Below are 72,089 nucleotides of genomic sequence, written 5' to 3'. Positions count from 1 at the left end.
CGATGGTGGCAGGAGGTGTCGTAAACGGAACAACGATCGGCGGTGAATTTAAGTTTTTCCCGACGATAGAGCTAAAAAAACGACGATGCTTTGACTGAAAATTCCCGACGTTTGGCAGCGTTTCACTCAATTAATTTGAAGGGTTTGTTCCTCGCTTGATGATGAACAACGGTGGTTTCAATTTTACGATTGGACGACGAACGGCGTCGGAATCGGCTTTGAAGTAGAGTGCGGGGAGGAGGAATTTCACAATTGTTTTCTGTTTTGAAAACAGAAAACCATCATACGTTTATATTAAATTTTCTGCCGACACTAAAAGGAGTAATGCAGGGCTTGGTCCTGAATTTCCTTTAACTTCTAAAATGGCCTACATTTTGAAAACTTCCGATTTAATCCTCAAATTTTGCCAAATTACTTAATTAATTTTTTTTTCTCTAAATTTTATTCCGGGTTGTTACAGACTACGCGACGAGCTCGCCTTCGAACGATGTGTCGAAACTTTCGACGCAACGGACTCGATGCATCTGCTAGTAATTCCAAGGTCTTCACACCATAGAGGAAACGCATGGTGGTTTGTAACGTCACAACACAATCTCTCCACCTTGTAAGATGCAAGAATTAAAGAACACTTCCAGCTTGCAACTTAAGTTCCCCTTCTCGACATCTTCCGTCATCTGCAAGTATTCGGCAGCGCATTGCGCCGCCACGATGTTATACGAACCGAGAGTGATCGTGATGCCGTAACAGAACTTAGCGCAAAGCTCGAACGCCTCGATCCCGCCGGGGAATCGGGTAATCGGATCACTTCTTGTGTTGTTCATAGCATAATCTCTGCAACTTCGAACACTTAGACAACAGAGGAAACTGCATATGATCAAAAACGAAAATGTAAGTGAAGAATCAACAACTGAATTCAACTTGAATCGAGACAAGTTTTTAGCTTTACCTTGTGAAGCAGATATTTAGTTCCATCAACTTGGATTATAAGATCTCTAAGGACTTCAGAAGAAACCGTCCTGCAACAAGAAAATAAATATCCATTGCATCTTTCTCGAGAAAATCAAAGCTTAACCCTGAGTTGAATCGGTTCATGAGAATCTTACCTTACGGACGGCTGTGTAGAAAGTGTCGGGCCGAGATCCGAGTTTCATAAACTTCATGGCTGAGTTTTCTGGGTATTGCTTTATAGTTTCTCTGGTTTATATAAAGCAAAAATGGTGAGAAATCCAACTGAAGAAGATAACAACAGCTTTCCGTCAATCAACTACATAATCTAATTTGACATGCAAAACAAAGAAGAATCAAATATCAAACAATTAATTCAGATGATAAGCAATATGATATTTTTTTCAAGAGTCAATTTGGCAATAGTCTCATGAGCATGCGATGCCAGCGTGCAATCAGAAAGGCGTGGTCCACTTGTGCCCTATTTCACTCATCATTTTAATCGAGTACATTAAAACATCCTACATCATAGATTCTAATATATTTAAGGGTAAAGTACATAACTGGTCCCCTTACTATAAGGTATTATTTATTAAATCACTAAATTATTAAAATTATGAATGGTCCTCAGACTATAGAGTTTTTTTGTTGAGTCCCTTAATTATTAAAAGTTACAAAATGGTCACTTGACTGTTCACAGTGTTCCAAACTCGTCATTTTCCGTTAAAAAAATAAACGATATTCTAAGTTGAACGTGAACATGTTGATTGTGATATGATAAAATATGATACCAGAATCTCAAACGACTACCATATCGCAGTCATTATGCTAACGTTCAACTTAAACAACCATCAATTTTTTAACGGAAAAATATGACTTTGGAATATAATGAATATTCGGGTTACCATTTTGTGACTTTTAATAGTCGAGTGACTTAACAAAGAAACATTCTATAGTCAGAGGATCATGTTATAATTTTTAATAATCAAATGACTTAATAAAGCAGTACCCTATAGTCAAGGGTCCATTTATGTACTTTACCCTATATTTAAATGTATAAAATTTTGTATTTAATATATATTTAAGATTCGGACATACTTTCTTAAATAATTTTTCAATTCATAAAGCTTGACCTTAATATTTACAAAACAGGGTCCAGTGCCGAGGCCGGCGGCTTGTGTTGGCTAGATCGAGGCTTACCTTTAGGCAGCTTTGGTGATACTGAAATTTCATGGGAAAGCTAAGGATACCATGCGGAAATTGAGTGGGCACCGGAGAGATGTAAAGTTTGGGATGGGGGCATATATTGATCTTAACCCTACGTTACATAATGGATGAATTATTATATTCTTCAAATAAAATTAAAATATCAATCAACGACCAGTAGTTAGTAAGATGAGCCACTAAATCTCTTAAATAAAGTCAGAAGTTTGAATCCTTAAAATTACAAATGAAACAATCTGAATTTATTCGTTCATTTGGAATTTTAATAAAGGTAAAATACAAATTTGTTAACTTAATTTCATTCTCTATTATTTCGTTTATTGTACTTTTATTCTTTTTAATTTCCTCACTGAATTTAATATATTAAATTTTTTGGGTCATTTATTCGTTTCCTAACTAATAGTGTTATGACGTGACTTTTTTACCAAAAAAAAATTCAATGCATAAAACTCAGTGATTAAATTGAAAAAATTAAAAGTATAATGAGTAAAATAGAAGATAGAGTACAGTTTAATGATTAAATTTATAATTTACCTATTAAAAAATAAAAAAATGCCACGACATAACATCATTAGTAAGAAAATGATTGAATGACCAAAAAACTCATTATATTAAACTTAGTGAGAAATTAAAAAAAAATTAAAATCCAATGAATGAAATAGGAGAAAAAATAAAATTCAATTACCAAATTTATGATTTACCCTTCTAATAAAGTCCCACCATTTAAGTGCATATAGAAATATAAAATCATAAAACAAGGAAGGGACTGAGACACTCAAATGACGCGACTGGTGTCTGATTTGGTCATTTTCTAGTGAGCGAAATGTTACACAAATTGGAGGTGACATCGCTGTCTGTCTGTTTTGTAATAGCTTTTTAAGGCTTCAAAATTTGTACGTTATAGAGAAAAACGCACACGCACGACCAAAGCTTGGCTGTGGCCGGAATCTTGTTGTGTTTCGAGAGACTTATGAACGAAACTTATTGTCTTTCGAGTTAGCTACGGTACATGAATAAGATCTTTAATAATTTTATGTGATTTATCAGAATAAAATATGAAATCCGATAACTATATATATTTATTTTGTTGACCTACAATAGCTATATAAAATTATGTTCAATATCATAAAGTAATCCATTATAATAACTTAGTTACAATGAGAGAGATGATCCTTTTCGACTATCACATTCATAAAGATGTTATATTTTCTTATGTCTTTATCCTTTCACATAAAAATCGGTTAGTGGTTGTCATCTCATAATCACGACTCTATGTCCAAATTAAAAGAATAAATCATTAACGGTCCACAAGAAAAAACTTATACACATCTACGTATATACACACGACTAAGGAGTAAGGACCTTTACGGTGTTTTGGAACAAACGTAATTATGTCATAACATTTAACGGCGGTTTTTTACAAACGCCACAAAAGGAAAAGATATATAGTGCCGTTTGAAGGCGGAAAACCCCCCCCCCCCACAAATATTTTTAGCGGCGCTTGAAAACGCCGCTATATAAAAAAAAACGCGCTAAAAACTATTTTTTTGAGTATCACTCAGTCACGTTCTAGTTTGGCTTTATGACAAATCTCAGTCGCGATCATTAACCATACGCTAAAGCAAAATGATGGGCATTAAACAGGATATGTCTTATGTTTAGTCGAATTATACGATAATTACTTTGTTAACAACATTACTGTGGTTAATGGACACGTCAGGAGAAATTAGTCAATCAAACATGAGCGTTTTAAAGCTTGAAAACAATCACAATTTGCAGTTGTTAAATGATGGGATTTAGCTGCACTTTTGCTGTTCATGTAGCACAAAAGATGATTAATCCAGCTAAGAAATTGAAAATCCAAGGCTTGAATGAAGGATGAGGCAACGCTGTTTTGCCTTTGTTTCTGCTAATAATGATTTCAATGTTCCAATTACTGCCTCATCATCTTCAAAAGTTAAAGCTTTACACCATAGTTGAAAAAGTTGGTCGATCACACTAATAAGATCCGGTTTTATAACTTTAAAGATACTACCTCATCATCTTCAAAAGTTGATCGTAAACCCTAAATTATAAAACGAATATGCCGAGAAGAAACACGAAATCCCATCAAAAGTTGATCGCAATCCTTAAACCCTAAATCATAAAACGAACATGCCGGGAAGAAACACAAAGTCCCATGTGTATTTTGGTATGAGTTCACATCACCTTTATAAAAGTTGAGAAACAAATACGTGTCGTTCGACCTTAGATTTTAGGGTTAGATTTGGAATTGAACGTTTTTCTTTTGTTATCAATAGTTGCATTGTTGATAAGAAACATTCTAATTTGTAGTTACAAATTTTAACAGGAAATTCGTGATAAAAGATTAGCAAGTTGGGTGTAAAAGTTAATCCCCAATGGTTATTTTAATTTGATTCATAAGATTAAATGTTCGTTTGATATTCGATTTATTGATCTACTAATTTAAATCTTATGGGGTGATTCTCCGAGCCTAATTTGTTTCTTTCACAGTAATATGATTTGAATATCTAACATTAGTTATAGAATATAATGTCTCGTCTCAATATATCAATTAATTTTCGATTTTAATATGCATCAGGTTTTGATAAAGTTTTTACTCAAGGGATTTTTTTATTTGATCCCTTTTGTTCAGAGAATACATTAGGGTTAGGTTAGATCGAACTTTGATTCGACCCGAAATTGACCCAAGCATTATATCCTAAAATATATATTATGTTATTTTCTCAACAAATCGAATCGGATAATTTTCACTATAAATTTGAATATAACCCGATCCAATATTATAATTAAAAAAATTGACCCAAGACAAAACCTAATTTGAAAACCAAGGCCCTACAAAATCGAGTCAAAACTCGTCGGATCCGGACCCCAGCTCACCCCTATTTAATTATATTTCTTGGTTAATAGAGGGAAAACAAAACAATCAAGGCAGCACTATTGTTGGTCAAGCCACGCCTAGTTAATGACACTTTTCTTTAAACTAAAGCTACTTTTTCATAGTAAAATGTTTAGGTAAAATACAGGTTTTCCCACTTTAGTAATATGCATTTGTCAAGATTCACATATTTTTTTCATTCCAAAGTCGATTCCCTCTCTACCAAATTCTACCTGTCAATATAGCAAGATATTACATTACTGTCATAAAACAAGTCATTCGAATTTGACACGGTCAACACTTGATTTTAATGGACTCGATTCAAATTGCTAACGAGTCAAAAACTACTTAATATATAATTCAAAGATTTTCATTACTTAAAGTTCAGGTTCAAACTCGAATTCTAGTTTCAATCGAGCTAAGTCTGAGAATGGTTCGAGTTCAAATTTTTTCGAGTTCGAACCAAGTTTCAATTTTTGGTTTCGAGTCGAGCCTGAAAATTTTGAGCTTACGTGTTTTTGAGTCGAGCTCAACTTTAAATATTTTGAATTAAGTCGAACTCAATGATATTCAAATTCGACTGTACTCGTTTACGACCCTAACTAGACTATTGGATTGGGTTGGGCTTGAGAAACATGGACGAAGGTTTTCCTTCAGGCCAACAGAAGCCAAATGGCCCAAAGTTTTGTGGAACTAGTATTATATAAAGTTGCATAGTTATAGGTAAAATTAGCCCAATAAGTCAAATGGATATAATTATTAGTCCATTAGATCAATCCAGATTTTCGTTTACGATCTACGGTAAATACAATACAAGGTAAACTCATCACGCTCACATGACGAGTTTGTTCAAATAATATTTTTTATTCAAACTCGTCACGTCGACGTGATGAGTTTCAATGAAATATAATTTTTCATTAAAATTTATCTCGTCGGGATGACACGTTTTAATGAAAAAAATATTTTTTATCGTGACGAGTTCCAAGTCACTGCATAGATTGCGGATTAATTTTGAAAATATCTTAATTGATTAATTTTTAACCCGCTTGGCCTACTAAATCAATTTCGTCCTCAGTTATATGATAATTATACATATCAGCCTATCAGAACGATGAAATTCATGTCGTGTTTGTTTTATACTTAATTTTTAGGGTCCAAATTGATCCATCGCTATAAACAGTAGGCGGATGGGCTTCAAGTAGTGCATATTTTCTTGGACATGTTCGCTCGATTATAAGAAAGCAAAACCATCAAAGACATGTTTAGTCCATATGTTATCAACTCTATCTTAACTAGGGATGGACGTAGCAGTATTTTAATTTTAAAGGATACGAACTTGAAGTTAGGGGATATACTTAAATTTATAAAATCTTATGAGGTGAAAATATATATATGAATGATCCTTCGACTATAAGGTATTTATTTTATTAAGTCCCTCAACTATTAAAAGTTATAAAATGGTTCACTGATTATAGAATGTTGCTTTCTTAAGTCATTCGACTATTAAAAGTTACAAAATGATCACTCAACTATTCATTATGTTCTAAACTCATAATTTTCCATTAAAATGTTAGTGATTGTCTAAGTTGGACGTTAACATAATGATTGAGATATAATAGTCGCTTGAGATTCTGATATTAGATTTTATCATATTACAATCAACAAGTTAATGTTTAGTTCAGAATACCCATCATTTTTTAGAAACAGAGGATAAGTTTTGAACATAATGAATAGTCAGGTGACCATTTTGTAAGTTTTAATAGTCGAGGGACTCAATAAAACAACACTCTATAGTCAAATGACAATTTTGTAACTTTTAATAGTCAGAACTTAATAAAGCATAACTCTACAGTCGAAGGACTATTTGTGTATTTTACCCTAAATATTAATAAGATTTGGAGACATTTTCAACATTACAATGTTTAGATTTAATTAAAAAAAGTTTAAGATTAAATTAATAAAATATATAAGTAATAAGGATCAGATATGTAATTATACTAAATTTATATAATTATTGTGTCAATGTTTTCATAAAATATTAACAAAATATAATTTGATTGACATCATTTAAATAGTTAAGTGACCTGACTGATAAAATTCTAATACCATTTAGCTGTCCCTTTTTCCCATATGTATGGGGTAAGGGGGAGGTAAGATAGTAGGCTACCCCCAACACTAGGTTGAGAGCAGCTTCCGTAAGAGACCTTCGAATTATAAAATGCCCTCCGTGAGACACGATCCCACGACCTCAAGGTTAAGAACCTTGTGCTCTACCAACTGAGCTGGATGGTCATTTTAAAGATTCTTATACCGATTGTCAAATTAAAATTCTTATAAATTGATTGGTAACGGGTATAGTTTATCTTAATAAATTTGGTATCAAAATGAGAAGATGAATATAAATCGAGGACTATAGTAAGTATTAAACCCATACGGAAGTGGGAAGGTGGGGTACGAATATAAATTTCTCTTTCACCTTGGTTATTATTCGTATTTACATCTGCCACCCATTAACAGAGAGGCACCAGATCTTTATTTTGAATATATATATATATATATATATATTTCTGTAATTATTATTGATTATTTTGTATTAAACGAACCATTTAAGCTGAGATATTTCCCGTTTACTTGTTTGTGAGAAAGTTACTCTTCGTCCCTTTGGTATCAAAGAGATTATAGATTAGAGAAGGATATAGGGAGCACGGGAGATCGAGAGCTTATTTCTTCAAGCTCATCTTTCTGGGTTTTTTCAACACTGGCCTAAAAGATTTCTCTTTCTAAGATTTCCTTTGTAATGTGGGGATGATGAATGAAGGTGGAGGCCATTATTGTTCCAAGAAAACTGATGATATCTGCGGAGATGTTTGCGGCCAGGTACTTTCACCATTCTCGTAATCTTGTTTATGTTTCAATTTTTGGGTTGCAATTAGCTGCTTGGGTATTGCCTGTTAATTTGGTTGTTTTCTGGGTTCCGATTGAATTTGAGCAAATGCCTTTGATTTTTGATTTGGGGATTTGGAAGCATGGCTGTGATTTGTTATCGATCTGGAAATATTTTTGTCTAATTTCTTTGTTGGGTAAATCGTAAAGATGTAATAAGTAACCTGGGAATGTTCTTTTTTACTTTTTGAAGAATCTAAGAGGTCATTACCATCGCAAATGAGCTGCATATATTCCATTGTTTTTTTCCTCCTGAATTTCCCTTTCGAAATTGTTATGCTGACTGTGATCAAGATGATTACTTCGATTCCCTGCTGGATTTATAATATTTCAAAATATTCGCATTTTCGATTGTGTTGCGATCATTCTGGCCGCCGACATAAAAAAATGCTAAATTGTGGCCGCAACAGTGTAATTATCGCATTGGAACATTTTAAAGGCATTGTAATTATCGCATTGGAACATCATTGGAACATTTTAAAGGCAGTTTAATTATTGCATTGTAACGTTTTTCAACATCACTTTGATATTCATAACATTTATAACCACAACATTCGTAACCGCACGACACCGCTGTTGCAGTAGACCATGCTGTAAATTTAACAGCATGACACCACATACGCAATTTAGTACGATAATGTATCCTAATATGGTGATATGGTATTGTCTCTATGGTACAGGAATCAAGCCGGTTGAGCTTGTCGAAATTCGCTGCATACTGCGTGGCATTGATTTGAAAACTCATATTTTCCTATTTATAATTTTTTCTGGCTCCGACGTGCATATTCGGTTTATACGTTAAAGGGCAGAATATTTCTTACATTTTCCGGCTGCTATGGGAGTCTCCACCCAATCCTTAACCGCGTCTACGGTCATGTTCGAGAAGTAACCAGCAGTGAGATTGTTTTGGCCGATGTCGAAGGTATACAAGGCACTGGAGAAGTCTTCCTCCTTCGGCAGCAAGGTTTAATGAACACCACCTAAACACATCGTTCAAATCGATCGTACTTGAAAAGAACATCGGAATTGGAATCAAATAGGCCGATGGCATCGATTTAGTACCTCGTTTACGCAACGTCTGCGACCTCAAATGAAAATCGTGGAACTCGTAGTACTGAACGTTGAGGGAGAAGGGGCTGAAACCGCTTTGATGCAAAGTGGTGGTTTGAGGTCTAATGGTTGAACCGGCAGTGGCAAAGTTTGCTCCACGGGTGAAGTTGGTTCCCAGGGAGTCGAGAAATGCACTTAGATACGGTAATCCAAGGCTCTCAGCTAAAACCCCCCCCCCAACCCAAAAAAAAAATCCCAAAACGACAATTAATTTGATTAAAAATATAATTAAAGACAATGTAACTATTTGTCCTGTATCCTTCAGGTGCTCGTTTTACTGTTTTTCTCTTATAGGAATGCGGACAGGGACACCATGAATGATTCTTATAGATAAGATATCCCCTTTCTTTGGTGGTCGCGACAATCAACATGCTTTACTTTCTACAAGCGTCGGTGGAAAGATTTAAATTAGGATAAATATGATTTAAATTTAAAATATTAATTTTTTTTAGATTTCGTGCTCAAGATTGGGAAGAAAAAGATTACCGCAGAATGAGAAAGTCGATCTACGGTGAAACATGGAAATGAAAAGAGAGAAGGTGTGGTATACCTACGAAGTCGATGAGAAGGCGGCCGTTGCAGTAACGGCCAACGGGGTGGCCGAAGTAAGACATTCCATTTGAAGGAGGAGCTTGACCGAATGCAGCTGACAAGCCTCCGGTGTCGGAGTTGGAGTCGCTGAAGTTGAATACTGCTGGGAAATGGCATGGGGTTTTAGTGATTACCACCGGGGGTGGGTTGAGGTTCACTAAGGAGAGGCCAATTATAGCCACAACTAAAATGGAGGACCGATCCCAAGCCATACTAAAAGATTGGAAAGAGAGTGAGATTTTGCAACTCGATGAAGAGAATGGCCTACTTATATACTATACAAATATTATATAATAACAACAAAAAAAAGATTTTGAGTTCCCCTTTCATACCTTTTTTAGGGATGCTCAAGATTAATCACCAGTCCTTACAATATTATATATGTCGTCTTAAAAGAGAGAGAATAACAATCCTTCTTCGAAAAAGTGTTATATACATGTTTTTCAAGAAAAAGTTGACGATTGTAGTTTGTAAAGTCAGTGAAAGAAAGCTTCATTATTTGCAGGATTCGTAAATAAAAATATACATGATCAGTTGATTAATGCTAGAAAAATAAAGGTTCCATGTCACGCAAAAACAAAGAAAGCAGCCTGAAATTCACCAACCACCTCAACACTAGACTCTTCTCTATAACATTCCAGAGGAAGATTAATGAAAACTGGTGAATCACACTGTTTCTTAAGCAAAAATTCCAGTCCCTATCAAATATAGACTCCTTGCTCTACAAGGAAAACAAAAATAGCCAAAAACAAGGGGGAGGGGTGAAAAATGGTGGAAAGGCAAGTTTTACATGAGAGTGCCTAGATTATCGCATAGTTCCTTGTTCCAATACTCAAGAATCCTTGCTCCACTTTACCAGAGCAATATAAACAATAAGGTACAAAATATTATTGGTCCATCTTCTCAAAATTAATTTGACAGAATGCAACGAAACAATTCCGATCGTGCTTCACCATCTGTCCCTTGATCCTGGCCTGCAATATTTAAAAAACAGAGAAACCATAATTTCGTTTGTCTGGTTTCTATGAGCAGATGTGCAGTGTTGCAGCAGCAGACTCTAATATTACAATGTGCATGACATGACTACAAATGGCAGAACATAGTTAGACGACTCAAAAGAAGAAGACCTACAGATCATGGAACCAGACGAAATTAAAGCGAATGCTTCATTTGATTAACATGTATCGGTTCTAGACAGGGACAGAATAAAATGTATCTTACGAACCTCGGTTTCTAATTCACCCAATAAGAAAAAAAGCTTCAAAGATGCTCGAAAAAGGACTTAGAATAATACATCACACTCTTAAACTTGCAAATTCTCCTGATTATTTATATCAATGAAATGGTTGGGGGGGGGGAGTGGGTGAAATACTCGGATAAGGAGGCTAAGTTTTCCATGAAGATTGGGTAAAGAAACCGAAGTAAAGGTATGAAAGATATAACTGCTGATATTTATACCCTTACCTGTCCATATCTCTGTTTCCCTGAAATCTCTATCCCGGCCACCTTGAAATGCTCCCTTAAATCCTCTTCGCTCATCACCAGGTGTCCATGCTCTGTATTACCACGAGATCTAGGCCTATCCACGAACTCCACACTTCTAGAGCCATCAATAGATCCAGACTGAGAAGGAGGTCTGTCAGGGAAGCTGCCGGTCCTGCCAGCTCCAGAACCAGGCCTTTCAACAGATTTCTGCCCAAATCTAACTTTGTTTTCCAAATCTTGGATCAACACCTCTAATTCCCTTTCCTTATGAATAAGTTTTTCACTTAAAGAATGTTGGTCCCCAGCAGATTCTGAACTTGGTGTCATTTTTTCTCAAGCTCCTTCTTTAAATTATTTATTTCCTCTTTCAATATCTTTTCCTCTCCTGTTTCCGGCCTGAAACGTTTTTTCTCATTAGAAATGAAGAACATAATGGCGTGGGCAATATATTCAAAAGTTGCTTGCAAACAAGGAACAAAATGAAATTGGCACAATGACAAGCGAGCCATTAGAACAATTAGAGCATCTGACACCATCTAAAGATTACAGCCTTACACAGGAAATCACAATGAATCACATCAATACAGCAAAGCATTCTGTTATCACAGAAAAATGGAAATCACAAAAATTGAAAAATAAGCAGGCAGCGGCTTACAAACATTTGCATGATAATCTCGCAAAAGAATGAAAGATGATACATTAAGTTAACTCAAAGGGGAAATCAAGCCATGCAAAAGAAGCACAAAGCTTGAAATATCACATGATGGCTTAAAAACAAGCACGTATAAGCATGAAAACAAAACGATACAACAGAAGGAATAACAACAAAAAGAATTTGAACTAAAACAAAGCACTTCAAGTACCACAAAGAATAGTAGAAGCCTAGCAGTGTTTCAACAAAAATGCTTTGATGGAACCAAAGGGTAGTAATACCATCATGCCTTATAATCTTGGACCGGAAAAAACAAATTTGAAGGCAATAGGTAACTGCCTCCTATGTAACCAATGCATATACTACTTACATATGGTCCACAATTTCAGTACATAAACAACTACTGAACAGTAAAAAGGATCGTGATTTTTGTTGTCTTCATGCACCCAAAGGCAACAAGCGGCAAAGATAACTAACAGCAACACTGAATTTAGAATATGCAAAGAAATAACTAAACCTAGCTGTCAAGAAAATGAAAATATAAAGAATCCCCTGGCCCAAAAAAAATGGAAAGAAAAATATTGTTACTCCCCTAACTCACCAATAATGCGGAAAAAAAAATTAACAGCTTCTCATTCAACAAGCCCCAGTGCTTATTGAGCATAACCAAGAATATATTCAAGTCAATATCCAGTTGGTTGTGTATTCATAATGAAATAAATTTTAGAACAAAACAGTACATGTAAATTTAATGGATGGAAAAGCTGCAAAAGCTCGACAGAGAGGCCAAACATCTGTCGGCACTTGAGTCAAAATTCATTTCCAAGATGGAGCCCTATACTGAACAAGTACTTCAGTAACCATATGCACTTCAAATAAGAAGAAAGATCCGCTCAGAAAAAAATGTGTTCAGTTAATTTGTTGTTTGCAGTAACATACTAAACATATCAATTCTGTGCTATAATACAGATGTAAGCACAGAAAGAAAAGTGTCTCCTAGAAACTCTATCTGCCCCAGCCCCCAACAAAGAAAAGCAAAAATGGAGATCCTAAAACAACTCAAGTCCAAGCAGAGTGAGAGACACGTGTGCACAAACCACTGTATTTTACACGATACTTAAACTCACTTAAGAACGACTGAAACCTCTGCATGTAATAGACAGAGGGATGTTGTGGTATTGGAAAATCACATGCTTCAAGGCAACAATCTGAACATGAACTATGATTTAGTGATTTATAGAAAAAAAAGAGAAACCACCAAAAAGATTAAAAATAATTCATCATATGATATTTGAACTGTTCTAGATCAACTTCAAAGTCCTAGCATTAAAGGATTTCTTACTGACAAAAATAGTATTGTATACCCATGGATTAGGGAGTATAAAACAATGTGCAATGACGACAAAGTGGCAACAACTAAGGCAATTTACTGAAGCAAATATGGTAAGAACTTTGAAACCATCATTAACAATTAACAACATTAAATGAAACACTCAAAATCAGTCACAATTCAAACAAAATCCCACAGGAACAAGTTTGCCATAATTTATGAGAAAAATGATAGAGAAATGAAATGGAACCTGTCAATCCTGCGACGGTCTAAATCAAGATCAATCTTACGCCAGTGACCTCGCTCTTCCAGCAAACTTCTCTAGGCTTGGCAGCACCGAAAGGATTGAGTTTTGGCCTAGTTGATTGCATTTTCAAACCCTTGCTGCTGGGGACCTTCGGACCTGTTAGATTGTGCACTCGATGGCCTGCTGGAATGAGCGCTGGTAGGCCTACTAGTTTCCTTCTTTGCTTCAATTTCAGAATCCAGCTTCTTCCAATCCAACCCTTTTCCGCTAACACCTCTTCCCTGGGCTTTGCTGCCCCAAAAGGATTCGATCTATTTGTTTTAACCACAAGCTCATTCACCTCCCCTCGCGGTGGATCAAACTAATCTAGGCCTGTCCTCTCCGATTCCACCTCCACCACGGGACCATCTATCAGGCTCCGGTCCGGAGTCGCGAACACCACTTCGGGACCATCTATCAGGCTCTGGTCCAGAGTCACGAAAACCTGAACCAAATGTCGAAGATCGAGTTGGATTTGACCGTTTTCCAGCCACCCAATTATCAACCTCATCAGCCTTTGAAAATCCACCACTTCCTCCAGTTCCAAGCACCGTATCGATTTGCCCGCCCGAATCCAGCAAAGGACTTGCTTTTTTTGCCATCGCCCAGTTATCCACCTCATCGGCACGCGAGGGCTGATCAAAATCAGAAACCCTAGAAGGCGGACCCCGTATTTCTTCATTAAAACCTCCATGCTGCCTCCTTCCAGAGCCCCAAGATCCGTAGCTATCTTCACGGTCACGCATACCCCGACCCGCACCTGGACCCGACCTCCCGTAAGATGAAAACCCACCTCCGAGACGTCCATAATGCAATTCCTCGGAGGAACGTTCTTTGGGGCGGGTAGGGAGGAGCATCATCTCTTCGGGTGTCAGCCTATTGTGTTCCGTCACCTTAGCACCACCCAATCCGCCCCCGCCTGATGACGAGTAAATCCCCTTGTTAAACTCCGACAGAGTCATTTTCTTATTCTTGGGCTTCGCCCTAGCGGCTTCCTTCAGGCTAGGGAAACTCTGAGATTCATCCGTGGGCCCGGGAGCTTCCGCAGCCGCACGTTCCTCCGCTTCTTCTCGTTCGGCCTCGGCGGCCCACGCGCCGATGCGGCCCCCAGGGTTTCGACATTTTCGGGAAATATTATTTCTTCCCTTTTCTTTGATATTTTGTTTTCTTTGAGATGTGCGAAAAGATTAAGAGAATAAATGAGACAGGTCTAAAAGAGAGGGAAAATGAAATAATTAAGCTGGGGCTCCGTTAATACATCCGGAGCTCCAACCGCAATCCATGGACCGTAAGAGCGGGTTACAGTTATTTGTATATTTATATTTGCGCCGTTAGTCCACTATACTTTATTAATTAATTCAAATTATATATTATTTACATTATAAAATTAACAGAGGCGGGCTAGAGGGAGCACAATATGTGTGATGGAACATGGTCCTGAAATAGCAAGGGCTCCAAATAATTAGATTTATTAAAATAAAAATCTCATTTTTTTTTGGTCTAATTCCACTTTACGAGAAATGAGTTCATCTTTATGATTTCCATACCACACACCATTAGGATTTGAGTTAGTAATATCACCAATCTCCCTTTATATACTGCATTCAAGCTTTGTAATTTTTACTAAGAAAATTTGCAAGGGTTTCTTTTTAAGAATTTGCACAATACCTCCAACATCTTATCTTTGGTCATAAAAATTATTTAGTTTTTAAAAAGCATTTAAATCAAATAAAAACCGTCAATTATAAGAATAGTGTATCAACTATATCATCATCTTCCAATAAGTATACAGAAGGACGAAATGTACACTTATTTCATACAAATATATTCCATTTGTATGAAATAACAGTTTGATTCGTTTTAATATTAAAAAATATGATTTTAAAATAAATAAAAAATCAGATATTAAAACACACCAAAATTAATAATTTAAATACCAAACACATTTTATCATCAAATATATACACTTACCATAAACATTTATTCCTCTTCTAGAGGCTCCTTTAAGTCTATTTACATATTAAGAAAATGGAAATAAGTTAAAAAGATATAGAGATGCATATTCAGTAGTTATTTATAATAAACCCTTAAATATTTAATTCTAAATATTTAAAAATAATAATACTTTTTAATTATTAAATCACTACTTTTGGGTCATGTTCGAATACTGAGTTTCAGCCCAAAGGCTTCGAGCTGACCCGGACAACTCGTGTCAATCATCATAACTCGACAGTCGCTAACTCACAATAGAAAAACCGCGAACCCCGGCGGAGGGTTTTATGAAACGGTGGCCAAATCAGCAAAGCTCACATTTCTTATTTCTCTGCAATTCCTCAGTCATCGGAAATGGAGACGGCAAGGCTCGTTTGGTGTTCGAGGATCCGGACATTCTCAGCAAGTCACAGAAACAAGGCCTAAAACGAAGCTGGTTTTCTCCTTAAACCCAAGCATCAACGTCTTCGATCTTACCTCCGATCTTCTCCGCATTTTCGGCCTCCGTAAATCTTGCCCCAATCTATCCATTTCACAATGTTTATATATTGCCTTGTCGAGCTATTAATTTTTCAATGCAGATGGATGGCTTTGCTTTGCTCCTTTCGAATCGGCTAGTATTTTAAAAGATAAAGATATAGTTAGGTTAGTGTTTTTTACTCTTGTAAACTGTGCATGGTTTATTTTGTATAGTTACCTTTTGTTTATTATGAAAACAGTGTGAAGAAGAAAGGAAGGAAATCGACAGAGATTATCCAGGCTGGTAATGATTTGAATTATTTGGAAGATTTGGAAATTGTAGAACGACTGCCTGTGGATTCTGGCGTCAAGCTTCTAGCTAATGCGGAATTTGATAAGGAAACTGGGGAATACGAAAGCAAATCGGAAGAGGATGAACAAGAATGTGTCTCCTTGGAGAATCAGCCTCAAGTTGAAAACACACCTGTCGAAAACATTGTTTCGAAGAAAAGAAAGGCTCGGGATAAACTTCCAAGTTCGAGGAAAGTTACTTTATACAATCGCATTAAACCTTCTTATTTTACTTGGTTTGTTAGATGCCTGCACTAATAATTGCTTATCATTTTAAGTTTTTTCAGTATGTTACATTTATTTTCAGGAAGAAGAAAAGCAATTTGGCTGGTGCTGAGAAATCTCCGGTTTCTGGAGATGATGGAATTGGTGTTTATCCAAAGAAAAGAAAAAGCTCTCATAAACAGAAGTTTGTCGTCAATGACAAGGTTGTTGAGAAGGACAAGGCAGTTGACATACAGAGAGAACCAGAGAACTCAAGTGGCCCTGAAATTGATGAAAATACTGATGACGAAACCAATTTGGGGAGGTAATACCTGTCTTGACAATGTAGGTGATTACAACATTTCGTACGGGGGAAAGAGAGATTTAAATAATGTTTGGAATTTATATCACTCATTTTGGTTTTGGTTCATCTTTTGTGCAAGTTAATTCTCTTCCTGCCATGTGGATGGGTATTTCTTCAATTGCTTGTTTCTGCTTTACAGGTCCTCCCAGCTTCAAAACACTGGTAAAGGGAGTGCTGATGAACTTACGACAACTACTGAAGTCAAGAAGGTTAATGTTGACATTATTGTTTTGAATGGAATGAACTAGTAGTTTCTAGTAAGTTTCATCAATGTCTGAGATGGCATCATATCTCTAAGAAAATTGATCTATGAACTTGTGTTGTGTCCATGAATAGTCAGTGTCATTGTTGGTAAGACTGTAAGAGCAATAAATCCAAGCTATGCAGCTACCTAATGCACACATCCATGTCACATAACATGGTTAGATGTTGATATTTAATGTTCCTGGCTCAGAATTTAGAATTGTACTTTCTTAATTGCTTGATAATATCATAATTTTCAGTTTTGTCAACTGATATTGGTGGCCTTTTTGCTTTATCCCATATTTCAGTTCTAACACATCCAATCCTTCTGTTTAATTTCTTACTGTCCAGCTTCCTAGTAGAAATGCAAGGCGTAAAAAGGCTAAAAGGCGATGGTTGAGGGAGCAGGCCAAAATTGAAAAGGAAAAGGTAATATAGTCTTTAGAAATATTGTAAATTTATTTTGGACCTTTTAAGGTCGAGATTTTTTTATCTTCGGACAAGCAGTTCTAGCAATAAAGAAATAATGCCTGACAGAGATGATTAAAGTTGACAATTCAGAATTTGCTTGTTTACCATGGATTGATGGACGAGTAATATGCTTTCTTTGGTTTTGGCTTTATATGATTATGAGCATACAATACATGGATGTAATTGAGCATTGGTGTGTTTTCTTGTTTATAGTAAGATGAAGATCAAAGGTTACAACTTACATATTCTAGTACATGAATGCATGCAGACATTTGTGTGTGATATTTTTTACACTGTTTGGTAAGCCATAAAATTTGTGAACTAATGAAGCATATATATGGTTTTTGATATACCTTTATAAAAAAAGAAACTTCTCTATCATTGACTTTGATGATAATTACGTTTGATCTGATTTGCAGCTGCAATCAAAACAGCTGCATGGAGAAAACGACCAGCAATCACATGCAAAAGAAAATATCAAAATTTCAGAAGACTGTCGACAACCAGTCAGCAATAATGATGTCGAGGATAATGTGGTTCCAATATTTGTAAGGCCAGGACATATTTGCTTTGAGCCCCTTGAAGAAGGTCTTGTTTCTCTCTCTTTCTAGTTATTGAGGCTTAGCTGGGTGATATCAGTGACCAGCAATCTGGCTTTACAACATAAAGCTTGAGAAATGGTTTACAATGTTTCTGACCTGTGTTATTGTTTTCCAGGAGATGCAGAGCAAGCTGTCCAACAAAGTCAGATTTCAGTGGTATGCTTTATTTTTTTATAGTTTGTGAACTTTGCCCCGTCTCTCTCCTTTTTTCTCCCTTTTTCGTGAAATTTCTTTGAGGAGGTGTACTGTTGAGGGAATTAGGGGCCCGAGTGAGTGTGGCAGATAGATTATTTCCATTATGTGGTGATCATATCTTAAAAGAAGGGAAGGGGAGGGAGAGGTTGGTTTGAGGTGAAGGTGTTATTTTGGTTGTATCATACTAGCTTTTCTGTATTTCTTGTATACATATATCTGCGTAACAAATATCCTTTCTTTTCAGAAAACCTTTCAATGGAATGGAATAACCAGCAAGAAGAAGGGTAAAAAATGGGGTATGGAGAACACTCCTTGTATGAAATGGAATGATAACAGCTTTAGCCAAGTGAGTTCTGAAATGGTGGATGTCAAAGAAAACGCCACTGTATCTGATGACATGGACTTTGACAAGCTTATGCCCTATTCTGGCTTGCCTAAGGTATATTTTGTTATTTTCCATATATTTATTTTGAATTAATATTCTTCAGGGGTAGAACCATTTTTCTTTCTTTTTTAAATATATATTTAATGCAGGAGGGTGATTTAGTTGCATATCGCTTAGTTGAGCTATCACCAACTTGGACCCCTGAGCTTTCCTCCTTCCGAGTAATGCTCTTTTCTAATTTTAGTTGTTTTTTGTTCCTAATCTTATTGGCATTGAATTTTGTATTTACCTAATTATGCTTATAGGTTGGAGAAATATCACAATATGATGCTGAATCCAACAGGATTAAGCTATCACCAGTGCCAGGATATCCAAATGCTTCTGAGAAGAAATTAGATCAGGAGTCTTCTGTACTACCTGATACATCTCTGTACGGAGAAGATGGGTCACTAGAGGTATATGACTAAAATTATTTATTCCTTATTTGATCAGGGAGTCCTTTGTTTTCCTGTTCCTCTGAAATAGGTAGCAGTATTCAGAGACTTATCGAATCTTTCGGCTTGCATTTGTGCGGCATGTTCTCTCACATATTATAGTTATGCTTTTGAAAATTTTCCGTTCATGTTGAAAATTTCTTTGTTTATCTGTGTACTCTGTTATTTTGACTACTTATGTGGTGTAGCCTGTGAAGTAGGTAGTCAGTATGCAACATGTATTTCTGCTACATGTTTTTTCATGGGTTGTAGTGATTCTTATGGAAAATTTTCATGCATGTTGAATGACTATTTGGGCAAGTCAAACTCTCATTGAAGTTTAAATTATTTTCTGAACCATTTTATATGGAAATAGAAATACAGATGATACTGATAACTTGTCCAATCAGTTATTCGAAGTTACTGGATCAGGAATGCTTTTAATTATAGAACAACAACATCTTAGGATCCACGTGTCCTGTAATAAATGTCTTGCAAAAATTACATGCTAGGGCTGAGATCCAGCTGCTGTTTTGTTTTTGTTGTTTTTGTGCTTTCTTCTGGAGTGCAGAAAGCTAACAAGGGAAGCCTTTTTTTTCTTTCTACAGATTGATTATTCCTCTCTAATTGATGTCCGCCTCGTCAACCATGGCAATCTGAATACCAGAAAAGCAATTGCTGATAGCAGCAATGAGAATTGTGCACAGGATCAGGATGTTTTAACAAGACAGCCAAATGGTAACAAGGAAGTGGCCACTGCCTCAGCCGCACCCTCAGCCGCACCTCCTGCACAAGGTATGGATAATGCTCAACGTGTAAAATATCAGGTTTTTGAATCGACAACTTGCATAATGTTTTAATATTTTTGGCAGCTAATGGTGAAGTAAATGTATGGGACGAAATTAACGGGGCTTTGAGTGCAAAGAAGGCAGAGCTCTCTAAAGGGGATGGTTGGAGTCGAGCAGATAGTTGAGGTAGGAGCACCTGGTCATATAGGTCCCCGAGACGCAGCGCCCTTGGCTTAACTATGGCATTAAGAGCTCAGAATAAGATCTGAAGAATAGCACCAGCGTCAGTTTCAGGTGTATTTCCTCTGTTTTTTAACCTTGGAACAAGGAGAGTAAGGCGATTTTGTTTTGACTTTTGCTTTTGCTTTGCCATGTACACAAATGTTTCAAGTGCCATCAAAAGCTAATGCCTTCTGTATTTTTTGCTGTTAGACAGGCAACTTGCAGGAAACTCTCGATTTAATCCAGTTTTATATGTTTTATTAAACAATCACCTCAATTTTATGTTCTATTTTGGTAGATAGTTCCCATACAAAGGCAACAACTTCACTGCAACTGAAGAGAGATGATCACAAAACTACTTAGTGCAACTTGAGCATTTATTACCAGTTCCTATATCACTCGTTTACAACAGAGCTTTGATTTCTTTACATGTTCTGTTAAACAAATACCTCCGATGTTATCGACATGCGCCGCACAAGCAGATAGAAATCACATTTGCACTCCCTGGGCTGCAATTCCTACATTTCCTGTAATCATCGAGGGTGTTCGAGAAAGATCATTACCAACCTCTTCAAAGCGACCTCACATCATGGTAGCCCAGTTCAGCCTTCTGGAACGATAAAACCGTTGAAAAGGTTCATGAACTGCTCTGGTTCCTTCGCCTTCTCGAATTATCTGCATGTTGAGTAAAATTTCCATGTTAGATTTACTTCTCAAACTCATGCGCATTAGGTCATAACATGAGACCATGGCAGTAAAAAAATTAACCAACCTACCTGTATAGAGGCATTGAGAGGAAAATCCATTTTATTAAGAAAGTCACGGCTGATAGATTCCCAGTCCCTGTGTGTGCCATCACAGCTTAAAAGTTGACTCTGCTCTTCTTCACACCCCACATTCCGCCCTAGCCAGACATATAAAACACTAGAACGGTCTCTTACACCGGAGCTAGATTCGGAAGCCGACAGCATATATGTTGCTGTGGACTCGAGAATGTGAGATCGATGCATCTTCACTTTATTGAGTGAAGGCCACTGATACAGAACCGAAGTGGTTACTTAGGTAGGTTGAGCATGAAATCCTCCATATTCCTTTTTATCTTCAGTTTGACTATGTGACTCGATGCTAGCAACGACTTCAACATCTAACATTAAATCTTCTCTATTGTCTTCAGGTTCATATTCATTACGATCTAAATCGTTCATTACAGTATCATCCAAGTCGGGAAGAGAAAAGGACCAAGACTTTACGAGTTTACGGGGGACTGGTGCATCCGCTGATGGTAGCCACATGCGAGGTGGAGGATGACTCCCCCTGATCTCTTCAAGTGAGGGTGAAGTAACTTTACAGGGAAAGCAAGGATTTTCCGCTCTCAAAGTAAGGAAGAAAATGACTTTTTCAATGATGGGAAACTTTCTTTATAGGGTAAACAAGAATTCACTGCTGAGGAATGTTTGAATGAAGACAGATCAGTGGCTTCTATGCCAGAAGGTGAAGGCTGCTGAGAAGACCAATTTGAGGATGAGGGTGAAAAGGTAAACGAACTGGCATAGTCGGATGTTGAAGGTGAAAATGGAGACTTGGAACTGAATTTCGAGCTGCTGGCTGCAAAACAAGAAAAGGAATTTGGTGAACCGCAAGGAGAACTTGGTTCCAATGGAGAATCGACAGGAGTGTTCTCCTTCATCACAAGGATCTTTACTCCGAATCAAGCTGCGATCTGGGGAACAATCAAAGGAATCTGGTGAACCACATAGAATAATCGACGATGAAAACGGAACAGTATTTTCAGTCTTTACAAATGTCTATAACCATATCTGATCTACCATTGACTGGAGTCGAGTTACAACCGAGTTTGGATGATTTTACAAACTCTTTCATGATTCCACTAGCAAACTTCTGTCTTAGCCTACCCCATCCATTTTCTCTGGCAGGAAGGCAAGTTTCAGATTCGGTGTTCGACACCGAAAAAGGTGGAACAACTCCACCAGCAAGAGCTTTATGGTAAAGTTTGAAATCCAAATCATATTCATCTACCTTCCTTTGACCGACACAAATTTCACTTACTGCAGACGTGTTATCATTCTCGGAAGCCAACTTAACTACCTTCTTGCCCTCTGCTCTGTCGCAACCATCTGCCGAGAGCTGTCTACTAGCAAGGGAATCCCAGAATTCCAAAGGCTCATCCCCTTCTCTGACAGTTTAAAAAGGGCCTTTCGCCTGTTCATACCGAATAACCTGATTGGCAGCTGATGCAGCGCTATTCGACATCACATAGATGCATCTCTTTCCAACCCAAACATAAACAGCACAAGGAACATGCACAACAAATGCCCCACGAGAGTCGAGTGCGTGTTTACCTGGATGATCTACCATTTTCGGCACAAGATGAAGAGCATCATGCGGGGAATGTGGAGCCATCCTGTACATCCTAAGCACGGAATTTGGGCTAGCAGGCACAGCATGAACCCTCTTCTGGCACTGCAGAAGTTGGAAGGCAAACCCCGTATTCGGTTTTGTCACCTCTCGAGCCGCCTTCACATACTGAAACGCATCCTCGAAGCTCTAGTCTTCCCTCCACATGAGATACGCAATAACCAGAGAAGACGATCTCGAAACCCCCTGGCAGCAATGAACTAGCACCTTCCCTCCTTGCTCCCGGACATCTTCAAAGTAATCAAAAACATCATAGAGAATGCTGGTGATGTCCTCGGACGGGGTATCCTGTAACCAAAGTGTTTTGTAAACAAGATCATGCTTGAAATACTCGGGACAGGCGGAGACGACGCAGTTCAAAACATGAGTAATCCCATTTATTCTCAGGATTTCCCTCTTCTTAGCAACAGCATCACTCCCTAAATAAATATGTTCAGCTATCCTGGAACACTCCTTATCAAAGAAAGCAAGCTTATCTTTCCCCAACTGAAACTCCCTATTGGAACCAGGATTCTCAAGCGGCTTAACCGAGGCCCTCGGAGTCTGGGGATTAGGCCAAACACCGAGATCATCAAAAGCGGCATTTGGCCACTCTTCTACCGGCCTTCTCGTTGTAGAGAGCGGAGGCAAACAAGACCTCCCCTTCACGTTCATCAGCGGCTTAGGGTGAGGCTTGCCCGGCAAACGGTCGGTCCAAGAGACCGACAGTAGATACGTCTTACGGGCAGCAACACCGGCAGCCGCCTTGGCATGCCGGTCTTTCTTTTTGGCTCAACATCTCAAACAACCAAAAGAAAAAAAAAAGGAGGGAGGGGGGCAGAATTCAAACAAAAATCCCAATAAATGAAATGAAAGCCAGTACAGGATAGTTCCAGGAAAGTGCATTCAAAACGAAAAATATAGTCATATTGATATTAAAGAAAAGAAGACAAAATTCTACCAAAAACCCCTCGACTCCTCTCTCATTCAAATACGAATACGACCCAGTAAACTTGTAGCTGCTAGTCCTACTTATTCATTTACCAAACAAAACCCAACTGCCAAAGGAAATATTATATATATATCATTTAATAAAGCTGAGAGAGCCTGAGATAGTTGAACAGAGACTTCCTGAAGTCCATCCTGGAAGAAAAATATAAACTGCTAATTTACTACCAGAAAAAAAGTAGTGAGTCAGATGGGGCGAGTTATGTCAAACTCAGAATAGTCAGTAGGAGAAGAGTTTGTCTGATTCACGGTATTATACGTATGTCCGTATTATATTTTATTTATTGGGTAAACTGTCCATTTAGTATCTAATTATCAGTTTTTGTCTGTTTTAATACCTAATATTTTTAATTTTTTCAAAAGCATACATATGTTTTAGTATCCACCGTTTAAAACTTAACGCGTTAGTACATAAACTATCAATTTTGGTCTATTTTAGTACTTAAACTTTCAATTTTTTTTCAAATTTAACGTTAATTTTAAATAAGGGTACTAAAATAAAATAAACTAAACTTTACGTATGGTTTTGAAAAATTAATGCATTTAGTACCTAAACTATCAGTTTTAGTATATTTTAGTACCTAAATTTCAATTTTTTCAAAAATTAACGCTAAGTTTTTAGCGGGATATTAAAATGAAACAAAAACTAAACATTAGGTACTCACCGTTAAAACTTAACGAGTTAAGTTTAGGTACTAAATAGGCCAAAACTGATAATTATGTACTAAAAACATTAATTTTTTAAAGGTGAGTACTAAAACATTAGATATGCTTTTGAAAAAAATTAAAAGTTTAGGTACTAAAATGAACCAAAACTGATAGCTTAGGTACTAAAGGCATAATTTACCCTAAAGTTTATCATATATATAAAATGATACAATCAAATATGGTGATTATAACAAAATATTTAACTGTCACGTCACCTAATTTGTTAATTGTTAACAATAGTTAACTCGTAGTGACCACATCTTAATTAAATAAAAGTAACAATATTTTATTTTTTGAAATCAGTGAGGAAAAATGCACAAATACAAACATAAGTGATCAATCATGTAGTTAACCCAAAATTAAAATATTTGTTTTTTAGTTAGAAAGGCCAATAAACGAATGATTATAAATAAAAACATTATCTTCAACTAGAAAACGTTTTTCAGACCATAAAAGAAACAACTTTGTGTTTTTGTTAAGACGGCTGGTTGAGTGACATAAACATCGATTTGGCATTTCTCGCTCTATCTTCTCATGTACTAAAATGTATATTCTCGAATTTATGTTACCACACTGGCAATCATTTTATTAAAGATTATCTTATTTTATAAAGATCAACATGTGTTATTATCTGATTGAATGATTAAATGTATTGAATTAAATTTAAATTATGATTAGATTGATAAAATATATAAATAATAAAGGCCGATTAACAGTAGGTGGTTTGATTGATGTCACTTAAATAGTTAATAGATTTGATTGATAAAATTAATAGAGTAATGGTCAAATTAAAACCTCCCCATGATTAAGGGACTAAATTATTCAGAGGTGCGAAACAAACGCGCTGAATGTTGAACGATTTATCATTCAGCGCTGAATGTTGAACGATTTAACATTCAGCGCTGAATGTTGAACGATTTATCATTCAGCGCTGAATGATTCCAAAACAAACAGCCCCTAACTCTATTATAGTAAACAAGGGTCAAATTCTCAATTAGGTCCCCGTATTAAATATAAATTGGGAATTTGGTCTCCATATTATGATTTCAGGTTAAATAAAATTCTAAATATCACTAGAAACAAACCAAAAATAAGACAAAAAGAAGCAGAACCAAACTGACACAGTTGACAGCTGAGTTTATCTTCATGGTCCTATGCTACATGAGTCCCCAAAGAGCCAGAGTTGACTGCCTGTAAACACCCCCATTTGGAAGGGATTTAAATTGCGGTTATAATGTTTATCTTGATTGACAACGTAACGACTATTATCGTGGTTATCACAAGTATCGCAATCATACAATAACTGTAGACACCCGTTTTTGTCCGGGTTTTTTTTATATTATTATTTATCGTTATATTATTATTATTACTATTATTATTATTAATTTACAAATATTACACTTTTGCAGGCTTAGAAGCCCAATTCAGATTACAAAGGCCCAATCCCGGAGCCCAACAACCCAGACTGAACCAACCCATCAGATTAGGGTTTCAAACCCTAAATCAGATTAGGGTTTCAAACCCTAAATCAGATTAGGATTTCAAACCCTAAATCAGATTAGGGTTTCAAACCCTAAATCAGATTAGGGTTTCAAACCCTAAATCAGATTAGGGTTTCAAACCCTAAAACAAATTAGGGTTATAACCCTAATCCCCTAATGGCAGCCGCTGACTTCAACTCCTCAGCTGATCAGCCGTGAGCCAACCACCGAGCCACCAAGCCAGGATGTCCCGTCGCCGCCGACTGTTCTCCTGCATGAACAGTGACCGGTTCCTGTAAAAACAGTAACCAAGTCAAATAACAGTAGCCTAAATCCGAGAATCCATTTAAAAACAGATTAAATCCCGAAAATCGGGATGTAATCATGCAAAGTCAGTGAGACCCATCTCCTATTTTTTCTAGATATCATCATCTCACCAGATACTCAAGATAAAGGGAGGGAAACGAAAGAATAAAAAAAAGGATTGAAAACAGAAAAAAAAGAGAAGAAAGAAAAGTTTTACCTTCTCTAACCACCACCGTGAATCTCGCTGTGACCTTCTCCGATCCCAGCTAGCCCCATATCTGAAGGTAAAGCCTTTGTTTTTCTGGTTTTGGGGGGGGGGGGTTGGTTTCGGTTGGTATAAGTTGTGGGTTTGGGTCCTAGAGGTTGGGTTTCAAAGGAGAGGTCGTTCGTGGGGGATGGTTGATCGGTTTAGGTTTAGTGGCCACTGATTAGCGGTTGCAGGAGGCTTGGTCGCCTCCCATGGCGGTGAGCCGAGGGAGGGTTCTCTCCCACGGGTTGGGTCTGCGGCTGAGGAAATGAGGGGGAGAGCAAATGATTTTAGGGTTTCAGAATAACCCTTAAAAGGGTTATATTTCAGACGTCGAGCGACGTCGTTTTGAAGCATGAGGGAGGCCGAGTGATGGGATTAAGGGCTAATAGTCATTTTGGTCCTCTTACCTCTGTAATCTTGCACGCGTGTTCTTAGCATTTAGGGGTAAACAACAGTTTAGGTCCCTCAAGCTTTTGTAAGGGTTGTGATCTGGTCACTAAATGAATTCCATGCCATCTTATTTCGAGCCTATAGTTTTATTTTGTTTTATTTGAATCACTAGTTGATATATTATGTATGTTTTATGATCTTCGAATTTGGACCTGTGATTTATGTTTTTTTCATTTTAGCCACTGTTCTGGTGTGTTATTCATTTTTGTTAATGTTTTAAATTTGTCCATGACACTTGCATACATTTTATTCTAGTCACTAATTAGCCTATGGTTTAATTACGTTGTAAGGGTCCCCGTGTTTTGTAAGTTGTCTAAGGGCTTAGTGTATTTTATTTATTCTGTACTTCAAGCCCCATATTTTTAAAGTTTACGCATTGGTCACTGGACTGGTTATTGTTAATATTTTTGAAAGTTTAGACATTATACCCTTTATTTATGAAACTTTTATCTTGATCACTACTCTCATATTTTGGGTTAAATATCGATTAATGTCTGTTTATTTTACTTTCATTATATTTTAGTCCTTATCTGTTTATTATTACATTTTTATTAGAGTTCGAATTTGGCCATATTATTTTATGCATGTTTCGTTTTAGTCCTTGTTTAATATTTGGCTTAATTGTGGTTTAGTTCTTTATGTTTTTTTTTCATTTCATTTTGGTCCCTAATATGATTTATGGTTTATTTGTTACTGTTTTTTAATATTTGTTAATTATATTTTAGCCCCTTAAATGTTTTAATATTTATTTTGGTCTGTAATATTTACTAATTTGTATTTTAGCCATTTATGTATGGATGTGCATTTTACTCATTAGATGATTATTGGTATTGTGTTTACTTTAATTTAATATAAATCTTTATATTTCCAATCACATTTATTTTCATTATATTTTTATCTATGTAAGAAATATTCGATTATATTTTCAAGAACACGTATGCGTAGAATGGGCGTGGAAAGTACCACTTGGTCGAAGTGGTACGATCCGATACGGCATTTTAACGACATAGGGACTTGTAACAAGTCGAGTATATTTTACTAATTAATTTATTAAAATGTGTGGTACCTTAAGTGATGCTCACTTTATTTTATGTGAATGTAAATTTTAAATTTTCATTTTATATTCGATACACATTTTTAAATAAATGATGAGAGAATATTCTTTAAAAGATAAGAAATAGACGAGTTAATTTTCCCGACGGAGGATTGTTAATCTCGAGATTTCTTTTCAAATTAAAGAATTTTCTCAGATAAAATAATTCAAAGTAAATTAATTAAATCTCAATAAACAAATCATATTTTAGTTTTATATTCAATTTGTAATTTCCACCATTTATGACGATGTGTAAGCTACACAATACCAATTTTGGGCGTTGTGGGGGTGTTTACCCTTCCCCACACGTAACCGACTCCCGAACTTGTTTTAAATGAATCTTTGGTAACGTAGACCAAATTTTTGTCTTATAAGATAATTTTTCTTAAAATTATTTTTAAAAGACGTTTTTAGGTATTTGACCTACCTAACCCAAAGGTCGATGGCGACTCTTTTCAATCTTATTCAAATCCATTCAAAATCACCAAATTTTCCAAATTAAAGTCATAATTGTTTAAAAATAATATCTAATTGTTTTAAGAAAAAATGGTTATGACAGCTTGGCGACTCTGCTGGGGAAACTAGAGAGTCAGGCTGTCGGTCGCTTATATATGGTCGTTATGGTGGAAATTATAAGTTCGAATCTTTAGTAAAAACTATGATCTATTTATTGAATTTTTATGTATTATTTTTAGCTCTTTATTTTTATATACTAACATTTTAATTGTTTTCATTTTTTTTCAGATATTTCTTAGTTCTCTTTGGGTGTTATTTTTTATTTTTATTTTCCTTGTTTTTGAGTCAAAGGTTTGTTTGTTTCTCCTCACACACATCACTTTCATTAGCATAACATGAGCTCTAGACATGAGTTTCGATCCAAATTAATTAGGGTGATTGCTTTACTCTCGTAAGAATCTATTCTTCGTATGAGTTTTAGCAAACAACCCATGGGATACATACCTTATACCTTCGTAGGAATTTATTCCTCGTATGGGTATAAGGCAGTGAATCCCCTCGAATTGAACTCGGTCCGTTTGAAACCTGTAATGGGTGAGGATTGAGGGTTTGGTAGCCCAAGGGGGCACTGACATCAAGGACAATTCGAGTTCCTTTTTTCCTGTTAGAGCTGAAACCATGCATATAGTGAACCATAGAACGGTCACACTAGGTAGAGTCATACTGAACCTCTGTCCGTCAATAGGTACCCAAAATAGGCGTACACAATGGAGAAACCCTCTAACCTTTTTATTTTATTTTATTTATTTATTTTTGAGTATGTAGAATAGATTTATTTTTTAAAAGCATGTGAAATAGAATTTAGGTGCAGTTAGAATTTAATTAATTTAGGAGGGTAGAGAGCATGTTTGGGTAGGACCCTTTTTGAGGAATATTATTCGGGTAGATAATACATAAATAGAATAGATTTATTTCCTGTTTTACATATCTTTTTACGCTAAATTTATACAATTGTTTTGACTAACTGTTTTGTTTGTTTTGTTTATTTTTTTTTTTCATACTGCATAGACATATCATTAGAAAAGGCGATTGATCTGTGAGTATCGATAAAGTGGAAAGACTTTCACGATGGAAAGGAGTTTCCTAAACAAATAAGTGAATCCAGCAGATGTAAGGAACTGGTCTGAAGCCAAGCAGAAAGAGCAGGGAGATAGTCTATCAGGGAACTACGTGTCGGATCTGTCTGATTATACACCAGCTTCTTTAAAACAGAATGAGCTTCAGGGATTGAAAACCATTTGGGAAAGTTGGAATCTTATTGAGAGGCAAGCTTTTCAGCAGACTTATGGGGATATATTTCATATGATATATGTGAAGGTGGACCCGGTTCTCATACGAAGCATAATACAGTTTTGGAATCCGGCCTATAGTTGTTTCACATTCAACCGAGAGGACATGACTCCAACCCTCGAGGAATACCAATTTCTGTTGAATTTGCCAAGCGTTAAAGTAGACAAAGTTTACTCCCGATCGATAAAAGGGCCTTCTTTTAAGTCAAAGCTTGCAAAGATCTCGGGCACAAGCGACAAATGGGTGAATGATCGCTTGCAACGCAAGGGAGAAAGTGAGGGAGTGCCGTGGTCTCACTTACAAAAGATAGCTGAAGCACACGTAGATGAAAACGTGCGTAGAGATGTATTTGCTTTGGGTATATATGGTTTGGTAATCTTTCCAAAATGTTTGGGATTGATCGAGCTAGCAGTAGTCGATTTGGTTGAGAAGTTAGGAAGAGAGGTGAATCCAGTCCATGCGATTCTTGCTGAAACTTTCCGATCTTTGAATATATGTAGAAGGTTGGGGGGAGGTCGTTTTATGGGCTGTGCTCAATTGCTTACTGTGTGGATCAGAAGCCATTTCTGGAAGGAAGAAAAAGTCAACTATAATCGTTTTTTGAAAGATTATTCTCCTATTGCTGAGTACCTTACGAAGGAGTGGCCTGAAGTATCTCAGAAAGATCAATGGATTGATTTCTTCCGGAATCTACAGAGTCAAAACATAGCATGGCGAACACCGTGGCTGATGCATACACAAATCTTGTTCAAGTGTGGAGATTTGGACTGGATCATATTACTGGGACTGTGGGGAGGAGTGGGATACACTCCTTTGTTGATATTGAGACAGTACGGTGCCCGACAGTTTGTTCCCGTGACTCATGGGTTGACTGGTGCTGAATTTGATTATAAAGAAGGCAATTATAGAAAGAAAATCAAAGATGTGGCTGATTCCTGGAGGATGACTTTTAGGAAAGTAATTGGAGCGGATGTTATCTTGACGCCTGATTATGAAGCCTGGAGAATCAGGAGGGTAAATGATAAGATACCTTTAACATCTGGAGAGGGATCAAGGTCGATAGAAGAACAAATCAAAAATATCCCTTCGAATTTGGAAATCCAAAGAATTGAGTTTGAAATGGAAAAGGCTAAAGATTCCAAGAAAATAGAAGAGATGGAGAGAGAAAACTTCATGTTGACTATCGAGGCTGAATTTCATGCCAGACAGTTTATAATGATGAGAGAACGGAAAGAGGAGGTGGAAGCCGATTTAGAAGACTTAAAAAAAGATTATCAAAGGGTGCAGCAAGTAAGAAAGAAACTTGGATCCAGAGAATCAGCGGCTGCAAGACGGCGAATCAAAAGTCTGGAAATTGAGAACAAGTGTCAGATCAAGAAGATAGAAGCTGGAAAAGCAAAAGTATGCGAGCTAGAGGCCGATAAAAAGGAGTTGATCAAGCAGTATAAAGCTGAGGCTCGTAGAGCTCAAAACTCCATGAAGAAAAAGAAGTCAGCCTGAAAGAATTAGAAGAAGAAGAATCAAGTCCAGGGGTTAAAAACTGAGATGAACAGTATAATTGAGGACTTTGAGGACAAAGATCGAAGAATTTTAGAGCTCGAAGAAGAAAGAAAGCAAAAGAAAGAAGAGATGTGGTCTGAGAGACAGGGATGGAATCGATTCCTCGATAGAAAGCAGGCAGAGATTGGATCGTGGATGCAGAGATTCTCGACAAAAAGTCAGCAGGTAGATGAGCTCACGGGAGAAATGGGAGAATTACAGATGAGATTCGAACATGAGATGAACCAATCTCGAGCTATGAATGATGAGCTCAAAAGTCATGTATCGAACCTTGAGCAATCCCTTCTGCAAGTGCAAGTTCCTCCCGTTTCAGTGGACCTAAGAGTTGCTCTCGAAGAAAACAAATCTTTCCAGAAGGAAATCAGAGAATTAAAGGGTGAACTCCAGAAATGTCGAATTCATATTACCAATCTAGAAAAAGAGATCAAACGCATCAATAAGGGATGGGAAAATACATATGAGCATTATCGATCCTTAGTAGAAGAGCGCGAGCGCATGATGGGGGAAGCTATTGCTCAAATGGGTGAAGTGGCTCGGTACATGAACGAATTAGCCAATAGAGCGGAGATCATCCAACTGCGCACAAATCCGGTTTCTGAATATACAAGGGAGATCATCGCCATTATGAATGAAATTGTAGAGCTAAGTCTGAGGGCTAGGCCTTATATGTAATAGAACTCCTTTGTAATGAGTGAAACTTTTTATCCAATGAAAGTATTTCCGAATGGTTACTGCTTGGGTCAACGCCTTTTATTTGCATTTCATACTTGCATCATTCATTATGCATAAGTAAATTCATCATTTATAATGCATCACCAATAAAATGTATCATTTATAGCATATTACCAATAATATGCATTCGAATTTAAAAGAACAATAAAATTAATTTCCGAAGGGTTATGTGACAGACGATTCTGGCAAGTAAGAACTCCAATCCTTATCATACGCGAAGTAGAGCCATGGAGGCCAAGCTTGATCAATTAAAGAAAGAAATGCAAGAAGATTTACTAAGAATACAACAAGAATGGCAGGCAAAGATGGATCAGTCACAAAAGTCAATTATAGATCAAATCCTGCAAAGCCAGGCTAATATGATGAATGAGATGATAACCAAGATGTCTGGGATACGTACTGAAACAGTTAAAGAACCAAGCACTGCCCCTGTTGAAGTTTCTAGGCAGGAGTCTACCCCGAGACTAGTTATCTCACCTGAAAAGCTAGTTGAACATCCTGCAGGGTCTTCAGCGGTAAAGGTTCAAATGGCCACGACTAACCCTCAAAACAGTCCTTATGAGTATATTGATGTAGATCCTGAGGAAATGGAGAAACCTAAAACGGAAGTACCAGAGCATTTAAAGGACTGGTGCAAAGGGTTTTTTTTAAAGAAATGGGAAAGCAGGGCTCTCAAGACGGAATGAATGCAGAGGAATTGAGTCTTGTGCCAGACTTAGTATTACCACCAAAGTTCAAAATGCCAGAATTTGAAAAGTATGGGAAAACTTGTCCTGTTGCTCACTTGACCATGTTTTGTCGAAGAATGACAGGGTTTGTGAAGGATGATGGGCTATTAATTCACTGTTTCCAGGCCATCTTGACGGGGTCAGTTGTCAGATGGTATAACCAATTAACCCGAGCTAAAATAGGGTCTTGGAAGGATTTGGCCAATGCGTTTAAAGAACAATATCAACACGTTACCGATATGATGCCTGATCGTGTTACTCTCCAAAATATGGAGATGAAGCATAATGAGACCTTCCGACAATACGCTCAGCGCTGGAGGGATATTGCTGCTCAAGTGCACCCACCGCTTATTGAGAGGGAGTTTATAACCATGTTTATAGATACGTTAAAATCTCCTTATATTGATCATATGTTAGGAGTGGCAACTAAGAGCTTCTCTGATATCGTGATGTGCGGAGAGATGATCGAGAGAGCATTAAAGAAGGGGCAGATTGTCGGTAGCCAAACTCCTGCAAAGAAGCCCTATGTGAAAAGGAAAGAAGGAGAGGTGAATAATGTAAATTTCTCTGTGAGTAAGCCGAAGATGGGAAATTCTTCTTCATCTCAAGGAGAGACTAAGCGCGAGCATAACAATGAAAGGATGACGTTCACTCCCATACCAATGACTTACAGTGAGCTCTTCCATGGATTAGTCCAAGCTCACGTAGTATCACCAAATTCATTGATCCAATTAAACCACCTTATCCAAAATGGTTCAACGAAAATGAGACATGCGAATATCATGCAAATCTCAGAGGACATAACATTGAAAAGTGTCTCGCTTTTAAAAGAGTGGTTGAAGATCTGATCAAGAGAAAGGTGGTGTCCTTTAATGATTCTGAAGCACCCTGTGTTGCTGCAAACCCGCTTCCAAATCATCAGAATCAGGAGTGAACGCTATTGAGAAAAATCAGAAAATTAAAAGGAGAATTGAAGAAATAAGACACCACTGAAGTGGGTATATGCTCAAATAAAGGAGAGAGGGTTGCTGAGCCCTAGAAATGAATGCTCAACGGAAAAGACAGGAACTTTTGTGAATACCATGGTGAAAATGGTCATCAGATTCAGGACTGTCAAGAATTCAGGCAAATAGTCCAAGAATTAATGAACAAGCAGAGTTGCAGTTCTATGAAGAAAGATGAGTGAGAATGAAAGATATATTTGCGCTTCTGAAGAAATTCAAGGGAAGCTGAAAAGAATTTAAAAAAGCCTGTCCTGGTCATATCGAAACCAAATTACGAGGCCAGCAGTGGAAGTATAACATCTAGAGTAGTGATCAAAACCCCTGCGCCTTTTGCCTACAAGAGTAACAAGAGTGTTCCCTGGGACTATACATGCCAAATTAATACTCCTGAGAGTAAGGAGGAAGAGGAGTTGGAAGAAATGCTATGCTCCTGGAAAGGCTGATAAAGCAAGAGATGGTTATTAAAGATCCTGATGATAAATTGAATGAGCCTGTTAAGATTGAGGAGGCTCAGGAATTTTTAAAGTTTCTGAAACACGCGAGTATAATATTGTGGAACAGCTTCATAAGACCCCAGCGCGGATTTCAATGTTATCTCTACTGTTGCATTCGGAAGTACATCGAAATACTCTGATCAAAGTGCTGAATGAAACTTTGTAGGGAAGGATATACCAGTGGAACGGGTGGACAGGATAGTAAATCATATTAATGCAGATAATTTATTTATTTTTATGATGACGAAATACCTGAGGAAGGAAAAGGCAGGGGCAAGGCTTTACACATTACGGCTCATTGCAAAGGAGTCATCGTCTCAGGGGTGTTAATTGACAACGGATCGGCCTTGAATGTTATGCCATTCGCCACTCTAAATAGACTTCCTGTGGATGTATCACAATGAGGGTTTGTGGCAATGCTGTAAGGCATTTGATGGGACAGAACGCAAGATAATGGGGAAGATGATTATCCCTCTCAGAATTGGCCCTACAACATTTGAAGTAGATTTTGTTGTCATGGATATTCATCCGAGTTATAGTTGCTTGCTAGGGAGACCCTGGATCACATGGCTGGGGCAGTCCTTCATCCTTCACCAAAGCTCCGATTCATTGTTGATGGGACTCTGGTGACATCAAAGCGGAAGAAGACCATTGCCTCTATCACTACAGATGCACCATATGTAGGGGTAGATGAAAATGCACTAGAGTCCTCCTTCCAGTCCTTGGAATTTGTTAATGCTACTTTTATTTCTGAAGGCAAAGAATTCCCATTCCTCATCTTTCAAAAATACAAGATGCATTAAGGAGACCTTAGCTAGAGGAGCAAAGGTAGGGAAAGGCTTGGGAAAGAAACTGCAAGGAATCACTGAAGGGTCGGCTCCAGTTCCTAAAAGAAATTATTTTGGTCTCGGATAAAAACCAACGTACCTGATAAAGTCAAGGATGCACAAAAGCTTAAGGAAGGAGAAGGCAAGAGTAAGGGAGAAGATCTTGTTTGGGGACCCATGTCATTCCACCACTCTCCAAATCTTTTGTGTCTGGAGGATTTGTGATTGCACGCTGAAACAGTCAGGAGATATGAAGATACAGAATTTTTTGAAGATTTATTGAGCCTAGCAACGTTATCACATAAGTCTACTGGAGAGTGTTCATTGGCATCAATCCGTCCGTGTCCTCCTGTGAACAATTACTGTTGAAGAACTCCCTGTGTCTATAAGCACTTTTCAAAGTAATGCATAATAACAAATCTGTCTCCTTTGACCCAAATATAATAGGCTTTGTAAAGGACAATTGTTATTTGTCATTGCTTTAATGAAACAGTGTTCTTCTTTCATTCTAATTTAGCAAGTATTTTATTCATCTCTTGAGTATTCTTTATTCTTATTGATAATTATTCTTGATAATATTATAAAATTTTTGTCCACAGCCAAATATACTCCTTTTGATTCGCAGGTCTTCATATCAACTGTTCGAGTAATGATACTTTTGAACCACAAATTGATTTTGAAAATGACATGTGTCTCGAGAATCTGAAGGTTTAAAGATGAGAGGAATGTGAGTTAAACTCTGAGCTTGTTAGAATGATGGAGCAAGAAGATAGACAATATGCCCCACAAGCCTTCTTCGGGAATATATGGATGTGTTTGCTTGGTCTTATCAAGATATGCCGGGGTTGGAGACTGACATCGTGATGCAAAAGCTACCAATAAAGCCGGAATGCAAACCTGTTCAACAAAAACTTCGAAGAATGAGACCAGATATGATATTAAAAATCAAGGAAGAAGTGAGAAACAATTCGATGCTGGATTTTTACAAGTGGCCAAGTACCCTGAATGGGTAGCAAACATAGTGCCAGTTCCAAAGAAAGATGGAAAAAGTTCGGATGTGTGTTGACTACCGGGATCTCAATCGAGCGAGCCCCCAAAGATAATTTTCCACTCCACATATCGATACTTTGGTTGACAATACGGCTGTCATGCTCTTTTTCTCTTTCATGGATGGTTTCTCAGGTTACATCAATTAAGATGGACCCAGAAGACATGGAAAAGACAACTTTGTGACAATGTGGGGTACTTTTGTTACAAGGTGATGCCCTTTGGACTTAAGAACGCCGGGGCAACATATCAAGAGCCATGGTTACGTTGTTCCACGATATGATGCACAGGGATATAGAAGTGTACGTGGATGATATGATTGCCAAATCAAAACTGGAGAAGAACATGTAAAAGTCTTAAGGAAGCTGTTTTTTAAGATTAAAGAAACAGCTCAAGCTTAACCCGGCCAAGTGCACATTCGGAGCTACTTCAGGGAAGTTATTGGGATTTGTAGTCAGTGAAATGGGATAGAAATAGATCCTGGTAAGTCAAAGCAATTTGGAATTACCTCCCCCTAGAACGCAAAAAGAAGTACGAGGTTTTCTGGGGAGGTTAAATTATATTGCCAGATTCTCTCGTTGACTGAAAAATGTGATCCAATATTCCGATTACTGAGAAAGCGAAACCCAGGAGAATGGGATGACAGTTGCCAAGAATGCTTCGATAGAATTAAGGGTTACTTAATTAATGCTCCTGTCTTGATGCCACCAATCCCAAACAAACCATTGATTTTATATTTGACTGTCTTTGAGAAGTCATGGGATGTGTGTTGGCCCAACATGACGAAACTGGAAGAAGAGAGCGAGCTATTTACTATCTCAGTAAGAAATTCACTGACTGTGAGACTCGATATTCCTCTATCGAAAAGTTGTGTTGTGCTTTAGTATAGACTACTAAGAGGCTGAGAAGTATTTGTTGTATCATACTACCTGGTTGATATCAAGACTGGATCCGCTAAAGTACCTGATGGAATCAACGGCTCTAACTGGAAGGATGGCGAGATGGCAAATGTTGTTGTCCGAATTTTGATATAGTCTACATGAACCAGAAATCAGTTAAAGGGAGTGCTATTGCAGATTTCCTGGCAAGCAGAGCATTAGAAGACTGAGCCAGTAAAATTTGATTTTTCGAATGAGGACTTGATGAGTATATTTGTTACTGAAGAGATACTCCAAAAATGAAGCATGGAAATGAACTTCGATGGCGCTTCTAATGCTGTGGGACATGGAATTGGGGCAATACTAGTTTCACCTGAGGGAGATCATTATCCTTGTACTAGTAGGCTCGCCTTTGAATGCACTAACAATATGGCAGAGTATGAAGCATGTATCTTGGGTATTCAAGCTGCATTTAGCGCAAAGTTAAAAGCCTAGAAGTATTCGGCGATTCTGCTCTGGTTATTTATCAGCTTCGCGGGAATGGATGACTCGAGACTCCAAGTTGATAGAATACAGAACTTAGTGATGGAGTTGATCAAAGAGTTTGAAGAAATTTCTTTTACTTATCTTCCTCGTGAAGAAAATCAAATGGCAGATGCCTTGGCTACGTTGCAGCTATGTTTTAAGGCCGATGATCAATCTCGAATGATGCCTATTCGGATGAGTATAAGAGAAATGCCAGCTCATTGTTGCACATAGAGGAAGAAGAGGATGATAATCTCCCATGGTATTATGATATTCTCCAGTATGTGAAGTATCGGGCTTACCCAGCGGAGGCAACTGAGAATGATAAACGGACCTTAAGAAGATTAGCAATGGGGTATGTCCTTGATGGAGATATATTGTATAAAAAAAGCAAGGATCAAGTGCTTTGAGATGTGTGGATAGAATTGAGGCCAAGAAAATACTTGAGGAAGTCCATGAAGGAGTTTGTGGAACACGCTAATGGATTCACAATGGTTAGAAAAATCATGAGGTTTGGGTACTATTGGTCCACTATGGAAGGAGATTGTATCAGATTTGCTCGAAGATGTCATAAATGCCAGATTCATGATAACCAAATACATGTTCCTCCTTCACCACTCCATGTAATGAACGCACCTTGGCCGTTTTCAATGTGGGGCATCGATGTCATTGGGGCAATTTCACCGAAGGCCTCAAATGGACATCGTTTATCTTAGTGGCTATAGACTACTTCACCAAATGGGTTGAAGCTGCCTCTTATGCTAATGTTACAAAAAAGGAGCAGTGTATTCTAAAAGAGAAATCATTTGTAGATATGGAACACCTGAAAGGATCATCACAGATAATGCATTGAATTTGAACAACGATTTAATGAAGGAAGTTTGCACAAGTTAAAGATCAAACATCACAATTCGGCTCCTTATCGCCCAAAAATGAATGGGGCAGTAGAGGCAGCGAATAAAAAACAAAGAAGATCACAAAAGCAACTGAAACATATAGGGACTGGCATGAAAAATTACCTTTTGCATTGCTTGCTTATCGCACGTCCGTTGTACATCTACTGGGGCAACACCATTCTCTTTGGTATATGGGATGGAAGCAGTTTTACCTATTGAGGTGGAAATACCTTCTTTGAGAGTATGATGGAGTTGAAACTAGACGAGGATACGAGCATATGACAAGAAAGTCAGACCTCGAGAATTTCGTGAAGGCGATTGGTACTAAAAAAGATCCTACCTATGCAAAAGACTTTCGAGGGAAGTGGATGCCGAACTGGGAAGGTCCCTATGTTGTAAAAAGGCATTCTCAGGAGGAGCTTTGGTGTTAACAAATGGATGGGGAAGATTTGCCTAATCCCGTGAATTCAGATTCGGTCAAACGATATTACACTTAAAAAAAAAAAAAAAAAGAAGAAGAAGAAAAGGAGGGTTCAAGATGAAAACCCAAAATGGGCATCTTGAACCAAAGGAGGATTCGAGTTGAAAATCCGTAATGGACGGCTCGAATAATCAGAAATTGAAATGGTGGATTCCCTCGGAAGCCTAACAGTTTAGGGAAAGACTCTCATGCTCACACATCTTTTGTACGATCTGAATCTTCGAACACATATCAACTTTCGAGAAAGATTTGGGGTGAAGAAATAGAAGGACTCAGCATTTGATATTCACTATATTTGTCCATTGTTTTTCCTTTGTATATACTTGTTTTCTTGTCCCAAAAGATTGTACTTTCTCATTACCTATCTTCAGTGAAATTTTTGAATTTGATTCAATGTCCTCGCATATATTCACCAAATTACGAATCAATAACATCGGTTATTATGCCTTACTCGGAAAAGTGTCAGAGTATGGGATTTTGAAACAGGTGTTCGCCAGAGAACACATACGAAGGCACGCTCCCATCACATTAACAAATCATTGAAAAAAAAAGGGTTTCAATCAAAGAAATCAGTTTCAACATAATCATACTGTTCCCAAGCAAAGAAGTCCCAATTTAAAGGCATGCAACAAGGAGGCCATTCGGAATGAATTTTCTCTAAAAAATCAATCAATGACCAAAGAATCAAAGAGGCAAGATAAACTCTCTCGGGGTAGATCGGGGGGGACCAAGTCAAAGACTATTAATGAGAGGTCAAGAAAGTAACCAGGCATGGATAAACGCATAAATATCGCATGTTTCGATCAAAGAGTATGAGAGGAGTCTCAATGCCAGGAACGAACTGCATAACCCTTTAAACATGCATTTAGATCATTCTAGAGCATATGATAACATGAAATCATGGCATGTGACCATTTTACAGGATCTTCAAGACGTATTGAAGCAATGAATCAGTCAACATCAACTGACCAGACTTCCTCATCACGTAGGAGCCGTGTCAACATTAGGATAACCAGCCGTCCTCATCACGTAGGAACCGAGTTATCACCCTTCCTAAAGGTGGCCAAAGTTTTCATCATGTATGAACCGTGTCATCCCAGACCAAATCTCTTCATCACGTATGAGCCGTGTCAACCATAGATAACCAGCCGTCCTCATCACGTAGGAACCGTGTTATCACCTTTAGATGGCCAAGAACTCTTCATCACGTAAGAGCCGTGTCAACCTAATAACCAGTCGTCCTCATCACGTAGGAACCGTGTTATCATCCCTAAAGATGGCCAAGAATTCTTCATCATGTAGGAGCAGTGTCATCCCCTGACCAGATCTCCTCATCACGTAGGAGCCGTGTCACCCTTAGACGACCAGACCTCTTCATTGCGTATGAGCAGTGTCGTCCCCACCAACAAAACTATCCATTTTTTTAAAACCAAAGAGAGGAGAACCAGACAAAAACGTGTTTTCTTGTCGTCTTTGCCCTATTCTTAACACAAGAATGTGCAAAGAGGCAGCTGTAGACACCCGTTTTTGTCTGGGTTTTTTTTTTATATTATTATTTCGTTATTATTATTATTACTATTATTATTATTAATTTACAAATATTACACTTTTGCAGGCTTAGAAGCCCAATTCAGATTACAAAGGCCCAATCCCGGAGCCCAACAACCCAGACTGAACCAACCTATCAGATTAGGGTTTCAAACCCTAAATCAGATTAGGGTTTCAAACCCTAAATCGGATTAGGGTTTCAAACCCTAAATCGGATTAGGGTTTCAAACCCTAAATCAGATTAGGGTTTCAAACCCTAAATCGGATTAGGGTTTCAAACCCTAAATCGGATTAGGGTTTCAAACCCTAAATCGGATTAGGGTTTCAAACCCTAAATCAGATTAGGGTTTCAAACCCTAGAACAAATTAGGGTTGTAACCCTAAACCCCTAATGGCAGCCGCCGACTTCAACTCCTCAGCTGATCAGCCGTGAGCCAACCACCGAGCCACCAAGCCAGGATGTCCCGTCGCCGCCGACTGTTCTCCTGCATGAACAGTGACCGGTTCCTGTAAAAACAGTAACCAAGTCAAATAACAGTAGCCTAAATCCGAGAATCCATTTAAAAACAGATTAAATCCCGAAAAATCGGGATGTAATCATGCAAAGTCAGTGAGACCCATCTCCTATTTTTTCTAGATATCATCATCTCACCAGATACTCAAGATAAAGGGAGGGAAACGAAAGAATAAAAAAAAAGGATTGAAAACAGAAAAAAAAGAGAGAAGAAAGAAAAGTTTTACCTTCTCTAACCACCACCGTGAATCTCGCTGTGACCTTCTCCGATCCCAGCTAGCCCCATATCTGAAGGTAAAGCCTTTGTTTTTCTGGTTTTGGGGGGGGTTGGTTTCGGTTGGTATAAGTTGTGGGTTTGGGTCCTAGAGGTTGGGTTTCAAAGGAGAGGTCGTTCGTGGGGGATGGTTGATCGGTTTAGGTTTAGTGGCCACTGATTAGCGGTTACAGGAGGCTTGGTCGCCTCCCATGGCGGTGAGCCGAGGGAGGGTTCTCTCCCACGGGTTGGGTCTGCGGCTGAGGAAATGAGGGGGAGAGCAAATGATTTTAGGGTTTCAGAATAACCCTTAAAAGGGTTATATTTCAGACGTCGAGCGACGTCGTTTTGAAGCATGAGGGAGGCCGAGTGATGAGATTAAGGGCTAATAGTCATTTTGGTCCTCTTACCTCTGTAATCTTGCACGCGTGTTCTTAGCATTTAGGGGTAAACAACAGTTTAGGTCCCTCAAGCTTTTGTAAGGGTTGTGATCTGGTCACTAAATGAATTCCATGCCATCTTTAGGTCCCTCAAGCTTTTGTAAGGGTTGTGATTGGTCACTAAATGAATTCCATGCCATCTTATTCGAGCCTATAGTTTTATTTTGTTTTATTTGAATAAAAAAACTTAACGAGTTAAGTTTAGGTACTAAATAGGCCAAAAATGATAGTTTATGTACTAAAAACATTAATTTTTTAAAGGTGAGTACTAAAACATTAGATATGCTTTGAAACAAATTAAAAGTTTAGGTATTAAAATGAACCAAAATATAGCTTAGGTACTAAAGGCAGAATTTACCTAAAGTTTATCATATCTAAAATGATACAATCAAATATGGTGATTAACAAAATATTTAACTGTCACGTCACCTAATTTGTTAATTGTTAACAATAGTTAACTCGTAGTGACCACATCTTAATTAAATAAAAGTAACAATATTTTATATTTTTTGAAATCAGTGAGGAAAAATGCACAAAATACAAACATAAGTGATCAATCATGTAGTTAATCCAAAATTAAATATTTGTTTTTAGTTAGAAAGGCCAATAAACGAATGATTATAAAAAAACATTATCTTCAACTAGAAAACGTTTTTCAGACCATAAAAGAAACAACTTTGTGTTTTTGTTAAGACGGCTGGTGAGTGACATAAACATCGTTTGGCATTTCTCGCTCTATTCTCATGTACTAAAATGTATATTCTCGATTATGTTACCACACTGGCAATCATTTTATTAAAGATTATCTTATTTTATAAAGATCAACATGTGTTATTATCTGATGAATGATTAAATGTATGAATTAAATTAAATTATGATTAGATGATAAATATATAAATAATAAAGGCCGATTAACAGTAGGTGGTTTGATTGATGTCACTTAAATAGTTAATAGATTGATTGATAAAACTTAATAGAGTAATGGTCAATTAAAACCTCCCCATGATTAAGGGACTATTCAATTATTTTACACTATAAATAGTGACACGTGACTATAAGTCAAAACATGCCTGCCAAGAACTCTAAAGCCTTTATTTACTTCATAATGATTAAGTGTTGAATGATCCAATATGAATAATTCAGAGGCTCTGTATGAATTAGTTCTGAATATAACATGATGTTTGATAATGATTCTGAATTATTCAAAATGTACTTCTGTGCTGAATCATTCAGAATGACTTCTATGCTGAATTATTCAACACTATTTTACTGAACCAGTCAGCACTAAATTATTCAGAGGTGCGAAACAAACGCGCTGAATGTTGAATGATTTAACATTCAGCGCTGAATGTTGAACGATTTAACATTCAGCGGAATGTTGAACGATTTAACATTCAGCGCTGAATGATTCCAAAACAAACAGCCCCTAACTCTATTATAGTAACAAGGGTCAAATTCTCAATTAGGTCCCCGTATTAAATATAAATTGGGAATTGGTCTCCATATTATGATTTCAGGTTAAATAAAATTCTAAATATCACTAGAAACAAACCAAAAATAAGACAAAAAGAAGCAGAACCAAACTGACACAGTTGACAGATGAGTTTATCTTCATGGTCCTATGCTACATGAGTCCCAAAGAGCCAGAGTTGACTGCCTGTAAACACGAAGGGATTTAATTGCGGTTATAATGTTTATCTTGATTGACAACGTAACGACTATATCGTGTATCAAGTATCGCAATCATAAACGATTTAGAATAATATCATTTTACCATTATAAATACAATCGTCCCGATAACGGGCCACTATTTTGGCTACTAATTTCAAAGAGATCACACGAGGGATAGCGGGGGTCAAACGCAAGTGGGTCTTAAACTTTCAAACATTTTGTTTCTCGTGGGTTGAAAGAGATTCTGGTTTTATCTGCTACTTTGAATCTTTCACAGTAGTGTCCATTACAGCTGCTCACATGGAGCTTTAACGGATCTGATCCAATAACAATTACTGGCGGCGCATATATTCTACCAACATAATTTTTGTACGTGGATTAGTTCTATGTTGTGTTGGTGGATAGTGATGGGGCCAAAGCCCTTTCATTTTTAAATTGCTGGTTGGAAAGAAAATGTGCATCAAACTGAAAAGAATGGATGGTCAAGAGTCAATTAACGAGATGGTTTAGGGTTTTTCTCGGCCAACGACCTTTCTTGATGTTCTTTTGCTCCCTTAGTTTGTAGGGTACCTGCCTCCAAAACCTGGATCTTTCACTGAACTTAGCAATGAAACTGATATAGTTAGCTCCCTAGAAGAACAAAGCGTGGAGGTTCGTTCACAAAGAGTGTGAACGAGGTTTTACTGCTCACCCGTCCCAGGCTAATTAATATGAAACAAATTTTGTGTGTTTACTTTTTTTATGTATAACTTATACGTATACCACTGTATAAATAAGTCACTCAAGTGAGTTTTCCTTCAACGTTCTAGTCTCCTTCTTCAAGTCAAAGCAAGAAAATGGCAGGTTTCGTTTCATCATCTATTCTCCTACTCTTCCTATTATTTCCCTTCGTCATGCCCCTCCCTATCAACGAATTCACGATGGATTGTTGACAGTGGAGGACGGCGCGTGAAACTGGCGTGTGTAAACTGGTCGGCTCACTCGGAATTGATGGTTGCTGAAGGGCTCAGCAAGCAGCCCATGGGTACAATAGCCAAACAGATTGTGTCAATGGGGTTCAACTGCGTCAGGTACACTTGGCCGGTCTATTTGGTCACCATGACTCGTTGGCAACGCTCACCGTTAGACAATCATTTCAACGACTCGGCTTCGTTGAGTTCATCGCCGGAATCCAAGCCAACAACCCTTCGATCATCGATGTTCCCCTCATCAAAGCTTTCCAGGTATGACAGATTTTCCATGTCCTTGTTTTCTCCTATTAGCGTTAAATAAATAACTTGTCTCAAACTTTACGACATTGATTTACTTATCAGATGAAGCTATTGGTATTTATATTTCAGACGGTGGTATCAAGCTTAGGAAAAATAATTTGATGGTCATACTTGATAATCATATTAGTAAACCCGGTTGGTGTTGTAATAATTTAGACGACAACGGTTTCTTTGGCGACAAGTACTTCAACCCGGATCAATGGATCACCGGGTTAACTCGGATGGCAACCTTATTCAACGGTGTCACCAATGTGGTCGGCATGAGCTTGAGGAATGAGCTAAGGGGCCCGAAACAGAATGTAAACGACTGGTACAAGTACATGCAGAAAGGAGCCGAAGCGGTGCACACGGCAAACCCGGATGTTCTCGTTATACTTCTGGATTTGATTTCGACAGAGACTTATCATTCATCAAGACTCAACCCGTAAAACTCACGTTTGTGGGAAACTAGTATTCGAGGCACACTGGTATGGATTCTCCGATGGGCCGCGAACATGGGTGACCGGAAACCCAAACGAAGTTTGTGGCAGAGTCGCGACGTACATGTTGAAGACATCTGGGTATTTGGTCGATCAAGGATACCCGCTGTTCATTAGTGAGTTCGGGATCGACCAAACAGGAGCCAATGTCAATGGAAATAGATACTTGAGCTGCTTCATGGGTGTGGCAGCTGAGCTTGACCGGATTGGGCCTTGTGGACACTGCTGGGAGCTATTACGTGAGAGAAGGCGTCGTCGGGCTAAACGAGTATTACGGGTCTGGATTATAATTGGTGTGCACCTAGAAATTCGAGCTTCATACAAAGAATTTCAGCTCTCCAAGCTCCTTTCCAAGGCAAGTCGACGTGTATTAGTTTCTTTTTATTCGAGATCGATGATGTCAACAGAAAATTTGATGCAAATTTTGTTATTCCGCAATGACATATGCAGGTCCAGGTTCGTCGGAAGCCAAACCGCACAAAGTTATCTTTCATCCATTAACGGGACTTTGTATCATAAAAAAATCTTTCGAGCACCAGTTGCGGTTAGGTCCCTGCACCGACTCCTATGCGTGGAGTTACTCCACTGAGAAGACTTTACAAGTAAGTGGAACACATTTCTGTTTACAAGCCGACGAGTCCGAGACATGGGCAAAACTCGACATTCCTGCAACGGCTCAAATTCGAAATGGGAAATGATATCAGATTCTAAGATGCATCTTTCGGCTAAGGTCAGAGATGGCGAATCCATTTGCCTCGATGTAGCGTTAAACAACACCATCGTCACAAACAGTTGCAAATGTACAAGTAAAGACAACACATGCGACCCTTCGAGTCAATGGTTCAAACTTGTGAACAGCACAAGGAGAAGCAAAAGGGTGGATATAAATTAGTTTCAAGTTGATTAAATTCATGCAGAGTAAAATCCATAGCAAAATGTTTAGATGAGTGACAAGTTAATAGCCTTTCCCTGTATTATGTAGAATATAGCAAAAGGTGTCTTCCTGCATGTTTGTATATATATATATATATATATATATATATATATATATTACTCTTGATTTTTGTTTCATGGGTAGTGAATTTGGACATTAGAATTTATTAGAAAAACGTATTTAAAATTATATACGAATTCTAAAGTTCTATATTTAAGAATTCTAAAAAAAATTAATCAAATTAATGAGATGAACAAATTAAAATAAAATAAAATAAAACTCATCTGAAAACGCATCCCTCGTTTCATGTCTATTCATAAAATAGATTTCACAAAATTTTAATGTAATTTTTTCAAATTAAAAAAATAAAAAATAAATGGCGTTACATTGTTAAATGTTTTTTAAACCAGAAAGTAGCCGGCAACGGCGGCCCCTCCAAGTCCAACAAGTGTCGAAACTTTCAAAGTGGTACCACCGGCGGGAACTGGAACAGGAGCAGAACCCTCAGCAGGCGGAGAATTAGGATGGACGGCAGCGCTAGCACCGCCAGGTGCGGGGGCGGGCGAAGAGCTAGCCTTGGAATCAGAAGCATGGGGGGCAGCAGAAACCAAACCCACAAAAGCAACCAAGATCAAAGCAATAACAACGATTTGGCGTGCCATTTTTCTATTAGCAAGAACAACAATGCAGTTATTCTCTAAGATTTTATTTTATTAACACAAGAGAATCACCGCACTATCCAATAAAATAAATGATTTCAAAGGTTTATGTAACAATTAAAATTCTAATTTAAGCTCTGTTATTCAACTGTTACGCGAATATTGCGAAAAACCATGCATGGTTCCTTCTAAAATCCTATCAATTCATTTTTTTGGGTGAAGTATGCAAATGGTCCCCCAACTATAGATTATTATTTTATTAAGTCTCATGATTATTAAAAGTTATAAAATGGTCCTTCAATTATAGTGTTGTTTTGTTGAATCCCTCAACTATTAAAAGTTACACAATAGTCACCTGATTTTCATTATGCTCCGAATTCGTCCTTTTCTATTAAAAAATGTCGGTAGTTTGAGCTGAACGTTAACATGCTGACCGTGATATGATAATTATTTGAAATTATGGGATCATATTTTATAATATCACAGTCAGTAGATTAACGTTCAACTCATAATGTCGTTATTTTTTCTAACGAAAAAGGACGAGTTTGAAACATATGAATAGTCGAGTGATAACTTTTAGTAGTCGAGGACTCAACAAGGCAACGCTTTATTATTCAAAGGACCATTTTATAACTTTAATAATATATGGGTTTAATAAAATAGTACCCTATAATCGGGGGACCATTTTGTACTTTACCCTTTTTTGAGTATTTATAGCATGCTTGCTAATTCTGTAACACCCCGAATTAGGAGTTTCGGGTCTTGACAGAGCCTTGGATTAAACTCATTAGCTTGTAGCAAACTTGACCCAAGTTGAGTGGAAATGGGCTTGGATCAAGCCCATTTAGAGTTAAAAAGGGGGTTTTGAAACAAGAACAAAACTTGAAGGACCAAGAGAGAAGTTTACCTATTTTTGTTATGAAATGTTGTAAATCCTTAATTGTTTGATGATCGCACGTTATCCCCTTCTCATTTCCCCACTTTCTTTGTCATATTCTTCTCCCAAAAGTTTTCATTTCTTTTTTGATAACCTAGATAAATGTGGTAAATTGGTTAACTAGCAAGCTTAGTTTGAGGTTCTAAATGTAAGAATCTTAATCCCTCCTCTAGGCTTTAATTCAAGCCTCCAATCTCTTCATTTCACCATAGCATCTAAAATATGGATTTAGTGGGGGTTTTAGAAACGTAGACTAACCAGCTCATTTTTGGAGAGATTCAAGACTAAAAAATTGTCCTAAACTCTTTTCTAAGCATCATATTAGTAACCTTTGTGTTGATTCCTTGCTTACTGAGAGAAGTTGGTGAAAGCTCCAAGGCTAAGGGAAAAGAGAAACTAGCACTTGGTTGAGCTTGGGTGTTTTCAGCAACTTAGAACTCAAGGTAACTGAATTCTAACTCTTTACTACATTTTATATCACTACGTGTGTTTGTTAGCTCGCAAGAGTTATGAAGCATGTTCATGGTAGATTCAACATTTGGGTGTTTTTCATCTTGTTATGGCCTTATTATGACCCCTCTAATCAGACATAACCCTTTAATAAAGTTTGGGGACCTTAGTAGAACTTATAAAAGTGTTGGAGAGAGATTTTTTTAAAACCCAAAATAGGGTATTTGTGGGAATGAGTATCAGTACTAGAAGAATAGTATCGATGTTGTTCTTCAGATGTTAAAAATAAAGGGATTTTATGGCTAGAAATATCGATACCCATACAATGGGTATCGATACTGTAGGTGAGGTATCGATACTCGTGGTGGTATCGATACCAAGTTCACTTAGCAGATTCCAGTAGCCATTTTTGGTATAGGTACTCAAGGACCATCGATGTAAGGGTAGTATTGATACTCTCCAACAGGGTATCGATACTTAAGTATTTTTTCAAAACATAGTAGTCAAATTTGGTTTGATACTCATGAAAGTAATGATACTTCATGTAACATCCTAATCCAGTAGACCGAAGATCCATGTATTACAATGTTACACAGGACTACTGAAATAGTGACCCAAAATTTTCTTTTAAAACTGCTTGTAAATATCTAAAATTTAGACATTCATAATGTAATATAAAAACATAATAATAAACTGGGTTTACAAATAATGGGAGCTCTCAAAATATATCCACAAAATAATACAAAATAATGAGTTTCAATAGAGTTATGAATGAATACATAACAAGGTTCATAACAGTACATGCCCTCTAAAGATAACTCAAGGTGTACTCTGAAAGGTCTCTAGAAATCTGAATATGCTCCACTGGAATATCTGATGAAGATAGATCCCCACGATTGCTTCTTAAGAACCTACGCACGAAACACATTTCGAACGCTGAGCTTACGAGCTCAGTGCCTCACTAAAAAATGTATTATATATGCATTCACTAGATGAAGTGAAAAGTGCACAGGTCTAAACATGCTAAATATTGTACTACTAATTTATGGCTGACATCATGGTGCGACTGAGGGATTCTGCATCCCGGAGCTCACGTAGCACTACCGAAAAACCATCGGGTACTCTGGGTGAGATAAAAAAATTCTGCATCAGAAACGTGCACCCACCGACTTACTCCGTCAAGTCTTGGGACTGACTTAGATTTACTTACTGTCGTATTTCTGCTAAAAGGAACTCGGGTGTCCTGATTGTTTCACAAGAGTCAAACAAGGCTAATTTTATGTAAACCTAGTTATTTATGTTTCTACTATTCTGATATTAACTATTGTTCTCGCTTGAAGTCTTATTTGAGGATATACTGAAGTGTTAGAGTACCTCGAGTCTAATTTCCTAAAAAGATGGCATTTTTGTCCAAAACAGACTGAAAGTATCGATACTAGCCCAAAAGTATCGTTACTCTTGCAAAAGTTTTGATACTTTATATAAGTATCAATACTTTTAAACATTATGCACTGCCTAGTTTCAATACTTTCTGGGAGTTTCGAAATTATAACCCAAAGTATCGATACTTTTGAAAGAGTGTCGATACTCTTGCCCGGAAACTCACGTGTTTCTCCAAGAAGAAGAACAAGAATCAATATTATCCCCTAATATCAAAACTCGACATGCAAAGAGCATAAAATAGGTGCCAAAACTCCTATTCTTTTATCCCAAAGTCCTTATTGAGGTCCTCAATCATTATTAAAGTTTTATATAGATACAAATGAGCATAAATGGGGCTTTAAACATGTTTAAAATTCCAAAACATGAAATCTACCATGAGAATTATAATACCCCCAACCTGTATCCGACCCGAATACGGGTCTGAGGTCTCACATTGACTTTTCAACTTTGACACTTAAAGAAAACAGGGAAATTTAAAACTTTCATTAAAATAAAAGGGATTTATTTACATGGATTGACCAAAACAACCAAAATTGATCAGAGCATTTATAACTGACACTTTACTTACATGCCAACATACTATACACGACAAAGTACATACTTTATCAGTTACTTCTGATCTGATCTGCTAGCAGTGCTGCTGTTCTTGCCACCCTATTACCGCTCTTCCTGATTCTTGGTACCTACGTGTAAATCACTTACACACTAAGTCACAGACTTAGTGAGGCATAACATAAATGTATGTATTCACATGTATAACCATGAATTTATGAACATGCGTTCTTACCATGAATCAAGACATTTCAATGTTCCTTATTTAAGAGTGCATCGGTACACATTGAATGTGCATCGATGCACACAACCCAGAAATTGCATTTTAAGCCCGAAAATCATCAATTCTTCACTCAATTCTTCTATTTTAAACCCTATTATATCATTAAACCCAACCATCATTACTTAAACCAACTTATATCCATGAAAATCATCTTTAACCTTAGAATCATATCCTTCATATATAATTCAAGAATCATACCCAAATTTCAATATGTTCTAAATACACTTCTAACACTTTATATTCCTTGATTAAGTCGATGACAAGTCAAATTCAACCTCCAATTTCAAATATGAACTCTATTTAAAAATTCTATTTAAAATTCCCTTTAAGAACTCATAATCTTTAATTTTCCTATACTCATCTTGTTGTGTTAAACAACCTAAGTTTTCCTTAAGCTTAATTAGAATCTAAGAAGCAAAACCAACCTTAAATTTCAACTAACAAACAACTTATAAGAAATATCACCTTTTCTATTAGTTTTCATGTTGGGAGGAAAGAAGAGAATAAGAGAATTCTGGAAGCTTATGTTTTTCTTCCTTCTTCCACGTGTAGCTAAAATAAATATATTTATTCTTTAATTATTTCCTATGCAAATGATCATTTTACCCTTCTATTCCTTCTTCCTTGCAATTTAACCCTATACCAATTATAATACTATTCAATTATTATTCTTTAGTCACCAAATTCTGAAGTTTTATAATTTAGTCACTAACTCGGTATTGAGCTTATATATCTCCCCCTTAAGAAAATTTGTCTTGAATTTTCATTATGCGAAGAGATGGGGGTATTGAATCCTCATGTCCTCTTCACGTTCCCATGTTGCTTCCTCTATCTTGTGATTCCATAATACTTTAACTAATGGAATGGTCTTGTTTCTTAATTGCCTAACCTCGTAAGCTAAGATTTTAACTGGTTCTTCTTCATAAGTAAAATCTGGTTGGGCCTCAACCTCTTCTGAAGTCACGATGGGAATGATTAGATCGATACTTCGAAGCATTGAGACATGAAAGACATTGTGAATTTCTCCATTTCAAGTGGCAACGTCAGTTGATATGCTATTGGTCCAACTCTCTTTACAATCTCATAAGGGCTAATGAACCTCAACTTTCCTCTTCGACCAAACCTCAAAACTTTTCTAAGGAGATACTTTGAGAAACACTTTATCTCTAATTTGATATTCGATCTCTTTTCTCTTTAGATCCGCGTACGATTTCTGTCTATCAGCTGTTGCTTTGAGATTACTTTGAATTACTTGAACCTTTTCTTCCACTTCTTTGATCAACTCGGACCAATAATTTCTTTGTCTTTAAGTTCAAACCAATTTAGAGGCATACGACATCTTCTTCCATAAAGAGCTTCATAAGGAGCCATTTTGATGCTTGATTGATAACTATTGTTGTACGCAAATTCAGCAAGTGGCAAGTACCTTTCCCATGATCATTTGAACTCGATAACATAAGCTCTCAACATATCCTCCAAAATTTGAATTGTTCTCTCAGATTGCCCATCGGTTTATGGATGAAACGTTGTACTAAAGTTTAACCGAGTTCCCAACGCTCCATGTAATGATTTCAAAATCGTGAAGTAAATTTAGGATCTCGATCTGAAACAATAGAAACAGGTACACCATGTAGACGTATAATCTCCTTGATATATAACTCGGTATACTTATCCATGGAAAAGTCAACTCGTACTGGAATAAAATGAGTTGACTTAGTCAATCTGTCAATAACCCATATCGAATCTCTTTTATTCGGAGTCAAAGACAACCCGTTACCAAATCCATCGTTACATCTCCCATTTCCTCTGAGGAATAGACATAGGTTGCAACAGTCTGACGGAACTTGATGTTCAGCTTTAACTTGCTGACACGTCAAATATTTGGATACAAATCCCGTAATGTCTCTTCATTCTAGGCCACCAATATCGACTCTTGAGATCCTATACATTTTGTATCTCCCGGATGCATAGTCAATGGACTGCAATGAGCTTCCGTTAACAAGTCTTTCTTTAATTCATTATCATCTAGAATTACTAACATCCTTGATAATATAAATTCCCATCATCTTTCATATTATATATGTGGCCTCTCCATTCTCCGTATCTGTTGTAACTTCTTTAAACACTTTTCATCTCCAGCTTGAAATTCTTTAATTCGGTCTAGCCATGATGGCTTGAGAGTCATTATGCACATATCCTCTTAATGATAGTCTGGTATCCAAAGCTCTTAAGGCTGCAAACGTTTTCGACTTAAGGCATCCGCTACCACATTCGCTTTCCCCGGATGAAAATCGATCACTACATCATAATCCTTTAAGAATTCTACCCATCTTCTCTGTCTTAAATTCAATTCTTTCTGAGTCATCAAATACTTTAAACTCTTATGGTCCGTATACAAAGTATCTTTCGCCATACAAGTAGTGACGCCAAATCTTAAGAGCGAACACTACTGCAGCCATTTCTAGATCGTGCGTTGGATAATTCTTCTCGTGCGGTTTTAGTTGCCTCGATGCATAGCTACCACTTTGCCTTCTTGTATTAGCTCGTATCAATCCGTTATGACGCGTCACTGTACACTACAAAGTTCTTGTCAGACTCGGGTTGAATCAACATTGGAGCTTCTGTTAAAACCTTTTTCAGCCTTTCCAAACTTTCTTGACACTCCGGAGTCCATACAAATTTTACCTCTTTCCTCAATAATTTAGTTAAGGGCAATGCTATTATCAAAAAGTTTTTAACAAACCTTCGGTAATAACCAGCTAACCCCAGAAAACTCCGGACTTCTGACACATTCTTTGTAATTTCCCACTCTAAAATAGCTTTGATCTTTTGAGGATCCACTCGAATTCCTTCAGTAGAAATCACATGTCCAAGGAATGTCACTTCCTTCAACCAAAATTCACATTTGGAAAGCTTGTCATAAAGCTTTTTCTCTCAAAGTCTGTAGAATTGTCTTCAAATGCGAACTATGCTCTTCTTCCGACTTCGAATACACTAATATATCGTCAATGAATACCAAAATAAATCGATCCAAATAGGGTTGAAATATTTGGTTCATAAGATCCATGAAAGCAGCCGGGCATTCGTAACTCCAAACGATATCACAATAAAATCATAATGACCATACCTCGTTCTGAATGTTGTCTTTGGAATATCTTTATCTTGAATCTTCAATTGATGATAACCAGAACATAAATCAATCTTCGAAAACATTGAAGCTCCCTTTAACTGATTAAATAAATCGTTAATTCGGGGGAGTGGATACTTGTTCTTGATGGTCACTTTATTGAGTTGCCTATAATCAATGCAGAGACGCATGGATCCATCCTTCTTTTTGACGAACAAAACTGGAGCTCCCAATGGTGAAACACTCGGTCTAATAAACCTTTTTTCCAATAATTCTTGTAATTGGATCTTTAATTCTTGTAACTCTTTTGAGGTCATTCTATATGGTGACATGGCAATAGGTGCAGTTCCGAAATTACTTCAATCTGAAATTCTACCTCTCTGTCGGGTGGCAACCCGGTAACTCTGCAGGAAAAATGTCAAAAAACTCTCTGACTGTAGTAATTTCTTTTATCCCTTTCTCTTTTCCCTCACATCCAACACACTTGCAATAAACCCTTGACATCCCTGTAGTAATAACTTCTTTTCCGACATCACTGCTATTACATTAGCCAATGGGTTCCATCCTTCACTAAATACAATAACCTCTATACTTCTGAACTTCTCAACGTTACTTTTCAGTCTACAATCAATATTAGCATAGTAATGATATAACCAATCCATTCCCAGTATCACATCAAATTCGTCAAAAGGTAATTTCATCAGATTAGCAGGGAATTCAATTCCCTGAATCCGTATGGGACACCCGCGACACACCATATTGACTTGAGTATTGTGTCCTAATGGATTAGTCACTATTACCTCATTGCGTAGATTCTAACGGAATATTCAATCCTTTCATCAACTTACTACAAATGTAATAATATATGGACCCCGTATCAATCAATACAAACACATTTTATCATACAACTGAAAAATACATGCTATGATCTCTGGATCATCCTATCCTTGCTAGTCCTGAGATTATACACACGAGCTTTAGAATGTATTTCTTGCGGAGCTTACGAATCTGATTGACTTCTTCCTCTGTCTCTACCTCTCTGTGTAGCCGAGGCAGGCCTCTCTGGCTGAGCAGATTCACCCGCTAACATGGAAATCCCGAACAAAATGTCCAGTGTCCCCACATTTAAAACAGACTCCAAAAATCATCCTGCATATCCCTGAATGGTTCCTTCACAATGTGGACATTATCTGACTTGACTCGGGTTAGATCTCCCAGCTCTAGATCCTACTAATTGTGTCTGTCGACCCTCATCTGATTTGATCCCCATGCAGAGGATGCAACTGACTCTGATCTCGCTTGGGGTCGAGGACCATCATCTCTGCCCCTTTTTGATGGTGTCGAACTCGATGATGCACCTGTTCATTTTTATGTCTGAGCCCGCGAATCTCCGAACCTTTCATTCTGAGCTCTTTCTAGAGCTTTTGCACGGTTCACCACTTCTTGAAATGAGGATAGATTTAACAAAACATTTCTTTCAGTCGTGGACGTAAACCTTCTACGAACCAATCACAAACATCATTTTCTGTAGGAATTAACTAAGAAGCGAAGCGGCTCAACTTGTTGAATTACATTCGTACTCATACACTGTACGATTCCATGCTTCAAGTTCATGAACTCTTACTTCATTTGTCGGATGAATTGATCTCCAATGTATTTATGTTTGAACTCTTCTAAGAACAAAGACCAAGTTACTTGATCACCAGGCATTCTCAATGCAACGTTGGTCCACCAAATCCTTGCTTGCCCTCGGAGCAAGGAGACTATTCCATCCAACTTTTCTGGAACAATGAAGTCCCTCTAGCATGATTTTTGCATCATTAAGCCAAAGGTCCGCAACATGACCTTCTTCAGCTTCACCTCTAAACTCTGGTGCTCTTAAACCCTTCAACTCCTTTGCAACATTCATTCTTGGAGTTGAAGTAACAGAAGGTTGAAAACACGCCAATACGCATCCAGTGTTCTGAGGAACACATCTTGATCATTTACAGGCACTCTAGAGGGTGTCTGATCTTCACTCTGCCTGGCTAGGGCAGGTGAATTACTACTTTCAGCGGGCCTATCATCTACCACTTCACTTTTAGAGCTACCATGTCCGGACATCTATAAAAACATACCCATATCATTCTATCAGCAAAACATCATACTTAATATTATATCAGATCAGAAGTTTTCACTATTTTGTTGGCATGTATACTTTATAAGACACTCTAGACTTCGGTTTATGCCGAGAATCGACTAAACCGTGTCTCTGATACCATTAAATGTAACACCCCCAACCCGTATCTGACCCGAATACGAGTCTGAGGTCTCACATTGACTTTTCAACTTTGACACTTAAAGAAAACAGGGAAATTTAAAACTTTCATTAAAAAAAAGGGATTTATTTGCATGGATTGACCAAAACAACCAAAATTGACCAGAGCATTCATAACTGACACTTACTTACATGCTAACATACTATACATGATAAAATACATACTTTATCAGTTACTTCTGATCTGATCCGCTAGCAGTGCTGCTATTCTTGTCACCCTATTACCGCTCTTCCTGATTCTTGGTACCTACCTGTAAATCACTTACACGCTAAGTCACAGACTTAGTGAGGCATAACATAAATGTATGTATTCACATGTATAACCATGAATTTATGAACATGCGTTCTTACCATGAATCAGGACATTTCAATGTTCATGTATCGATTACACTATAATATATATGATGATAACATGTACATATAACACATATATTCTCATGTCAATTCCACTTTAATTTATCTTTGGATTGCCCATGTACATTATTGAGAACAAATGTATGTGAGTACATAGAGGTTGTGCATTATGCTGTCACCACAGCTCGTATAATTCCCTCAAGGGGCACTGAATATTTGTCCCGAAGGACCACTGATTGTTCCGAATAACCACTATGTCCCGAAGGACCACTGATTATCCCTCGACTCTTGGCATGCCAATTATACCTATAGCTCTCGTATCATATAACATGGGCTTAAATATGAATACATTTTTCATTTCATATCTCTTTCATCACTTTTCATATAAACACATATATAATCATTTCCATTAATCCACATACATGGATTGTTTCTCTTGTAAGGCATTCGTTCACATAATATAATATTGAAGCATAATGAATTATGAATGAAATCACTATAGAAATAATACCTGTATGCATGTACATGAATATGAAATCATGAATTCAACTATCAGAGATAGACTTATCACAAGTCTTATCTCTATACACTTTAACTATAAAATGCATCACCTTGTCCTTGCTTGTTTCGACTTGATCCTAATCCTTTGTTTGTTCCAAAACGAAATTATGTTCTATATCTACATAGTAATACATTGATACTAATCAGTATATTAATTAGTATATTCTAAACTATCACTCTTAGGCTAAAAGAAAGTTATTTCCAACTTTTAATGATGGTATGCATCGATGCACTACACCATGTATCGATGCATCCCTTGACAGGTGCATCGATGCACTCCTTATGCATCGATGCATTAATGATATTTGATGTTCCTTATTTAAGAGTGCATCAGTACACATTGAATGTGCATCGATGCACACAACCCATAAATTGCATTTTAAGCCCAAAATCATCAATTCTTCACTCAATTCTTATATTTTAAACCCCTATTATGTCATTAAACCCAACCATCATTACTTAAACCAACTTATATCCATGAAAATCATCTTTAACCTTAGAATCATATCCTTCATATATAATTCAAGAATCATACCCAAATTTCAATATGTTCTAAATACACTTTTAACACTTCATATTCCTTGATTAAGTCGATGACAAGTCAAATTCAACCTCTAATTTCAAATATGAACTCTATTTAAAAATTCCCTTTAAGAACTCATAATCATTAATTCTTCCTATACTCTTCATCTTGTTGTTTTACAACAACCTAAGCTTTCCTTAAGCTTAATTAGAATCTAAGGAGCAAAACCAACCTTAAATTTCAACTAACAAACAACTTATAAGAAATCTCACCTTTGCTATGAGTTTTCACATTGGGAGGAAAGAAGATAATAAGAGAATTCTGGAAGCTTATGTTTTCTTCCTTCTTCCACGTGTAACTAAATAAATATATATATTCTTTAATTATTTCCTATGCAAATGACCATTTTACCCTTCTATTCCTTCTTCCTTGTAATTTAACCCTATACCAATTATAATACTATTCAATTATTATTCTTTAGTCACCAAATTATGAAGTTTTATAATTTAATCACTAACCCGGTATTGAGGCTGTTACAGTAATGCTTCAAAATCATGCAATCTACTACATTTCATCTAAATGACATACACATGGTATAGTTGAGTCAAAAGTGAGTTACCTTTGATGTTAAACTGCTGAAAACACCCAATGCTCAATCAAGGGTGAGTTTCTCATTCCCTTTAGCTTTGGAGCTTTCTCCAACCTCCCTCATAAAACAAGATTCAAAACAAAGATTACTAGCTGAAAGTGAAGGCTAACAAGGGTTTAAAAACACTTTCGATAGCTAGGAAACACTGAAAATGAGCTGGATTCTCTGAATTCCTTACACCCCTTCAAAACTCATTTTTGGCATCCATCACCAAACCTTGCAAGAGTAGGCTTGAAATGAAGCTTAGGAAAAGAAGAATGTGGTTCTTACCTTGGTTTAAAGGGATAAACTAGAGGTAAACTAAACCTCTCACCTTTGCTCAAGTTTTTTGAGAATGAAGGTGAAGCCTTGGAAGAAGAAAATGACAAAGGAAAGTTGAGAAAACAAGGAAGGGAAAATAGACATGAAATCAATTTCAATTAAAAGGATTTAAACTTTATTTTTGAAAAGGGGTATAATTACTTCCTTGGTCCCTCCAATTCTGACTACAGGTTAAAAATACCATTTTTATTCACTATTGGGCTTGCCTCAAGCCCAAATTCTCTTTAATTTGGGTCAAGGCTTTCTACAAGCTAAGAAATTAAACAAGGCCCATCTCGGGTTAACTGAATACTTCTAACCTGAGATTCGGGGTATTACACCTCATACCATGAGTATCGATACTCAAACTAGAGTATTGATACCAGCCCTTTTCTATCAGCCTTTAATAAGTCAATAGTGTCGATAACCAATGTTGATACTGAGGGATTTAGTATCGATACCTAAGAATAATTTTGGTTAAGAAACCCAAGAGTCTTAAGGGATAAAATTGAGGGACCCAATTATACCAAAATACCATGAAATAAAACTAAAAGTGATAACATTAATAAATTGAGAACAATTAGAAACAAAAACATCTAGGATGACATGAAATTAGTCTTGTTTGATGCTCGAGATATAGTCAGGACACCCGAGTTACTTTAAAATATACTATCGTACAATTAGATATCTGAGTCAGTGCCAAGGCACTTCAGCCGCCAGCTGGGCGTATATGCCTCAAGACACGACAGAGTAAGTTGGTCTAGTGTAAATTTTCGATGTAATTCTGGATCTCACCCCAGATACCCAAGTGTATATAGAAAGGCTAGAGGGGTGTGTGAGCTCTGAGATGCAGAACCCTAAGCCACACCATGATATCTACCTTAACATATTAGATCAGTATTTCCATGTCTTCCTACATATGGCTCTAGCATGCAGATTTAGTGAATGCATGTAGTATAGTACATTTATTAATGGGGCATTGAGCTCGTAAGCTCAGTGTTCGAATTCGTTTCCATGCGTAGGCTTAGGAGGCCACTCGAGGAGCGTTATCATCATCAGACATTCCAACACAACTGAGGCATCATATTACGTTTTGATTTATATTAGAGGACATGTACTATTATAGACCCTTTTTGTGCTCAGCGTGATATTTTGATTTAAACTCAGTGTATTTATTTTGAGTGATTTGGGAGCTCTCCCGTATTTTGTAAGCTTGGATTTTTATGTTTTATTTCAGTTACCTTAGATGTACTTTACATGGTGCTTTACAGTTGTTCTAAAAAAATTTTGGGTTAGCTACTTCGGTGGTCCCGTTTGACATCATAGCCCATGGATCTTCGAGTCGGACTGAATTAGGTTGTTACAAATTCCTTATGAAATAATATGCAAATGATGTGTAAGGATTAATTTTGTGGTCAGGAGACTTGTTATTTCTTGAGGTCCTAGGTTCGAGCACCGTTTATGTTAGAGGTACAAGTGTTCATTGTCAAATGATTGAAAGTCTTTAAACAAATATTGACTTATATTTACCACAGATCTATCAAAAAAGAAAAATATCCATGACCATTTGTGTCAAAGTTGTTGGGACTAAGATGCTAATTTTTGTTTTGTCAAAAGTGATTAGGTAAAAGTGTTGGCATCATTTTTACTAAAAGGGGTATATTCGGTAACAAATATGAATTTTGGAAATTTTGAAGATGAAAAAAAAAGTTATCAATATCCACGTTATGTGTCGCTATCCAAACTTAAAATATCGATATTAAAAATTTTATACTAATAACGATATTTTAAATTAAAATGTTATTTCTTAGAAGTTTCAAACTTTAAAATCGTATCGAATCTTTTGAAGGTATTAATAGTTGTTTAAGAGTATTGATACCTTTGAGATAGTATCGATACATGCTTATGAAATTGATCAAATTGTTATTAATACTTGTATTTGAATCTAGTTTGCATGTTTGCCTAAATTATTGATATATTTTACAAAATTGGTCCTTCCACTTTAAATATTCACATAGATTTTTTATTAAATGTTGAATTATGATTCGTTTGTTATCGTTCTGACTATCAAATATAGCATTTCTGATCTGATTTACAATTAAATAAAACATAAAATGTTACATTTCTTGATTGAATCAAGGCTCATAAGATCATATATCCATTCCATTTTCTTGTGGTGTTGATTGAGTATTAGCTATTACGAGTATTTTAATATAATTTACATACTTTCTCATTTAGTAAATGGGGATTAAGATCCACGTTTACGTCCCGTCTTATCATCTGATTCGTAATCATATTCACATATTAATTTTTGTACTTTCTCATTTAGTAATCGAGGATTAAGATCTACGTTTACGTTCCCCTTATTATATGATTTGTGTTCGTGTTCGTGTTCATATTAACATGTGTCTACTATAAATATTTTATTGTTATAATGTATTATCTTTATTACAGCCATTATTTATTGTTAAATCGTTTCAAGTGTCCTTAGGTTTTACCCTCCTACCTCCCCATAAATAGCAAGTTATTGTATCATAGTTTTAAAAACGTTATAAAATATTCCCTTGTTTTGGTTTATACTATAAATAAGTATTTAAAATATATTATTTTTATTTAAATATTTAAAGTATTTTTTAGTTAAAATAAGTATTTAATTTTTTTTATCAAAATAGAAACTTAAAGTATTTTTTTATCAAAATAGGTATCTAGAGTATTTTTTGATCAAAATAAGAATATAAATGTTGAACTATGTTTCGATATAACAATTTAAGGCAAAATGGTTTTTGGACTTGAATTGAATTTACAAAATGTATTTGGACTTAATTGAATTTATTCAAAATTTACAAAAATAAATTCAATTAAGTCAAAAATTCCAGTATGTAAAAGGGGAACCGATTCCCCCCAAGGGGGTACCGATTCCCTCACTGTTCATCAGTCCAACGGTCATAATATTTGAATATTATGAAGGGGTATCGATTCCCTATGAAGGGGTACCGATTCCCCCCATTCTGGGCAGCCTATTTTTGCAGAAAAATCATTCCCAAACGGCTCCAAAACATCCCCAACGGCTAGATATGACTTCAAACACATTCCATGCTATAAATACAAGCTAAGGACACTTGAAGAAGAAAGAGAACAACTATCCAAGTAATCAAACACAAGAGAAGAGTTTTTCATTCTTATTTCATCTTTCTCTTGTAAATATTTTGTTCTTGTGAGCTTAATTCTTGTAAACACCTACCTTAGAGAAGTTTTATTGTTTACATTTCTTATCCTTTTGTAAAGGGGAAATGTTCTAGCTAATCCCGTGTAAAAGCTAGGGAAATGTTCTAATTTATCCCGAAAAAACTAGGGAGTTTGTAAGGTTACTCTTTATCCTCAAAAGAAAGAACAATTAGTGAATTTGTTGGAAATCCTTGGTGAGGAGCTAAGGTAGTGGACGTAGACTTTGATTGAGAAAGTCGAACCACTATAAATCGCTGTGCAATTCTCTATATTTCAATCTCCTTACTCCCTAAACACAAAACCGTTTCGACCCCTCTTTGCAAACCGTTCCGGTTGTCGATTCGAGCTTCCGAAAATCCTAACAATAAAGTATTCAATTTTTTTCATATAAATACTAAAGTATTCTTTAATTAATATCACATGTCAACTTTTTTAGAACTTAGATAAAAAATTTAAATACTTTAGGTACCTTTTTTGAATAAAAATATTTTAAATATCTATTGATCTAAACAAAATTTAACTTTTATTTTTTTAAAAATACTTTAAATAATTATTTATAATATATGTCTTTTAATTTCATTCTTACTTTTAATGTCCTTTCGCTTTGGAAGGGTGATATCAATTGGGTTACATTTTTTCATTTGAGTGTACGAACATAGAAGTATTATATTAATCTTAAGGGTAATGTACACAAATGGTCCCTCGACTATAGGATATTACTTTATTAGGTCTGTCGACTATTAAAAGTTACAAAATAGTACTTCAACTATAGATTGTTACTTTGTTGAGTCCCTTGGCTATTAAAAGTTACAAAATGGTCACCTGACTAATTATTATACTCCAAAATTGTCATTTTTTGTTAAAAAAATTAACGATATTCTGAAACGACTATCATATCTCAGTCATCATTCTAACGTCCAGTTTAGACAACCATCAATTTTTTTAATAGAAAATGATGAATTTAGAACATAATGAATAGTCAGGTGATCATTTTGTACTTTTAATAGTCGAGGGACTTGATAAAGCAACATTATATATTTGGAGGACCATTTTGTAACTTTTAATAGTCAAGGGACTTAATAAAGTAGTACCCTAAAATCAAGGGACCGTTTGTGTACTTTACCCTTATATTAAAAGATATTATTTATTTTATAATCATATTTAAACAATTATTTCACCGAACTTTAAATTTATTTTAGAGCTAATTGCATCATACGTCGTCAATCTATTAACTTCATTTTAAATTGATCCTTAAACTTTTAAGTATCATGATTTCATCTTTAAAATATGCCTATCAATTTAAATTAGTCCCTAAATTTTTTGAATATTTCAATTTTCATTCCCAAACTGTGAACTTCATTCTAAATTGGTCACCAAACTTTTTGTATATTTCCATTTTAACCTAAATTATACGTATATACTAATCATATCTCTTGTTAATAAAATCATTAGGCCAAGCTATATTATTATATGTTTGGAAAAAAAAATTAGGTTAAACTATGGTTGAAATGGATTACATATTTGGATGAATTTGGGGATGAACTCGGAAGATCTAAAAGTTTAGGGACCAATTTAGAATGAGATTCATAGTTTGGGGATGAAATTAGAATATTCAAAAGTTTAAGGACTGGTTTAGAATAAGAGTCATAGTTTGAAGATGTAATTGGAATGTTTAAAAGTTTAAGGACTAATTTGAAATTAGGGTCATAATTTGGGGATATATGATGCAATTAACTCTTTATTTTATTTCAAATGGTTTAATCTTTATATTAAATGTTTAGTGGAGAATACTTGAAGAATGATTGTGAGATTTTATGTGCATAAATGAGTATGTACAATTTCTTCGTTCCAAAAAAAAAATCAAATTACACAAACTCAAAACAGTTAATAAATGATCGTAGCTTCTTTTCCCTCAATTCAAACCTACAAAGGCCGTTACATTCTCGAACGCATTTAAAGTATAAGGTAACCGGCGACACCGGCCGCTCCGACGACACCGGCCGCTCCGACGACAACCCTCGAAACTTCCAAAATGGCACCACCGTCGGGATTAGGAGCGGGACTAGAAGCTTCGGGAGGAGCACTAATACCATTACCGCCTTCATCACCTGGCGCCGGGGCCGGCGAAGCACCCGACTTCAAGGCGGCAGCCGAAACCATAGCAACAAAAGCGATCGAGATGAAAGCAAGAGCAACAAGTTGACGTGCCATCTTTTATTTGATAATTTGGTACGAAAAGAATGTTTTAGAGAAATGCAGTTCTCTCTATGATTTATTGTTATAATTAACAATAGAGAATCACTACATTACACGTACGATGAACAAGGGTTGAGAGATTTATATAGTGATTAAAATTCTAAATCCATGCGATAAGACATGATATATTCGGTTATTTAACCGCTTTACGAGTATTATGAAACACCGTTCATTTTAAGTGGAGACCTACAATTTTTTTCGCTTGGCAATTGAATTTTAGGGTGAAGTACATAAATAGTCCCTGATTATAGGGTGATATTTTATTGAGTCATTCGACTATCAAAAGTTATAATTTTTTTAAGTTTCTTGACTGTTAAAAGTTACAAAATGGTCACCTGACTATTCATTGTGTTCCAAACTCATCATTTTCCGTTAAAAAATTGATAGTAATTTGAGTTCGACGTTAACTTGTTGACTGAGACATTATATAATATGATCACAAAATATCAAACGATTATCATATCACATTCAGCATATTAACATTCAACTCAAACTACCATCAAATTTTTAACGGACGAGTTTTAAACACAATGAATAGTCGAGTGACCATTTTGTAACTTTTAGTGGCCAAGGGACTTAAAAAAGCAATGTCCTATAGTCAAAGAATCATTTTGTAACTTCTAATAATCAAAACACTCAATAAAACAATACTTTGTAATCGAGGGGCTATTTATGTACTTTATCCTAAATTTTATTAATAATCGAAATTAAAGACAAAGATGCTTACATAAAGGGAAAGAGAAAGAATCGCTTACTATTCATTTGGCTTCCTATGATAATTTTGATTTAATCATCCAATTATTTTAGGATTAAGAGACATTTTGTTATGGTAATAAATTGAAATCAATAATTCTATCTTTTTTTATTGTATTAATTTTAGGGTAAGTTATGCATTTAGCACCTAAATTATCAATTTTAGTATGTTTTAGTACTCAAACTTTCAATTTTTCAAAAACATACCTAATGTTTAGTTTTTGTTTCATTCTAGTACTTCACCGTTAAAAATTTAACGACACTACATTTTTTATGGGTAAATTACATCATTCAGCACTCAACTATCTTCTCACTCCTATTTTTGTACTAAAGTTTAAAAAAATTCAATTTGACTACTCAACTTTCAAAATTCTCCTATTTTAATCATTCTAATTTATTTTATGAATAACTTTTGTGACATGATATTTTTATATTATTTTTTTATTAATATATAATTAAAAATAAAATATTAAATTTAAAAGTTAGAGTGATTAAATTAGGAGTAATTTGAAAGTTAAGTAAAATTTAAAAAAATTAAACTTTAGAGACCAAAATAGGAGTGAGAAGATAGTTGAGTGATGAATGATGCAATTTACCCATAAAAAAGGTTCCACGTGCAAATCACTTGTTATGTTTTTAACAACGAGGTACTAAAACGAAACAAAAATTAAACATTAGGTATGGTTTTGAAAAAATTGAAAGTTTAAGTACTAAAACGGATCAAAACTAATAGTCTAGGTACCGAACATGAAATTTACCCTTAATTTTATCATTTTTTATATGATTAAAATGTATTATTTGTTCAATGTATTTCTTAGTCATAGGTAATTCATACACGTCCTATAGACACATATGCTCGAAATCGGGATCTATAGAGATAACAACACTCTCTTTAAATATTGAAGCCACTAGGGGGTGAGCGTTCGATCGAGTCGAGTCAAAATATTTTGAGTTATTCGAGTTGACGAGTCATATTTCATAACTCGAAGTTGACTTGAAGTTTTTTCGAATCGAATCGAGTTAATAAAATTCTAGTTGAGTCAAATTTTTGAGTTTCTATTTAAATTTAATTATAAATACAATATTTATGACATCGTTTGATTCTAATTTAAATGGTATTTTATAACCATATACAATACATATATATTTTTTCATATTTTCTTCATATGTGAATTATATATATCATATAAAATTGAGGTACTTGATTCAAACTTCGACTCAAACATTAAAATTAATATACTAATTACTAAACATTTCGAGTTATTCGAGTTACGTTTTACAACTCGGTTTTAACTTGAAATTTTTTCGAGAGGAGTCGAGTATACGAAATTACAACTTGAAGTCAATTCGAGTCGAGTCGAAAAAATCGATTTTTCGAGTCGAGTTCGAGTTTTGCTCACCCCTAGAAGTCGCATAATATATTCATTAGTTGTGACAATTAATTTTATCCTTAAACCCATTTTATTATATCAATTTCTTTATTTAACTAACATTGATCGTTACAATATTGATGTGACAATTAATTATACTTATAAGATGATTTATTATATTGATGTGACAATCTTTTATGATGGCATGATGGTAAACAATGCTAATATTATAGTTCACGTATCAATGATGATGTGATAGAATAGTTTAATTGACTTATTTTATTAAATTCACGAATAATTGATTTTTAATTAAAAGTTTAATGGTTTAATTGATATCGGATAAACTACACGAGTGATTTTTTTTTATCTATCTTGATTTAGTCGATTGTTTTAAAAGGGTTATGTTTTGATTACTTTTTTTTCATTGATTCGTTAACTCTCGTTAGTTTAATAACATGATACATTAATAAAAATGGTTAATTATTAAGTTGATCCTTGAACTTTAGTCAAAATGCTTGTTTAACATTAAGCTTCTTCTTTCATGATCATTCGCTTATTATAAAATTATTTTATGAGATTGTGATGATTTTCGTATAGGAAAAACAATAAACTAAAATGAATAATTCTTGCGTGATATAATTAGAATAAAACTTAATAAGAAAATACTTTATTTTTAGTATGCACCAATCGATCCCATTTATTTATTGATGAACAACAATTTCTGTAAATCATAACATGATTAATAAATGTAACTTCTTTCTCGTATCAAACGAGAAAAGCATTCCCATTTTCAAACGTATTTAAAACATAAAGTAGCCGGCAACGACGGCTACTCCGACTCCTCCGATAGCCGAGACATCAAGCGCTGTGGTGGCCTCGCTGCTAGGACCAGGAGCGGGAGCAAGGGAAGAAGGAGAACCGGCAACTACCACCCGCAGCAGCTCCGATTGGACTGGCAGCGCCGGGTGCGGGGGCGGCTGAGTCGCCGGACGTAGGCTTGGAAGCCGGAGAAGCAGCGGACACCAACCCAACAAGGGCAATCAAGACCAAAGCAAAAACAACAACAACTTGACGAGCCATTTGGTCTTGGATGTTTGTTGAAGAGAGAAGAGATTGGTGGTGGTGAAATGCAGTTTTTCTCTACAATAGAGAATCACTGCTTAATGCACAAGATGCTTGTTGGTTTTACTATTCTATTCTCATCATGCATTTATAATTTCCACCATGTCAAAAATAGATTGCATGAGTGAACTACATTAAATTTCGGACTTCTGTTATTGAATCATATATATATATATATATATATGCACATTTTTTTTATTATATGTTTATTATTAATATTATTAATTTTTTTCCTATTAATGTTATCATTTTATTGTGGCAAAACTTTCGAGATAATGTTCTCGAATTTTTTATTTAACGATATAACGTACTCCCAAGATTAATTATTTAAATAGGGTGAAATCCACAGTGTTGACCGTAGGTCGCCATGCCTTCCGGGCGACCTACTAGGTCGCCATGTCTTCCCGGCGACCTACAAGAGATTGCATGTTCCATGCACGTCCCAACACGCTGGGCATCCGAGGCCATCCGACCGAGGTCATCCGACTGAGGCCATCCGAAAGCATCTAAGTCCATCTGAGAGCATCCGAGGCCATCCGAACGAGCTATGCGAGGGCAACCGAGCGAGCTATGCGAGGGAATCCGGGCATCCGTTCAATGTTCTAAATTAATAATTATATAAAATTATAAATATAAGTAGGACAACGTTCTAGTGTTGCATTCTCATACTGCAATAAAAAATTGTGAAGAGTCGTTGCCGCTCCTTTTGCATAATTGGTTGCAAAGACATTGTATCATCTTCAGTTTCATCCTCGATAGGATTCTAAATAACCCTAACTACAATTTCTTTTAAACTTTGGGTCTCTAAATATGTATCATTCTTACTTAGATAATCTAATAGGTGGTTGACATCCATTTATCAATTAATTAATACTTCTATAAATTAATAAAATTATATAATCCCGTCATTATTAATTTATAGAGGTTTTTATTGTCAGGTGATTTCATGGCCAGTTTATTCTGCTTGTTGTCCCAATATTTGTGAAAATTAGAGTTAAAAGAAGATATGGTAAATTACACGTTTATTATCTAAACTATCAGTTTTAGTTCGTTTTAATATTTAAACTTTCAATTTTTTTCAAAATCATACCTAAAATTTAGTTTTGTTTCATTTTAGTACTTCGCCTTTAAAAACTTTAGTTTTTGTTTCATTTTAGTACTCTCGTTCAAAATTTAACATTAAATTTTAAAAAGATTGAAAGTTTAGGTACTAAAACAGACCAAACTAATAGTTCATGTACTAAAAGCGTTAAGTTTTTAACGACAGGGTATTGAAATCTAAACGTTATGTATTATTTTGAATAAAGTTGAAAGTTTAGGTAGTAAATGCGTAGTTTACCCAAGAAGATATTATTGGGTCAAACAATCAAGTGCATGTTTCACATTCAACTTCTTCCATCATGATCATGCAATTTATTAACTTTTATTATATCAAAATGAGAAAAGCTATCTCATTCTTAAAACATATTTAAAACACAAAGTAGCCAGCAACAATCGCTGCTCCAACTCCTATGATAGTCGAGACATCAAGTGCGCCGGCGGCATCATTGCTACTTTGCTAGGACTTGGAGCAGAAGCAAGACCGTGAAAGAGAACCGGCAGCTCCGGTCGAACTTATCAAGCCGTTAACTGAAGCAGCAGCAGCAGCAGGTGCGGGGTCGGCTGAATCACCGCCAGTCTTAGGAGGAGGAGCGGCGGAAACCGAGCCGACAAAGGCAACCAAGACCAAAGCAGCAACAACAACAACAACAACAACAATAATTTGGCGAGCAATTTGGCCTTGGATGTTTGTTAAAGAGAAATAAAAAAAAGAGAAGAGATTGGTGATAGAGAAATGCAGTTTTCTCTAAAGCTTTTTGTATTAGCAATAGAGAATCAATGCTTAATGCACAAGATTCTATTATAATAATGTATTTATAAGTTCCACCCCGTTCAAAAATAGATTGCTTGAGTGAATTTAAAATTTTCAAAAAGGTAAACTACGTGATTAGTACTTAAATTATCAGTTTCGGTCCGTTTTATAATACATAAACCATACCTAAAATTTAATTTTTGTTTCATTTTAGTACCATCGTTTAGAACTTAACGTTAAATTTTGAAGAAAAAAATTGAAAGTTTAGATATTTGGTCCGGACCAAAATTGATAGTTTAAGTACTAAACGCGTTAAATTTTTAACAGTGGGTACTAAAATAAAACAAAAACTAAACATTAGGTATAATTTAGAAAAAAAATGAAAGTTTATATACTAAAATGAACCAAAATTAATAGTTTAAATACTAAACACGTAGTTTACCCTTTTTAAAATTGATTGGTTATTACTGCATTTGGATGAATTGCATGAACTTATAGGCAAGAATTTGCATTTCATAAACCAAATTGTCCTATTAATTAATTAAATATTGCAGGATATCACATTAATGGTCACTAGCACTTGGATAAACTTCATTTTTTATCATTAAACTTTTAAAAGTTATGTTACGATGCCGATATTGTTTTTTTTATGAAACAATTACTTTATCATCAACTCGTATTAAGTTGATAATGTGACATGTTAACAAATAAAATTAATATCAAATATGAGCTCTAAATTATAACATTCAAAATCAAATAGGAATGATCAAATCGGAATGATCCAATCTGAATACAAAATGACCTCTATATAAATTTAAGGACTATTTTGATTTTTTTCAAAAGTTTGAGCTACTCAAACATCATTCGGCCTTAAGTTATTTTGTACGTGATTGTGTTAATTTTTATGTTTCATACCCAAAAAACAAGAAACTTGGTAAGAAAACACTTTATTTTCAGCATGCACCAATCCATCCCATTTATTTATTGACGAACAATAAATTCTGTAAATCTCAACATGATTAATAAAACTTCCTTCTCATATCAAAATGAGAAAAGCTATGGCATTCTTAAACGCATTTAAAACAAAAAGTAGCCGGCAACGACGGCTACTCCGACTCCTCCGATCGCCAAGACATCAAGTGCGGCGGTGGCATCACTGCTAGGACCAGGAGCGGAAGCAAGGGAGGAAGGAGAACCGCCTGCAGCAGCTCCGATCGAAGTAGCACCACCGGGTGCGGGGGCAGGTGAGTCGCCGGACGTAGGCTTGGAAGCCGGAGAAGCGGCGGAAACCGACCCAACAAGGGCAATCAAAACCAAAGCAGCAGCAACAACAACAATTTGGCGAGCCATTTGATCTTGGATGTTTGTTGAAGAGAGAAGAGATTGGTGGTGGTGAAATACAGTTTTTCTCTAGAGTTACTGTCTTTAACAGTAGAGAATTACTGCTTAATGAACAAGATGCTTGTTGGTTTTACTACTCTATTTTAACCATGCATTTATAAGTTTCACCATGCAAAAATAGATTGTACAGTGAATTAGATTAAATTTCGGGTTCTTGTTACTTTTTAATTATAAAATTAAATTTTAATTTTAACTTTAATTACTTTAAAATCGTTAAATTTAAACAATCTAATGAGTCCACTCAAATATAATTTAATTACTTTTTAAAAAGTTTGATTTTAATCTAAAATTTATATTTTTTTGTTTTTCTCCTCATTTTCAAATGTTTTTATTTTAAAATATAGTTATATTATACAAGTATATAATAGGTTATATATCGTGTATTTAATATGAATTGTCACGTATATTTTATATATTATTATCATTAATTTTTTATTGTTTCAACCTACATATCAATTAAAATTGAATAATTTAATAAAAAGTATAGATTAGAGGTCAAATTTATCCTTAAAATGATAAAATTGAAATTAAAAAATTGTAAATATTATTTTTTAATTATCTGATAATTAAAGAAATATTGTTCCTTTTATGTGATTCGTTGGCCTTTTAAGTTTTGGAGTAAATTATATATATACTTACTTGATTATGTACATTTTAATTTGTTATTGATCTTTTAATTTTATCAATTAAATCACTTAATTATTTAACTAACGTCAAATAAGTTATTTTCCATTAATATTTAACGGATAAATTAATATAACAATTAGTAAAATTGATATAATTATATATTTAGTCCATATTATTTATATATTATATCAATTTGGTTTATATGATATTTAAAAATAGGGTAAACTATGTGAATAGCCCCCTTTGTTTTTAGTATGACCGAATTCTGTCACCAATTTTAAAATTAATGATAAATGGTTTCTAATGTTATCGATCCGTTAGATTTTAATCCTCAGTTGTTAAGTCTCGTTAACCCTTTAACAAAAGTATTATGTGAAAATTAAAAATTAAAAAAAAACCCACGAGTTTCTTCTTCTTCTTCAAACTTTATTTGCTGCAAATTTTTAATGTCAAATTATATTCGTATTCAAGGTTAAACGTGTACCTCTCAAAGTTCCTTTGATCTCTGCTGAAGACAATGATAAATAACATAAGAGGGTCAGACGTTTTGTGTGTTGGGAACCATTATTAGGATCTATGCACTTTTCTCTTGATTGTGGGTTTAAACTAGGGATGGCATGGGAGTCCACCTGACCCGATCGGGTCGGTCGGGTTTAGGGGGAAAAATACTCGACTCGACCCGAAAAAAAATATAATTTTACTTTATATATTTGAGAATAATTACAATAATACCCCTCTATATATTATTTTTTTCAATTAAGTCATTGTTTTTATTGAATAAAAATAATATTTTTTTTATTATTTCGGTTCGGGTAGGATTGATTTTTTAAGTTATATATCGGGTCGGGTGAAATCTTGTTTCATGCGAATCGGGTCGGATCTCAGGTGGATGAGTCATTGTTCTCGGGTCGGGTCTGGTGAACCAAAAATCTGACCCGACCCATGCCCATCCCTAGTTTAACCTACATAAGACATGTGTTGAACTACCTCCTAAAATCAATTACCCCATTCATAAGAACCATCCTCTTGTTTTACAGTTTCGTATTCAAGGTTTGATTTTCCCTTGCAATCTATGTCGTAAAAGGCTACCGTATTAAGCTATTCTAGTTCACCTTGTAAATTTGCACTTCATATAACATGTGCACAGTTACCTCCTATACTCGATCTCCTCTGCCACCGTAAATATCCTCTCGTTCTAGTATTCCAAAACAACCCATCGTGCGAGGCATGTAAAGAAACCCAACGCGATAAATTTGTTTATCGTTGTTCAACTTACATGTTTAACCTTCATTTCGAGTGTGCATCACCACCTCTT

At 36.0% G+C, this 72,089-nt stretch overlaps 2 protein-coding genes and 4 pseudogenes across 2 annotated transcripts; 2 read left to right on the top strand and 4 right to left on the bottom strand.

Moving 5' to 3' along the window:
- Positions 1–465: 465 nt before the first annotated feature.
- Positions 466–1,165, bottom strand: LOC120145196 (BTB/POZ domain-containing protein At1g67900-like). Its single transcript, XM_039159088.1, has 2 exons — positions 947–1,165; positions 466–864 (listed from the first exon to the last, which is right to left on the bottom strand). The coding sequence occupies exons 1-2, from the start codon at positions 970–972 to the stop codon at positions 582–584; spliced, it is 309 nt and encodes a 102-aa protein (XP_039015019.1). The 5' UTR covers positions 973–1,165; the 3' UTR covers positions 466–581.
- Positions 1,166–10,305: 9,140 nt separating this feature from the next.
- LOC120144953 lies at positions 10,306–14,602 on the bottom strand (annotated as a pseudogene).
- Positions 14,603–15,733: 1,131 nt separating this feature from the next.
- LOC120145720 lies at positions 15,734–20,409 on the top strand (annotated as a pseudogene).
- Positions 20,410–20,638: 229 nt separating this feature from the next.
- On the bottom strand, positions 20,639–26,408 carry LOC120145435 (annotated as a pseudogene).
- Positions 26,409–43,286: 16,878 nt separating this feature from the next.
- On the top strand, positions 43,287–45,971 carry LOC120145434 (annotated as a pseudogene).
- Positions 45,972–66,442: 20,471 nt separating this feature from the next.
- Positions 66,443–70,196, bottom strand: LOC120145571 (classical arabinogalactan protein 11-like). The gene is made up of 2 exons (XM_039159397.1): positions 69,776–70,196; positions 66,443–66,527 (listed from the first exon to the last, which is right to left on the bottom strand). Exon 1 carries the CDS (start codon positions 70,094–70,096, stop codon positions 69,824–69,826), a length of 273 nt encoding a protein of 90 aa, XP_039015328.1. The 5' UTR covers positions 70,097–70,196; the 3' UTR covers positions 66,443–66,527; positions 69,776–69,823.
- Between the last annotated feature and the right edge of the window lie 1,893 nt (positions 70,197–72,089).

The sequence above is a fragment of the Hibiscus syriacus genome, unplaced genomic scaffold, assembly GCF_006381635.1.
Source record: "Hibiscus syriacus cultivar Baekdansim isolate YM2019G1 unplaced genomic scaffold, ASM638163v2 tig00110893_pilon, whole genome shotgun sequence".
Lineage (NCBI taxonomy): Eukaryota > Viridiplantae > Streptophyta > Magnoliopsida > Malvales > Malvaceae > Hibiscus > Hibiscus syriacus.
The sequence above is the reverse complement of the archived record's forward strand: the minus strand, read 5'-3'. Positions and strand labels throughout refer to the sequence as shown.

Coding starts and splice junctions, on each gene's coding strand:
- LOC120145196 (XM_039159088.1), bottom strand. CDS start 972: ATGGAACTAAATATCTGCTTCACAAG. Junction 865..946: donor CTAAATATCTGCTTCACAAG/GTAAAGCTAAAA, acceptor GATCATATGCAG/TTTCCTCTGTTGTCTAAGTG.
- LOC120145571 (XM_039159397.1), bottom strand. CDS start 70,096: ATGGCTCGCCAAATTGTTGTTGTTGCTGCTGCTTTGGTTTTGATTGCC.